This window comes from Marmota monax, unplaced genomic scaffold (genome assembly GCF_021218885.2).
Source record: "Marmota monax isolate L192 unplaced genomic scaffold, Marmota_monax_Labrador192_F-V1.1 WCK01_AAM20220418_F8-fsc00089, whole genome shotgun sequence".
In the NCBI taxonomy this organism is placed as follows: domain Eukaryota; kingdom Metazoa; phylum Chordata; class Mammalia; order Rodentia; family Sciuridae; genus Marmota; species Marmota monax.
Window position 1 is genome coordinate 4,372,310 of NW_026694744.1, and position 72,089 is coordinate 4,444,398.

The 72,089-nt window shown below is 38.5% G+C and overlaps 1 protein-coding gene across 2 annotated transcripts; it reads right to left on the reverse strand.

The window, feature by feature from the left end:
* Nucleotides 1-472: 472 nt before the first annotated feature.
* On the reverse strand, nucleotides 473-60,547 carry Egfl6 (EGF like domain multiple 6). Of its 2 annotated transcripts, XM_046424237.2 has the most exons (12): nucleotides 60,291-60,547; nucleotides 41,357-41,469; nucleotides 36,773-36,865; nucleotides 32,229-32,348; nucleotides 29,419-29,538; nucleotides 26,787-26,921; nucleotides 24,874-24,996; nucleotides 16,453-16,779; nucleotides 15,326-15,406; nucleotides 8,077-8,178; nucleotides 6,629-6,894; nucleotides 473-1,329 (listed from the first exon to the last, which is right to left on the reverse strand). In XM_046424237.2, exons 1-12 carry the CDS (start codon nucleotides 60,362-60,364, stop codon nucleotides 1,219-1,221), a joined length of 1,665 nt encoding a protein of 554 aa, XP_046280193.1. In that variant the 5' UTR covers nucleotides 60,365-60,547; the 3' UTR covers nucleotides 473-1,218. The 2 variants fall into 2 exon arrangements, with proteins under 2 accessions (XP_046280193.1, XP_058428557.1); XM_058572574.1 differs by lacking the exon at nucleotides 32,229-32,348.
* Nucleotides 60,548-72,089: the final 11,542 nt, after the last annotated feature.

Consider the following 72,089-nt stretch of genomic DNA (forward strand, 5'->3'; position numbering starts at 1 on the left):
AACACTTACATTAGCCCACAGTAGGGCAAAATCATCTAATACCAATTCTAGTTTATAATAGAATGTCAAGTATCTCATGTACAGACACAGATGAGTGTTTTGTAGATATGATAGGAAGTGAAAACACGAAGTACAACATCTAAAAGCCACTGGCAACATAGCACGCTATAGAGATTGGGTTATTTCCTCTTGTGACACTGGGGCTGACTGGGAACTGTGGCTCATTGTCACTACCCTGCGTAACAAGAAAGTATCCTACTGTATATCCATAGACTGAGAAAAATTCAAAATTTGAAGGACAGTTTCTATAGGATGCATATTGCTTTCATACCATCATAAAACTGAAAAAACTTGAACCATTGTAAGTTGGGGACTGTGTAGTCATGTCTACAAGGAATATACCCAAGATTCATTACCACATAAAACTATTTTTAAATTTGGAAGAAAGGAAATAGAAAAGAAAGCATAAGTCTTTTGTTTTTCAGTCCTGCTTCTTGATAATTTACTTTTAGGTAGTTCTCTGAGGCCTTCAGTTCAATAATTTGTATTACAGTTATGAGGCCTAATGAAGCAGTCATCTTTTCCCATAATACTAAATAATTTTAAGAATTTTAAAGAGCACAAAGCATTTTGATAGAAAAAAGAATAAAAACTACACTTTTAGAAAAGCAATCATATACACATTGAGCATAATCAACAACATATTTTGTTTCTTAGAAAAATTTAAACCATGACACAAGTTGATTATTTGGACACTATTACAAAAAATTTAAACATGCAAGCTAGGCTATGAAAGATCAGCTTGAGCCACTTTGGCAAAGTTTATGTTTAATATCATAGTTTCCAGTAAGCACCATAGAAGTTAAACATTTCTCTGTTCTTTGTGGTTGTTGTGATTCTAGAAATATTGTATGGAGAAGTTCATCAACTCATGTTAGACAAATCAGATATGCTACGTTGGAGATGAACTGGAATTTCCATATTTTATAATATAATGTAGAGAAATTCATAAATGAATGAGAAGACACAGAAGTACTATATTCAAAGCAAATATTGGCAAATCAGTTACAAAGAAGGTATCTTAAAATAATATTTCGGTTGGTACTTTACAATTTTCCAGCTTGATTTCTAAAATGGGGTGTGTCCTACAATAATATCAAAACACAGAGAACTGACATAAAAAGCCAAATAAAAAGATATAAAAGACAATAGTAACATTCAACCTTCCACAGATAAAAGACCATCTGGACATAGGCCTGAAACCAGCAAGACGCCATCCACAGCAATTTCGCCACTTGTGCCCTTGCCACGTTCTGCTTCAAAAATGATCTAATAATGGAGAAAGAATGAAACATTACTTCAAAATATTAAAAACAATGATATAATCAAGCTATTTAACAGTTATTAACAAGAACTAAACTCATGTGTCTTTATTACATAGTAAAATATAAAGGATCCTGGAAAGCACCATAAACTGAGAGGGACAAGGTTTAAGAGGAAATTTCATAATTCCCACTTAAAGAAAAGAAGTGAAAACAAAAGAATTTGTTTTCTTTATAAAAACCCATTTAAAAGGAATTTGATATTCCTTTCAACATCTAATGTAAAACTATTTGGTTGAAAGACCTGTAATCCCAGCGACCTGAGAGGCTGAGGCAGGAGGCTCGCAAGTTCAAGACTAGCCTCAGCAACTTAGCAGGCCCTAAGCAACTTAGTAAGACCCTGTCTCAAAATTAAAAAAAAAAAAAATTTAAAAAGGGCTGGGGATATGGCTCAGTGGTAAAGTACCCCTAGTTCAATTCCCAGTAACGTCTCCCACCAAAAAAGAAAAAAATGCTTATGCATTTGGAAATTGTCTGAAATATTTTTCTCATGTGTTGAAATGTGTTTCATAAGATGCTACAATAATTTTTATTTAAGAAATTTATTCATAATCAAAAGAGAAATAAACTTCCTTTATTTTAGAAATTTCCAATGTATAGAGATCAGAGGATGAATACTAAAAAGAATTATCTTCAAATTGGATGCAAAATGACAGGAAACTCACTTAACAAAATTAAGGACACACAATGACTGTTTTATATTCACCCACTCATCTAAACACATTTTCAAATAAATATGATTAGAATAGATATTTGCTGAGTGAATATTTATAAGTTTCTTTAATACTATAATGCTTTTAAAAATAGTTTGTGTTGATTTTATAACTAGAAAAAAGTACCATACTTTAAAAACTCAATAATTATAAAAATAATGCTAGCTCTAATTTATGGAGCACCTATTCATTATAATTCACTCTAAGGAGGAGTATATCTCCCTCACTTCCCATATATCTCCCAGAAAGAGGGCAGTAGGCTTAGTGGAACACTTCTCAGTATTAGAAATATGCAGATTTGGAGGACAGAAAGATGATTCTGATTCAAAGACAATTAAGGTTATCCTGTATTCAAAAGCTTTTGAGAGAAAAGAGCATTTAATTTGGAACATGTTATTCTTCTTTAAAATGATACACACATATATTATGTCAAAATGGAATTCAACAATGGCTTAAATTAAAATTTAGTCTGTCCAACATGGGTATGACTAAATTAAAAAATATGTATTCATGTGGGAAGGAAAATGTAAAATATGAAAACACTCATGTCATTGTGATGTGATTAATGAATCTTTACTTTTTTCAATAAAGTAATTTCCCTTTGCCTTTTCTAAACATTTAAAAAATAAATTCAAATTTACAGAAAATTGACATTTCAAAGAATGATCCTTAAAGCATCATGCTCACAAGAATGGCATCATGCAAATAGTCACCATTACCAACAGCATCTTTTTTTGCTTTATAAACAATCATGAAACAGTTTTCAAGGTGACAGAGATAAAGCAACTTAAAGTTTATTGCCATCACTGTATCCAGCTTTCCTAGGCTCTCCAAAGAGAAAAGAGGAGACCTCAGGAGGACAAATGGGAGTGACAAGAGCCTGTGAATACCAATTCCCAGACTGCTTGCTTTTGCTTTCAAACTGGGTACATTTTCTTAGGAACTGTTGGAAACAAGCTATTACTAAGCATCCAGAGAAAGTACACTAGATTTAGAAGTGTTTTCTTCTTCTGTTTTCATCTCAGGAGGGAACTTCTTTTAGTAAGATATCTCTTTTGGGTAAATTTTTAAAAAGTAAAGATGGGCCAAAAAGCAGATGGCTCACAGCAGCTACAGTGGGCAGGATAATGAGGGTGGTATGTCTGCATCTTGGGATATGGAGTCTTTTCCATCACTGAAACCCCTTACTGATATCCCCTGGATAACTAAAAATAAATGTCAGAATAATTATTTGTCATAGTAATTTGTGTTTGCTTTTCACTTTTTTTTTTTTTGCCTATCTTGGTCCAAAATCACTTAGGCAGGCTTTTAGTGTTCTCTTTTAATAAGGAGATTTGGGATATAATGATCAAACTCAAACTTTTCTGGAAGATAAGGCCCTTCCTGATGTTAGTTCCCCAGAATGGGAGATTGAATCCAGGGCCTCACCCATGCTAGGCAAGCCCTCTACCACTAAGTTACACCATCATTTTTTTTGTGATGTTGGGGATTGAACCCAGGGCCTTGTACGTGCAAGGTAAGCATTCTACCAACTGAGCTATATCCCCAGCCCACATTACCAGCTTTTAAAATTTTGAGATAGGGTCTCACTAAGTTGCTGAGGCTGGCCTGGAACTTATGATCCTCCTGCCTCAGTCTCCCAAGTAGCTGGGATTAGAGGTGTGTGCCACCATGCCCAGCTAAGCTTAACCTCCTTGAGGAGTTTATATTAGTAGAAGGTGGAGGGCCAAAAGATGAAGCAATGATGGGGACAAGTAAGGATTATCCAGAACTATGAAGGCACACCATTGCTTTTCCCTAGCAGAGCTCTGAGTGAAAGATGGCTATCTGATGTTCCATAGTAAAAAGACTGAGTAAAGGTTTCTGTGTCCCAGCCTGGCATGTGATAAATGACTTGAGGGGTCACATGGATGCAGAAAATGTGGGTACCCATGGATCCCACAATTAAATCAAGATGTTTGTGGCACTTTTAGCCTTTGGGAAGCATAGCCCATCCTAGAGAAGGGATTCCCTTGTGAGCAAGTACCTGAGATGGAATTTCTTCCCAGCCTAACAAGATTGGGCTTTGGATTCAGATAATATTTTATTTAAAGAAGCAATGCAGCTTATCTTATATGCTCAAGATTATGGAATAAAAGTCACCATATGTTACAAATATCCATAGCCAATATGTCATGCTAATCTGGAATACATGCTTTAGACTGAATTCTTCAGCTTCTCCAACTTCCAGTATCCCCCACCAAGGTTTCCCACAGAACTGAAAAATTCAGGACACAGGTGCTGAGGTGTGAGCATTCCTCTCAACCAAGCATTGTTATGTTATAGTGTGATGGCTGGCCAGGTTCTTTGGAAGCATGTTTTTAATATGTGCATTAAAAATCACTGTTTTGATGATGAATCTACCTCAAGCTACCATATTATATAACAAATAATCCCCAGCACATTAATTCAGTCAACATGGAGGTCATTGTGAATATTGTGCAGAAGCATATTTCAACATTTCAAACGGGTATGCCATCCATATATATCATGGCTCAGTGCCACAGTCCCCAAAACATGCTATGAACACAACAATATAAACATGTGGATTGGATTTGTGTTGATTTAAATGCACTGTGATGAGAGTAAACTTGAATTGTTGTGTGTGTTAGTTCTGAACAAGCTGGCTGCTTTTCCTTCAGAGGGTAAGAGTGATTAGGAAATTCATTAACTAGGGACCAACATACGCTTTCATTATAGTCACATCTTATGAGACATTTTTAAAATAAGATATTCTGTTTTAATTAAAACGTGACAAGTAAATGAAAAGATGTTAAATTTAATGTCTGACACTAGGGACTAGGCTCTCTGGTCTGATGCATAATGCCAAGAAATATGCCTTTACTTACATTAATCATCATCTTTCACAAGCAAAGTATTAATTAATTTCTAATTTATGGATCTACTAATTGTTCTTCCTTTGATCAACTCTTTATATACCTTCTAGTTTGCACCCTGTCTTATCTTTTTCCTTCTCATGTTGACCAAACTTTTCCCCATGGTCTACAGTGGCTCCCTCCAGGCTCTGTTCCATTCCCTCCTCATGTCTCTTTGATGCTTTCCTCTAAAGAAACAACTCCTGAAAAGGCTCTCTGTTTGACCAACTTGCTCTTAAAACTCTGTTTCCTTTTCCTTTATTAAATTCACTACACAGAGAAGAATTAACTCAGCAGGTCAGGGTTGTCCAGATGCTGCACATTCTAAAGAAAGTTTGGTCTATAGCTGGTTCTTGGGAGATAACTTCTAAGCCCTTGGAATATCCTACCCGATTAAGTTTTCTTTCTTCTTGGTATTGGGGACTGAATCCAGGGGCATTTTACCACTGAACTAAATAGCCATCCATTTTTAAAATTTTTATTTTGAGACAGGGTTTCATTGAGTTGCTTAGGGCTTCACTAAGTTGCTGAGGCTGGCCTTGAACTTGCAATTCTCTCACCTCAGCCTCCTGAGTTGCTAGGATTACAGGCGTATGCTACTGCATCTAGCTTATCCTACCTGATTAAGAGTGCCTTTGTTTACCTGGGATCTTTGGCTAAGCCAGATGGTTTATACTAACAATGTGATTTATGGCGGGGGCCTTGGGTTTCATGGTAGCAAGTTGAGAGACTGGAGACCAGATAACTAAGGACAGTTATTCTGTGGTAACATGGGCAAAGTTTTAACCCATAAAAACTTTGGACACCAAAGCTTGTGTGAACTTCCCTGGTAGGCAACACTTTGGGAGTGTTGTCACAAATGATTACTGGGAAAATTAAGAGCTTCCTATATGACTCTACTGGGAAAGGAAAACTACAAGTTTGTGCCTGGGCCCTCGTGGATTCTATACTATGTGCTCTTTCCCTTTGCTTATTTTAATATATGTAAGCTGTAATTGTCACTAGAATAGCTTTTATGAGTCCTATGAGAACTTATTTTAAGAATATTTTTTAGTTGTAAATGGACACAATGCCTTTATTTTATTTATTTTTATGCAGTGCTGATGAACACAGTGCCTCACATGCTAGACAAGCACTCTACCACTGAGTTACAACCCCAGCCCCTCTGTATGAGAACTTTTAAGGGATCATTGAAACCGAGGGTGGTCTTGGGGACCCCTGACAATAGCCACTCTCTCAATTCAGTTAAAACAACATTCAACAAGTCATTTTCTGGCTTCCATCTGTTGTGCTAAGTTCTGCAGATAGAATGGATGAGAAGGACAACTTTGATACATTAAGGAATGCATAGCCTAGTTGGGGAGGGAGCTGGTAAAGAAGAGCTGGACACTAACAGGTCATTGCCACAGAATGTGATATCATTCACAAGTATCCTCATTAGGTGTCCTGATTAATCACCATGCCTGTTCTGCTCTAGAATGTAAGCTTTCTAAATGGAGGGGAAATTCTTATTCATTTCTGTATCCTCAGTGCCTAGGCACTCTAGTAAGTGTTTTGTTTGTTGAATCATTGAAAAAAGAATGTAAATATTCAGCTTAATCATTTTTTTTCCACTTACACTTTTGGTAGTATCAGTCCCTTGATACAACTGAATTTTCCCTGTCTTCCACCTTTCATCCTCACTCTTGGTCTCTTCCCAAGCTAGGGCATTGTTACTATTTTTCACAAACACTCGAAGTTTCCCTATTTTGTCTCCAGTCAGCCGATAATCAAAAAGCAAGCATAAGTTGTTTTGGGGTTGCAGGTCTGGGAGGAGAAGTTTCAACCGGCCAATGTCCTTCTTGTGCCCTGCCAAGGCTGGAACTGCCATATAATAGCCAACAGCTTTAAGAGAAGAAGAAGGTAAAAAGGCACATTTAGTGAAGCCATTATAAAGGATTTGTCTATAATATATAAAATAGCTATGAAAATGAACAAAAGCATGCTACAGGGAAGGCTGATATCATTTTTGAAAATAGGAACAAATTTTTCATGCTAAAACAGATTTTAGAGATTACACAGTTGAAGTCCTTTGCTATATGGAGAAGAAAATTGAGGGTCAGAGCAACTGTGCTTGCCCTGAATCTTTAGCAATAGTCCCACTTACACAACTGTTCTAAAAAGAATTCTTGTTAGTGGATATCCAAGTTTTCTGACTGTATGTGAGGGCTTGAAAAGAAAGATCTCAGGGAGGAATTAGATCCAAGGTAGAATCTAGAAGGATCTTTTAACCAAAGCCTGAGTCTGTATATCCCTGAATAAATAATTGGACTGGGAAGGAACTGCAGACCATGAGGTGTAATGGTTGTCCCTAGTTATATAGGTGGCCTTCAGGAGACAGAGGTTCAATATGTGCTCCAAATGAGAGCTGCAAGCCAAATGCTTTACCTAATGGGAAAATTAGGGTCCATCAATAGTGTTGGAGTACACAGTGGAAAGGGCAGGAAATCCACAGCTTGGAGCTGAGGTTGAGCAAAATTCAAGGGCAGGTGGTCAGAAAGAAATCCTCCAACAACAGAATGGAAAGCTTAGTCCAAGAGTTCAGACTGCTAACTTGATACTCATCAGGTTTTTGATGCTTTGAGCAGTAGCTCAACTAAAACTCCAGGTTTCAACAGAGGTCATATTTCCTTTTGAGATGGATTTCCCCTGAAAACACAAAACAAAACTACAGAGCATCATGACTGGAAAACTGAGAAAAAGGAACAACTTCTTTCTGCCTTTTCCCCAATACCCCTAAACTTTACATGAATATCATTATCTTCTCTCGGAAGCAAGAGGGTAAATATAAAAGAAGTTTTCTGGAGCATCCTTTATGAGGGCAGGTGAGTGGAAAAGGGATTAAGGAGGGGAATATATACTGGACCAAGTTAATCATCCATCAGAGGAGACCTCAGAAGGTCTAAAGGTTTCCAACAATGACAAAACTCTGACCTAAGGAGTGACAAGAATACTAACCTTCAATCATTGGAGCAACTGATTTACTTTTGCCCTATTGCAGAACATGAAAGAATCAAATATAAATACCATTATCTCGATCAGCAGGATTCCAGTCAAAATCATCTTCTCTATCTTGTTTCCAGTCACAGACCCCATGATCAAAGCTGCAATCAGCTGAGATATTTAAATCTGCCAAAAAAGCATATTTCACAAACATTAAGAACATTAGAAAGGTAGCTAATATTTAGAGCTTTGGAAGGCAATGTCATATTTTCAGTTGCATAGAGTATAGATTATGGCAACTTAAATGCCCTAACCAGACACCCTTTTTTGAGTTAAATCTGTGACACCATTCTTTACAAATTTTGTTGTGATTTTAAAACACAATAACAACACTAAAACAACCTATTTAAAAAATAAGTAATGAGCAAGAACCCCGTGAGCAAAGCAAAACAGGGAATATAACCAATTGTTCATAAAATTCAGGCCAGAAAATAAATTCTCTTCTACAGAAATAAACAACCGAAGAGCTTGCCAGAACTTTTCAGATGATTTGTGGAATAGTAAGTTTCATGTAGTACATGACTCACTAACATTCATTTAACAATAAATATATAAATCATGTTTTTTATTTACTGTATTTTATGATGTTTTCACATCTTGGGGGACCTTGAAGACCTAGGGAGCAATTTCCCCCTTCCCCCTTCAGAGCCAGCTAATTCCAAGATAGTAACACTTTATTCGAGAGCATGCTTCTCATATGCAAGCCAATACCCCCTTTATCTACTCTTATACACTGTTATGGTTTGGATCTGAAATGTCTCCCAATGGCCACGTACTAAAGTTTGGTCTCCAGCCTGTGGTACTATATTGGGAGATAGTGCTACTTTTAGGAGGTGGAGCCTAGTGAAAAGAAATAAGGTCACTGGGGCCATGCCCTTGAACAGGATATTAGGATTCTAGGCCTTTCCTTTCTCTTTCTTTCTGCTTCTTAGCTACCATGAGGTGAACAGCTTTGCTCCACCATATGCTCCCTGCCATGATGTTCTGCCTCATCATAGGCCCAAAGCAATGGGGCCAAGTGAGCATGGATCAAGACTTCTGAAACTGTGAGTCAAAATATATCTTTCCTCCTTATAAGTTGATTATCTCAGGTATTTTGCCATAGCAATAAGAAAGATGACTCACACACACACCAAACCAATATTTCCCCTGTCTTAAATCATCCCAGGACCAGGCAACATATAGGAACAGCCCCTGTGCCCCAAACCCCTCTGCAGTTATTCGAACTAGCCAAACCTAAGCAGTTTACCCTGCCCTGTCCTGCCTTTCTTTCCACAGAAACCACAATAGAGCTATGGCCTAGGCTTTCCCCTTGTTCTTGCTTCTTTCTGGATCCTAACCTGATGCTTTCCCTGTGGCCCTGTGTTGGCATCATATGCCCCTTCTCTTGGGAACTGTAAGTAATAAATCCTTCTTTCAATGGCATTGGCCTCTTCATGTTGTCATTCAGTCACTTTCATCACTTAAAATCCCATAGGTACAAATGAGATATTAAGTGGACAAAATTGTCATTTCTTAACTTCATGATTCCAACATTTCAGTTAGAAAATTGCCAGTGTTCTGGTGTTTCAAATAAGCTGAAACACTGCTGGTTTCTAAATTGTTTCTGGGTTTTTATGGTAGAATGACTGCCATGTTTAGAAGTGTCAGAGAAATCTATAGTCAGCTAGTATAGGTTTTAAATTAGTGCCTCTGGTTACTTTTATGTAGGTCAGAGGTCATAAAACTAATATCCTGGCCTACTGCCCATTTTGGTAAAGTTTTATTGAAGCACACCTTGCCCATTCATTTACATATCATCTATAGCTGCCTTTGAGCTACAAGGATATAGTTGAGTAGTTGACACGGAGACCATATGGCTCATAAAGCCTGAAATATTTACTATCTGGCCCTTTCCAGAGAAAAGTTTGCTGACTCCTGGTATAGATAATAAAAAAATACAACTTTGAAATAGGGAGAAGACTGGGGCTGAGGCTGTGGCTCAGTGGTAGAGCACTCACCTAGCACGTGCGAGGTACTGGTTCAATCCTCAGCACCACATAAAAATAAATAAATAAATAAATAAATAAATAAATAAAATAAAGATATTGTGTTCAACCTACACTAAAAAAAGAAAGAAAGAAAATAAATAGGGAGAAGACTGAGATACTTCTGATTGAAAACAAAGCCTAGCTTCTGGCTCTGATTTAGGGGCTTTCGCTGTTTTTGCAAAGGAATAAAGGAATGGAAAGAAAAGGAAATAAGCTCAAAAGTTCTTGATTCTTGACTCCTTTCAATGTGCCAAATATTTGCACAAACATTATACCATTTGATTTGATTGTCAAAAGTCTACCATCGGACCCATTTTTAGCAAAGTAACACCGAGGCTCACAAGTGATTTGACCAAGTTCTGCAGACATTGTGTGCTAGAACTAGACTTGAATCCCAAAGCAGACTGAAATCAGTAGTTGTCCATTCTGAACATATCCTAACTTAGTACAAGCACACTCCCCATTTTCTCACTATCCTTACTTCTTTTTTTGGGGGGGAGGGATGACCAGAGATTGAACTCAGGGACACTTGAACACTGAGCCACAGTCCCCATCCCTATTTTGTATTTTATTTAGAGACAGAGTCTTACTGAGTTGCTTAGAGGCTCACTAAATTGTTGAGGCTGGCTTTGAACTCGTGATTCTCCTGCCTTCACCTCCCTAGGTACTGGGATTACAGGTGTGCACCACCATGCCCATCTTCCTTTCTTTTTAACCCACTGTTTTTCCCTGTCATCAAAGACAGCTTATTTCTAGTCCTGATTTTAAAATAAAAATAATACCAAATAATATTTGCTTCTTCTTCAATACTCTTTAATGAGTGCTATTACTAGTTTGAGAAATTGATGTTACCATTCCCATAAATAGTGGGACATCAATTTTTCAATTGGTTTATATGCTGGCACATTTTTCCCAAACTCCCCCTTCTTCCTCAACATGTGGGAAATAGGGCATGCAAACTGAGATTAGGGACCACTATATAGAAAAATTCCATAAAGAGGTATAACTCAAGTCTTTGTTCTCAAAGCATAAAGCATACTACTTCATTAGTTTAGCATTTCATGGTTTGCAAAGTGTTTTCAAATATATTCTCTGATTTAATTCACACCAACCTCAAAGCAGATGCTGTTGGTGCTGCACCAACATCTGTCAGTACTTATGTTCCCTTGCAAGCATATGGATTTCTACTGCAAGTACCCACAACTCTCTGTATGAAGATGTTCTCTGGCTGAAGCATGCTTGGCCCAAGCCAGGGATGTTAGAATGCTGGTGAGTTCCTTCCCTAGGGAGAGCTCTGAACCAGTGATGGACAGGAATTGGTAAATAAATACTTCTATGTTCTTGCTTTTGGATAGGACCCATAAGTGCTGGAAATGAATGCAGACTGAAGTCAGGAGGGTCCAGAAGCTGTTTAGTTCTGCAGAAGGGCTGAGGGGCATGGCGGTCCAGTGACCACAGTGGTGCCCTCCCCTACTTTCATGGCAGTGTAGAAGTGCCAGGGAATTAGCTTCTTCTTGGAGCAGTATTCAATCAATGTCAGATGGGACTCAGTGCATATATACCCCAGCTCCCTTATCCCTCCTCTAGGATAATTCTAAGCCTTGTATTTTGCACTGGTTCCAAGATTTCCCTAATTAGATTGAGCTCCTGTTCCCCATGGTGAAAATTTGCCTGATAACACACCATTTATTGCCTCTTTATATCCCTTGTCTAATTTCCTCATGCTCTATCCACTGCTTCTTGGGATGCCTCTCCCATTAACCACTTGCACACAAATTCTTGTCTCAGTATCTCTTTTAGGGGAACCCAGCCTAAGATAGCAAGTAAGAGAGGAATATTGTTCTCATTCCATCTTCATGTATGAAAGCAATGAGGCAAGCAAGTCTAAATGACTTGCTCAAGGCAATTACCAAGTGGAATAGTTGGGGTGTGCATCTGAATCTTTTTTGCGGGGGAGTACCAGGGATTGAACTCAGGGGCACTCAACCACTGAGCAACATCCCCAGCCCTATTTTGTATTTTATTTAGAGATAGGATCTCACTGAGTTACTTAGGGACTTGCCAATTTGCTGAGGCTGGCTTTGAACTTGTGGTTCTCCTGTCTCAGCCTCTCCAGCTGCTGGGATGACAGGGTGTGCCACCATGCCCAGCCACCTGAATCTTTTGATTGGGACTGAGCTCTCTGAGACACTTTATTCAAAGACTGTTACAATAGTAGGGTCATTATACTCCTGAACAAAATTTTCAACTTTCTGTGTTTCATTAAGGATCCTGGAAGAAAAAGTAAAAGAAGAAATCTGGTCAGTTTGGGGATCCAACGAGGACTCAAATAATTCCTTATGGGTGCTTAGCAAGTGTGAAGCAGAACTGGGTAGAAACTGTGAGCACTGGGAGGATTGTGCTATGGAACTCCCTTTTCCTAACCAGGAAAATGGACAATAGGATGTCTAATGCTGAGAAATTTTTTTAAAAGGAGGAAAACAAGATGTAGGAGCTGGGTCATGGGTTACTAGCCCTTGAAAAGATTTTAGTAGAAGATTCTCAGATCAAATTTGAAGGATGGTACAATCAATCAACAAGTACATGAAAAAATGCTCACCATCTCTAGCAGTCAGAGAAATGCAAATCAAAACCACCCTAAGATACCATCTCACTCCAGTAAGATTGGCAGCCATTATGAAGTCAAACAACAACAAGTGCTGGTGAGGATGTGGGGAAAAGGGTACACTTGTACATTGCTGGTGGGACTGCAAATTGGTGCAGCCAATTTGGAAAGCAGTATGGAGATTTCTTGGAAAGCTGGGAATGGAGCCACCATTTGACCCAGCTATTCCCCTTCTCGGTCTATTCCCTAAAGACCTAAAAAGAGCATGCTACAGGGACACTGCTACATCGATGTTCATAGCAGCACAAGTCACAATAGCTAGACTGTGGAACCAACCTAGATGCCCTTCAATGGATGAATGGATAAAAAAAATGTGGCATTTATACACAATGGAGTATTACTCTGCATTAAAAAATGACAAAATCATAGAATTTACAGGGAAATGGATGGCATTAGAGCAGATTATGCTAAGTGAAGCTAGCCAATCCCTAAAAAACAAATGCCAAATGTCTTCTTTGATATAAGGAGAGTAACTAAGAACAGAGTAGGGTCGAAGAGCATGAGAAGAAGATTAACATTAAACAGGGATGAGAGGTGGGAGGGAAAGGGAGAGAGAAGGGAAAATGCATGGAAATGGAAGGAGACCCTCAGAGTTATACAAAAGTACATACAAGAGGAAGTTAGGGGAAGGGGAAAAATAATATAAGGGGGACAAACGAATGTCAGTAGAGGGGGCAGAGAGAGAAGAGGGGAGGGGAGGGCAGGGGAGGGGAGGGGAGGGGAGGGGGGATAGTAGAGGATAGGAAAGGCAGCAGAATACAACAGACACTAGTATGGCAATATGTAAATCAATGGATGTGTAACTGATGTGATTCTGCAATCTGTATATGGGGTAAAAATGGGAGCTCATAACCCACTTGAATCAAATTGTGAAATATGATATATCAAGAACTATGTAATGTTTTGAACAGCCAACAATAAAAAATTAAAAAAAAAATTTGAAGGATGGAACCAGAGAAGCACTTTCTTCATGGTAGAGACCATTCCATAAACCAAAAAGATAAAACTAAAGAATGTACTTGCAGGGTAAACACAAAAGGGAATCTAATTAGCATAGGTTAGCACTACCATCTACAGTGGTAAGTGAAAGAAAATTTGAAAAAGAAAGATAGGACAAAGGCATTCATACTTACCACCAAGGGAAATCTGTGTAGAGATCTCAATTATAGCCACATATAATTTATCATGGGTAGTAGTTCTAAACAAACTGAAGAACCAGGCATCATGCCCAAGAAATTCCAGATAATAAAGTTTTGGTAAACTTCACAAAAATGGTCCCAATTCTTATCTCCTCCTATAGCCACACCCTTTGTAACACAGGTTGAACATCCCTAATCTGAAATTCAAAATGCTCCAAAAAGCTGAAACTTTTTAAGCACTGACATGACTTCACAAGTGGAAAATTCCACACCATGAAACTGTTATATGCACAAAATTGTTAAAAATATTGTATAAAATTGCCTCCAGGATATGTATATATGATATATATGAAACAAATAAATTTTGTGTTTATATTTGAGTCCTATCCCCACTGATATCTCATTGTGTATATGAAAATATTAAAAAAAAACTGAAATTGCAAAGATTTCTGGTCTTAAGCACGTCAAACAAGAGATACTCAACCAGTATAACTTTGTAGATCCTTTCCTAACCTTTAAGTCTAGGCTGGCCTTGTGACTTGCCTTGGCCAGTGGAATGTGGCAGAAGTGATGTGCCAGTTCTGGGCCTAAACCTCAAAAGGCCTGTTTTGTCTCTGTTCTATTTTTTGGAACTGTCTTTTGAGAACAACCTTGGACTAGACTGTAGAGGGATGAGAGACTACATGGAACAGAGCTGAGCAAGTTCAGTTGTCCTAGATGAGGCCCAGACATTTGAGAGAGCACAGTTAAGATCATTAAAGTCAGAAAGCAGTCCTGCAACTGACTCCAGCCATATGGGTGAGCCCACTCAGCCCAGCTCAGATTGGCACACTGCCCAGATGATCCAGGTTCATAAGCAAAAATCAACATTTACTGCCATAAGCCATTGAGAGTTTGTGGTGATTTGTTATACAGCATTATTATGGCAACTGGTAATGGATTCAGGGATGTTGGGCCAGATTTTAGTACATGGCAATTTTCAGGTTGTAGACCCTCAAGTGTTGGGGTAATTTTCTCCCATCTTCACATATATAGTCTGCCTCAATTCTATCCTTTCAGTGACAGGTGGGAGTGGCAAAGAGAAGAAAATAGTCATACTATATTGTAATTATTGGTACCAATAATGCAAGGACTTACTATTTAAAAAAATTTTAGATGTTGATGAACCTTTATTTCATTCATTTATTTATATGCAGTGCCGAGAATTGAACCCAGGGCCTCACAAATGCTAGGCAAGTGTTTTTTGCCACTGAGCCACAACTCCAGCCCAAGGACCTACTATTTTAATATTGGTACTGGGTATCATGATGTAATGATTTTTCCCTCAGGGGTTTATGAATGAAGCAGTGATTCCAAGTCAATCACCTCATTCTATGAAAAAATGAAAAAGACATGGGACAAGGTGAGAAAGCATATACTTGGGAAAAAGAATTATTTACCTTTGTGTTCCACTTTGGAATTTGGCACTTTTCTTTGGACAAGAACCAGACCAAAATCTCCTGCTTCATTCACCTTAGGGGCTGATAAAGGACACTTGGTTAGTTAAGAAAAAAACCTAAAATCCCACATGGTCAGAAAGCAAAGATCAAATCACTGAACAAAGAAAGTCTGATCATGCATTCTAATCACAGAACGTATTAGAGCAGTGTCTGCCATTTCCAAATCAGTCACATTGATTCCAGTTTCCTTATCTAGAACATCTTTTTGCAGAGGTTCTCTTAGCATCTACATTCCTGAAACATTCCTTATCACCAGGTTTTGGAAATACTTCCTTGAGATTTTTACTATTAAAGGAGATAATGTCACTGGTATGATATTTCTTGGACAGGTGGACTACTTACTCTTTGATTAATTCAAGCTGGCATTTTTATATTTGACCACCCATCATAGAGCCAAGAATAGACAAGGCAAAATACAGAGGAAGTGACAAGTGTCAAATAAGGACATAGGGAGTCTCAGTGTAGGGATCCAGGCTGGGTTAATATGGGAGCTGTTCTGGATGGGCTGAGACTTGCAGTGGGGTTCTGTATAGCAACTGATGAAAAGAGAGATATGGTGGTCACTTAGCTCATGCGGAAAACTTAAGCTTTACTATAGCTTCCCACCACCCCCATGATTTTTTATTTTGTCCTTTAAAAGCATAACTACACAACTGTGAAGTTCCCATTTTATAGAGTGGGCCAGTGAAAAGTATCTTTAAGAAGTAAAAAGGTAGAGCTTGGTAGATCCACATGGCAAGGGTCTTCCTGATTTGGGAGGTAGGTCTTATGGAGAGTTTGGCAGCTAGACATCTGTGCTTGCAGGACAAACAGCTTACTGGGCTGCTAGTGGGAAGAGAGAGTCTGCCCCAAACAGGGAATGCTCAAGTAAGGAAACAGGACTTACCCTCCTCATTGCCCAGCATACTTGGTTTGGTATCTGTGGAAGGTGAACCTGACTTCTTAGGACTTAAGACCCATTCCAATTTTACTTAAGTTGTGAAACTATCTATTCTTCTTTCATTTTTCCAAGAGGAATAACAATTCATTTTTCATGAAATGTATAAAGTAATAAAAGCGATACTCACAAAACACATCTCCTCGAAGGCTTTTCTCCTGCTCCACATAATTCTTCAGGGGTTTCTCTTCTCTTTTATCTTCTTCAAGCCCCTCTTTCATCCTCTCTTCATTCCTCTTATTTTCTCCATTAGAGTTCCCATTCCTGGAAACAGTCTCTTCATAGCTGAAGGGTTGCAAGTTAACCTTAGGGTGGCGAGTCCCAGTGGGTCCTGGGGTGACATTTTTAATTTTTACCTTCTTTTTCATGCTGTTTTTGTGGGCAAGCAACTTCTTAATTCTGTCTTTGATGGTCCCAGGTGCTCTGAGGATTTCCCTTGCAGAATTTTCAGGTATAACTAAAACAAACAATAATAGGTAAGAAGTTCCAAATTGGTTGATAATTAGATCACTCATAAATGATGGAATATTTTAGAAGGATTAAAGTATAGTAGGTGACTGCATCCAAAATGAACCCGTATGAGGCTCTAACATGTGAGATTTTAGGATAAACTATATTTGTCTGAAGGAGTTCTAATGTAAAGACACACTTCATTTTGCTTCAGGAACTACTTTAGTGAAATACTTGCTATTAACCAGTTGGATTACAGATCCTAAAGTAATGGATTTTCTAGATTCATCTAATATTTTTGCTTTCATGTGCACTTTCTCAATCCTGATATTGTTCAAGTAGCCATAGAGATTTTTTTTCCAAATTTGATGTCAAAGACTACAGCTATAGCATTAGGTCAAAACATATATGCCAATAATGTTTCGTGACTTACAAACATGATGATTTGTGGTTCAATGTCCATGCTTAATCTTCCTTCCCCTTTCTCTCTCCCCCTTTCATTTTCTTCAATTCAGCCAACTACTATCTAAAGCTGAATGATTTTGTTTATTGAATATTTCTAGAGAGGCTTCTAATTTACTAATTTATATCCATTTTTCTATTTCTTACCACAAAACTAAATTGCTATAAAAATATACCTCTAGATTGATTCCTTCTATCCTGAAATGTGATCCACTGGGGTAAAATGATAACACTGGGGAAAAAGAGTTAGTGTAGAAAAACTTAAGAGGTAGGAAAAGGCCAGTTAGCCCAACAGTCTCATTTTGTAGATGGAGCAACTGGGCAATGCTAAATGACTTGACCAACCTCATTAGCTATCGAAGGGCAGAGCTAGGATTTGAGGGTAAAGCATATGTAAATGACTCTTTTATCCAGTCCTGTTTCCATGGCAGGGTTATTCCTATTTTAAGGTTAAGGGTTATTTTTTCTAGACTGGTTCAAATTTCTGGAGATCTATGATCCAATGATACCTGTCCCTTTTCCAGGGCTATACTGAGGATAATTAAAATATCCAACTGATGTAAAAAAAGCAATTTATTTCTTAAAAATTAAAAACAATGATCTTTAAAATCAAATATATTGTCCTGTTATAAAATATCTAGGCCCAAGCTAGTCTAACACTAAGCAAGAAAGGCTGCAATAACACTTGACTCAATTCACTCAATTCTACTACTTAGAGACAGTATATAGGAAAGTGAAAGAAAGAAGTAGACATCAATTTTGGTGCCAAAATGAATATGATAAAAATAAACTGGATTAGGATGTTATTAGAATATTTTTCTTGGCAATGTTTTAATCTCCTCTGCTTTGTTCCTTCTTCATCACTTGGCTAATTCGATCTGTACCAAAGTAGCAGAAAAATAAATAAGGAGAAGTTCACAATATTTTGAGTAATCGAAAGGGGAAATAAAAATGCTTTGAGGGCTGGGGCTGTAGCTCAGTGGTGGAGCACTTGCCTCGCATGTGTGAGGCACTGGGTTCAATCCTCAGCATCACATAAAAATAAATAAATAAAAATAAAAATATTATGTCCATCTACAGCTAACAAATATTTTTTTAAAATTCTTGGAAAAAATATATATATTTTTTGGTACCGGGGATTGAACTCAGGGGCACTTGACCATGGAGCCACATCTCCAGCCCTATTTTGTATTTTATTTAGAGACAGGGTCTCACTAAGTTGAGGCTGAGGCTGGCTTTGAACTCACAATCCTCCTGTCTCAACTTCCCCAACCACTAGGATAATAGGCGTGCACCACCAGGTCGGCAAATATATATGCTTTTTTTTTTTTGTTACTGGGGAGTTAATCCAGGGGTGTTCAACCACTGAGCCACACCCCAGCCCTTTTTTGACTTTTATTATTTAGAGACAGGGTCTCACTGAGTTACTTAGGGCTTTGCTAAGTTGCTGAAGCTGGCTTTGAACTCGTGATCCTCCTGCCTCAGCCTCCTGAGCTGCTGGGATTTATAGGCATGTGCCACCATGCCCTGCTATATATGTTTTTAATTAATACATTGCTTTCACTTTGACATCAATCTGAGGCTACTAGGACAAAAGTGTGGTATTTCTTTCGATGAAATATTCTAGTTATTTATCATTGTGACAGACTGTACTTATAGGTATGAAACAAATTAGTACTAATACCAGTGGTATGTCATTTCTAATTTTCCTGACCTTCACATGGCTTGTTTCAGCTCCTTTGCCAGAGGTCTTGATTTTAATGTGCTGATCATAATATACCTTCCTCTGGAGGCCCCACTGTGTAATTCTGTCCACAGCTTTCTGAATCTTTTCTCAGTACCCAGCATGAAAAATTAACAGGAAACACCAATTCTCTGTAAATTTCCTTTGTGCAGTCAGTAACATAAAACTAAGGACCTTTAATAAATAACCGGGAGAGGAGAGGGTTTCAACCACATTGGGCAAACCTAAACATCTGTTTTCAGTTTTTGCTTTGAAGTTTCAAATTTTCCTACTGAAAAGAAAAAAAAATCAAAACATCATAACCTTTGTAATGCCAACAATTTTGTTCCCTTAGTGTGTAAAGAGAAAGCTGAGCGAAGATAAAAATGCAGTAAAAAGATATGCATATATATAAGCTTAACTAGATTTGCTTTTATGTAGGTACTGCTGTTTCAAATTTAGCATAGTTGATGATTGTTTCTCCTAACATTTCTTGATTATTGTATTTTCTTTTTGAGAATATACAAATGTGAGAGGAAGTTGAAGTAAGAGAGTCTTAGGCATGTTTGGGGCACTTAGACAAAAATAGGGAATTTCAAAGTCTTTAGGTTCATGGGCCAGTCTTTTGTAGATGCAGTTGACAATGTCTCTCGTGAAGGATTAGAGATTTCTCTAAAATCCATTTTGTCAAAAACTTCCACCTGGAAAACTTAGCTTTAATCTCATTTCTCTAGAATAAGACTGTTAATAGACGATCACGCTTAGGTGAGAATATCTGACTCAGAAGGAATATGACTTTGACATTCATTTACCTATACTTAGTTCATCAGATGACCCCATATCATGTGATAGGACAAATGTTCCACCAAATGAGCTTTGGACACAGTCCTGGGAGGAATTGCTTAACCACAGGTGAGGGTGTACTGTACCAGGGGATCCAGGAAATAGGAAGGGCTAAGATGGAACAAAAGCTGATCCAGACAGTTTTATGGGGAGGGAGACAGAAGGATTTCTCCATCACAGGGGATTAGCCACCCACCATGAACACAACTGCCCCATGCTTAAGCCCACTTTGCTGGACTTTACTCCTTCCATCTCTAGCCATATGTCCTCAAACTAATATCCAACTTCTTTTAGCCCCAGTCTCCCCATTTAAAAAAATTGGGATAAGAAGAGGATTTTGAAAGGTTTAAATGAGTGAATACAGGTCAAGCTCTAAGATTAATGCCTGGGGTCTACGGCCATACCACCCTGAATGCGCCCGATGTTGTCTGATCTCGGAAGATTAATGCCTGGCACAAACTCAGGATATGTTTGCTATTATTTTTAGAATTAATCACCAGAAGGTTTAAAATCTTTTACTGAGTTAAAAATAAAATTCCCAGGCCCTGCCTCCGAATTTCTGAGGTTTATGCTGTAATTGAAGAAAAAAAATTGAGACATCCTGGTTTTCTCAAAACCTCTCTTATTGGGTAAATTGTGTATAAATTGAATAAGAAGTTGCTTTTCAATGGGAATGATTGTTAGATTTTGGTAAAGAAATCTTTGGCACTATTACTCCTACTACTAGCACATGCTTACTGAACATAGGTGGAAGGTAAGCCTTTTAGATTGAAATTTGTTTCTTCTGCACGTATTGCTTCATTTAATTATCAAATTAACATCAAGGGCCAGATGCTACCATTCCTATTTTGTGGATGTGGAAACTGAGGTACTTAAAAGTTAAATAATTTGCTCTCAGGCCACAGGTAGTAAGCTAGGAAGCCAGGGATCTAATTAAGGTAACCTAATACCTGATAACTTGATTGACATAGTTTCCTTTCATAAATTGACCATTACTGCCCCAACTGAGTACTATCCATGTTTTCAATTTCTTAGAATGAAGTATAGCTGTTGTCAAATCCAGACCAAAATATTTAGCAGTGTAATAATATTCACGTATTCCTTTTTGTTTTTGATATGGGGGATTGAACCCAGAGGGGATTAACCACTGAGCTACATCCCCAACCTTTTTTATTTTATATTTTGAGACAGGGTGTCACTAAATTGCTTAGGGCTTTGCTAAGTTGCTGAGGCTGGCTTTGAACTTACGATCTTCCTACTTCAGCTTTCCGAGCTGCCGGGATTACAGGCATGTGCCACCACACCCAGCTCACTTATCTTAGTATGGTAAAAAACAAATATCTATGTTTATAGGGTGCTTCTTCCTTTGGGCCCAGATGGTGTATAAGGATAATTGACCAACTCTTCTTTGTTGCTGCAGTGTAGCGTCTGAATTTTTCAAAACAATGAACTCATGATAAAAGTCACTATATTAAAAGCTGGGGGATGGGTAGCTCAGCAATAGAACACTTGCTTAGCATGGCCAAGGCCCCGAGTTCCGTCCTCAGCACTGCAGAAAAGAAAAATAAAGGCTGCTATATCAATGCTCTATATTAGATAGTAGCAATTCATGCACACATAAATGTATTTTGCAAGCTGACATTATATAATGCTGGATACACTTCTCTCATTTTTGTTTTTATAACTTCTATGCCCATAAGGGTAGAATTTTGGTTATCCTTTAAGCAATGGGTGTTAAGACTCATTAAGATCAATTTTCAACAGAAACATAGATGTTTGTTTTACAAAGAATGAAAGTAAAATTAAAAGGGAGGACAAATAATATAGTGAATGCCCCAAAGATGACTTTCTCCTTTAAGTAAACATTCTAGGGAAAGACTAAAGAAATAATTCAGCTGCACAATGGATGAACAACAAAATGCATAATTTTCAGATGTCGAATAGAATGGTGTGATAAATTTGAGGTTTCAAACAATAAAGAAAATTTTGTTCTACCCTCAAATATACATAAATTTGGATCATCAAAGAAAAATGAAAGTTTTCACATAAGAAATGTTTGCACTGATGTGGAATTTATAATTTTAAAGTGCTGAGTTACAATATAGAAAACATGGGCTGCAAACAATTGCCTAGTTGTGTGCTTAAAGCTATTGCCTTCCTTTGGAAATGAATAACACATTGTGGTTTCAAGGGGTCCAAAGGATGATAAAGATGACTCCAGGTTTATTCTGGGAAATTCTTTCTAATCCCTTGATTCTTAGACCTGGGGGTAGGGGAGGGGATATGTGGGGGTGAGTTACCCACTATTTTCCTGAGGCTTCTATATTGTATGCACAGTATTTTCCATTTATCTTTATAGAATTTCAGAGTAGCTGGCCTCTAACAACTGATTTAAATAATAGTAACAACAATAGTAACCATAGCTAACTTTATTGAGCAGCTAGTACTCTGTACCTAGATGAACTAAGTTCTTCATCTATATCACTTTGTTTAATCTCATAATGGACTTCTGAGAGAGGTATTTGTCTTAGTGTGGGTTCTCCAGGCAAAACCTAAGATAAGGGTTTGGGTGTAGGTGGTTTATTTGGGAGGTGATTCCAAGAGACAGAAATGAATGAGAGAAAAGGGACAGTGAGATAGGAAGGGAGGCAAAACAAAATATGGTATCTTGATGGGCAGGTTCACTGTGGGTAATGGGGTTCATTCCCACTGGGGATGTCTGAGAGTCAGTGTTGAAGACAACTTAGAATTGTTCTACCTTGTGACCGGGAAAGTGGTGTATTTATCCATAGACTCTTGTCCCTCGCTGGCTGGGGGTGGGGTTCTCTAGGGGTATTGACTTTCCCTATCTATGAGTTAAATCTTCAGGAGGCTGGGTAGCCTTTTAGAGAAAGTGTTGTACAGGGGTTAGAGATATGCATGGAACTGTCCATCCTGCCTCATTGGGGTTAGGGAGCTCTAAAGGACTGTGGTCTGACCCAATACTAGCACCTGTCTTACCTTGGACAGGAGAAACTGAGCTCAGAAAGGTTAAGAAACTTGCTACAAGTCACAGCCAGTGGAGGCAGAGCTCAGATTTAAATTCAGGCCTCCTGTTCCTGGAATGTACATATTCACATTTTGGTGGCACGAAAGAGTGTTAGGTATGGGTCTCCAAACATTTATCCAGTATGGACAATTGATTTATTCCATCTCCTCCCTGGAAGCCTCCCAAGGTTATGGCATCCTCCCCACCAAAGTACAGCGCTCTCTCTCTCTCTCTCTCTCTCTCTCTCTCTCTGAATCATGCTTCAGAAGGACATCATTGGGTACTTCTACCTAGAGTGATAGAATCCATAGCATTGAGTTGCTGGCAATTGAGTAGTCATTTAATCCTACCTTCAGCCCAATGTAGGAATCTCTCCCAGAGCCCTTGGCCTGAAGGCGTGTGGCAGTGAAATGCCCCTACTCTTTGAGGTTCCTTGTTCCATCATTTTAAAGAATGTACTTTCTACCCATTGGTTTTAGTCTGCTCTGGGAAGCCACTTTTATTTCGCATTTCTTAAAATATTTCCAGGCACAATTTATGCTTTTCCAGACTAAATGCTGCTCAGTTATTCTTCCAGTTCTAATAGAATTTGATTTCCAGACTAATTTTCTTTCTTTCTTTCTTTATTTTTGCACACACTCTTGTCCAGTGGCATTCAACCACAGCCCAGTGGGTACTACAAAACTGTATGAGTCTGCTACTAAATATCCATCATGATAAATACAGTTTGTTTTTGCATGATTGAATCATCAGGAGCATTGGCTAAATGGGGACATAGGATGTGGGTGCAGGTCAAGGGACAACTTGCATCCATATTTATTGGAACATGTGGGAAGTCTGTAGGGCAGTAAACATAGTCAAATGATGAGCCAGTGCTAGAAGGAACGTGAGCAGAGGGATTAATCTGGCTGACTTTAAACACTGTAAGACACTGTTTACCAGGGGATGGCCTGTGTTGTAATCATGGCTGACTTGTGTTAGCAGATATTCCAGGTGTTCACAATGGTTCCTAGTTTTCTTCTCTCTCAGGGCACACAGCACGATTATTGTTTTTGTGCTCCTTGAAGTTAGACACTCACGTGCTGAATTAATTAAGATCTGGCACATGGTTGTTCATGCTTCTTTCCTGGTTGTGACAAATTCTAAGACCCTGGACTTATGTCCTTGTACCATAAGATGGTGAGGCCTCAATCAGCTTGGGTCCCTAAGTGACTATATGGAGAAGAAATCTCCTGAAAACTCTCTTCAGACATACTGTGCATGAGAAATATACATTTATTATTGTTGTAGTTGTTCATAGCAGTAGAATTTTGTAGTTGTACATCTGGCTTATAAAGTTTTAACTAATAACCATTAAAGAATTCACCAGTGGCAAGAACAATGGGGCTCTCTGTTATACAATCAAGAAAGTGAATCCAGGCCTGTGGATGGCAGATAAAGTGATATCCACTGCATTGTACTTTGTTTTGGTTGTGCATTCTGCAAAGCCCTGATTCACATTAAAGGATTGCTTGTTACTATACCATAACCTAACCTATCCTGACAGATATCCTGGGGTCTTTTGTCCGTACATCTTATTTTTCAGTATTTAAAAAAATGTCTGAGGGGGCTGGGGATGTGGCTCAAGTGGTAGCGTGCTCACCTGGCACGCGTGCGGCCTGGGTTCAATCCTCAGCACCACATACAAACAAAGATGTTGTGTCTGCCGAAAACTAAAAATAAATATTTAAAAAATTCTCTCTCTCTCTCTCTCTTTAAAAAAAAATAAAAAATAAAAATACGCTGTGTCCAGAAAAGTATGATATGTCCCTGCTGTTCATTTAGTTTCGTGCCTACAATGTCATGAGTATTGGAAATATGATCCAACTAGCAAAGAAGACAAAGGTAAGGCAGAATTAAATTTAGACACCACACACACACACACACACACAGAGAGAGAGAGAGAGAGAGAGAGAGATATGAAGATGAGAGATATGAAGAAGAGAGAGAGGGAAGATGTGGAGATAATGCTTTAGTGGGAATAGCAAAAACACCATATTACTTACCAGAACACTGAAATCCATTGCCTTTATAACCCTGCTTGCATTTACACTTGAAGGATCCTTGGGTATTGAGGCAATTGGCATGGAGGCTGCACGTACGGGTATTCATGGAACATTCGTTTACATCTAAAAATGTGAACATTCCAGTGAACAACTTTATGGTAACGGGGCTTGCTGAAAGACTACCCCTTACTTGAGCAACTCCAAGGCCAACCAGTCAACACCCTCAACAAACCAAGTATTGCCTGAGAACTGAGAGGTGTTCAAAATTCCACGCACATTGGCTAAGAGCCCTGACTTTGCCTGATGCCTGCCTGGTATGTAGGAAGCATGTCAGCAGCTCACCTCCCCCACAGCAATTTCAACCCTTGCTTATGAATGCTATTGAAATCTGAAAGATATTTGGGTTTTTGTCTTAACTTTCTCATTCGTCTAATTTAGAACTCAATAACAGATTCAGAAAATAAAATCTATATTTGGAAGGGCTTGAAATTCTTAACTCACAAAAGATGAGCTCAGCCAGAAACTGTTGACATCATCTGAACTTATAGGCAGGGTCATTTGTTTAAAGCATGCCAGGAGGAAGGGTCAGGCTGGTCTCAGCTCGTCTGCTGGTTTAGAGGAGGAAAATTTGCCAAATTCCATCCAAGCAAGAGGTTCCTTTGCTCTACTCCATCCCACTTTCTAGCTACATGTTTGTAGACATAAGCATACAAAATGGCTTATTGTTTTTAATTCAGCAAAAAAGGGAGCTCAGATGCTAATCTTAATCACTTTAAACATCAAAGATTTGTTTTCTTGTGAAGCTCTCCATGTGAGTGCCTACCCTATCTACCTACCCTACCCTCGGGTGTCAGGGGACAAGATCACACTGTATAACATAGAGTTATTGGATTACAGAGCTAGATGGGTTTGCAGGAGGGTGCAGGGTCCAAGCTCACCACAAATATGGGTTTTATGAGCCTGTGTAGAACGGTCTTTGTGTTTGAGAAGATTTGAGGGAAGAGCTGTGGAGGTTTCACAAGACTGTTCAAAACCCAGCAATCAAGGATTGCCCCAACACGATTGCACAAGACATGTCCTGGAAAGCCTGAGTGTGGGGTTGAAAACAACTCTATTTTTCCCAACTGTTAGCTTTCCATGTTATGCACACACCTTAGTTACACATGCTGTGTGAATAGAAATCTAGAGGAAGCCCAAATTTCCCTTCACTGTAGGGTAGCATATCAAGGGCAACAGGAATTTATATGAGGGTTCTGCGAATACCCTACCTCATGTGCTCACTGAGATTTAGAATCCATTCACTATGGAATAAGATACTTTATTATACACAGATTAGGCCAATAGCTGACTGGTATGAGAATCTTATCAGAGAGTGATTTTGGGGGACTGTGGAAAGGGAACAATTTATTTGGAGCCCTAACTATGAAAAGACTAAAAGAAGAGAGAGAAAAGAGCATGTGTACTCATATCCTTTATGCAGTTTACTAAAGCTCCCCTGATGGAGACTCAGGAACAGACCACTGAGATCTTGTTTGTTCTCCATTACCAAATGTAACTATCATTTTATGATTCCCATTTTTAGATGTGTAGATGGAGACAGAACCAAAAAATGTAAACAAAACCAAACCTACCAAATTAAAAAAATCCCACCAGAATCATCCAAAGATATTTGCCTCCTTAATAGAGATATAGTCCTTACTTTAAGTCTTTGTTGACCTGGTTTCCTAATTGATGTCACTAGAGTTTTCTAAGTGCCAGAAACTTGAATAATATCATCTTTGTTGTTGTTGTTGTGCTGACCAGTATAGTCGATGGTTTAAATAATAGATTGAATTGACATCAGAATTATCTGTAGAGAAGCTTTCAGGTGTGATGGGGAAAGGAAAAAAAGGAAAAGTGCCATTGAATCTTACCTATGCAGTCATATCGGCCACTGATATATTTCAGTTCAAAACCAATGTGACACTTGCAGTAGTAGCTTCCAAATGTATTGACACATCTTCTATTGTAGGGGCAGACTGCTTTACTGGAGGCACATTCATCAATATCTAAGGTGTAGAACCAGAAGGTGTTAGTGATGGCAAGAAAACTACCCCCAGCACGTGCTTGTGTGCACTCTCTCCTGAAGCATGTGCTGTGTATGCACATGCATGGTTTCCTCACCTGATAAATTGATTATCTGGTGTCAATGTCATCTTCTGGAAAGTATTCTAGATCCTCACCAGTCACATGCACAGCTTTTCCCTTTAGGAGTTTATATCACTGTGCACGTCTTTTCTTAGAAACCTTGCTGTGATGCCACTACTTATCTTCATAACTGCTCTGACATTAATACTTGGCTCTTCTGGGGCAGGGTGTATGTGCCTGGCACTTGGTACTTATTCGTTACCTGTGTGCTGAGTGGGTGCATATTTCTCCCACAGATTACATTGTACTACATATACAATTTTAAAATCAGAGTAAAAAAGAGTTTGCTATACTTTAAGCCAACCGAAATACATAGACATTTAAGATTTACATTTTACAAAAGAATTATTCCATTTTCAAACTCCTCCAAAGCTTCTGCAAAATTAACTCAAATCACTGAAATGTGGTTACACAGGAATGCATTTCTGCATAAACAGTGGGTCTAGTGTAACTGTGGAAGGATGCAATTTTGGCCAATAATAGGCATAGTGCTTTTTTCCATTGAGGGTGATGTTATAGAAGGGCTGGCAGCTCTGCTGACTAATCAACTAAGACTCAAGTTTTACTTTAACTTTCAGATATCAAATCAAGTAGATGATTTGTTATCCTTTTGGACCTGTGATTAAAAATGCAAGTTGGTGCTGGGTTATTGTTCGAATATCTTGCATTCTTAAACTAACAAATGTGTGTTAGATGAACCACAATCTCTTTTCAGTGATCACTTTCATACACATAGCTTTCTCTTCCAATTAAAATGGCACTCAACAAATCAAAGAAGTGGGTAGAAGTTTGGATTTATTGTGGCCAAGATTTAGCCTTGTCATGTATATATTACTATACCAGTGAGTACTGACTCTGTGAACCTAATTAAATCTTAAAGAGAAGACACAATTTTAATTCCTATGTATATGTACTTTAAAGTGCTTAACTGATATAGGACATATTTGGCTGTTTGAGTTTACTAAATGCAGTTTTCAAGTTATATACATTTGGGACAAATAAACATTCATTTCCTTGACTGAACCATATTTCTATTGCATTGAAGAAGTAAGGTTCTTAAATCATCTTGCTATTTGCTTATTTAAATCAAAGAGATTAAGAACTATTTCAACATTCTGATTTGGTTTTATATCCCTTATTAAGGCTATGTGCTCACTTAATTATAACTATTATGTCTATTTGGTACAATACAATGAAGTTTTATGAGTATATACAATTTGGTGATTTAGCATAATTGAAATCCACTAAGAAACCAAAGCACAGAATAAATAGAGTGTGGCTTCCATCATTGAGGGTCCCCTTGAGTATTACATACATAGCCCTTCAGCTTTTAAAGTTTCCATACCTCCTATTTATTGCTTTCTGGACCTGTGATGTTCTGTTCAGACCCTCACTTGGGCCAGGCTGGGAATACTGGGGAATGATGTCCCAGAGCAATGTCCCATCAAAAAGGGGCAGAAATTGATGAAAAAATACCCAGTACTCTTGCTCTAGAGAGAAAATTCAGAGGCAGCTTCCCCCAGTCTCTCAGAGGTGCCCATATCTTATTTAACCTGTTCATGAAATTCACCTGACACTGGTACCTTCCTTTCCCTTGGCCATTTTTCTACTCTTCAACCAATGTTTCCTGGCATCACCTCCCAAATGGACTGCTCAGTCAGCTTCTGTCCCCAAATTACGATACAAAATAAGAGAAGGAGAGAGCAGGACACCAAAGTTCTTATGTATGGATTAAATTAAATTCAAAGTTATGGATAAGTATCCTTCATCCATATCTTTAAATTTAATCAATCCTTGATTAATATTGATTTAATCTGCTCATTTTCTCTGATCAGAAAAAAATATGGGATATTTTAGTTTCTATAATTCAGAGCAAGTTTTAAAGACAATGTGAAGTTGGTTATCTGCTAACTTATATAATGTAGAAGGCATGTTCTTTCTTTGTGAATGTTATAGCAAAAAATACTTTTTTCCAGGAAAATATTAGGTAGAACTTGGAACAAAGCCCAGTGGCCTTTGGGATGTTACTCACTGAATGACAACATATGAGTAGGGGAGTTTCTATCCTATGGTAATTGAAGTGAAATATGCAGGGTGAATGTACTAACATAATATTACCTTTATCCTTTTCCTATTATGGCACTAGGCAACCAGAATACTAGAGAGATGTTCTTTCTAGCATCCCAAAGTATGTTTGAAGTATAAATGGCTAAAAACACCATTTCAGAAATGGACATATATCTGTACTTTTAGAAGCTTGCAATGTCAAGTCAATAAGCTGATTGTGATAAATGAAAAAGTGGGTTTGGGGGGCCAAGGGGTGACGAGTAGAAGTAGAGACAATTCCTGATGTTCTACCTAGACAGACTCTTCCATTTGAAGCCAGGTGGAGACCTGACGATGGACACAGGCACCGTGGCCCTTCCTCTGTGTCTTCACAGCCATACTGACAGTTTGTCCGGGCACATGTCCTAGAGTCTGAAAAAGTAGAAAAGGATGAGCCTGACTCTCTTGAAATAATAAAACATGCTGATAGAGAAACTATTTTCAAGTTCTGAGACATTAAGTATACCATGTAGATTGGCATTGTAGGGCAAATTTCATTATATGGGTCCCAAATGTTGAGCCAGAAGGAATCTGGGCGAGGGTGGTCTCTTGGTGGCCCCTGGGCTGGATCCCAACTATGGTCTGTTTTGTTAGCCAACACATTGAACTTGAATGTAGGTAGGGCATACAGCCCTCATACTACATCTCTCTCTCCTCCTATGTGTGCTCCTGTCACTTCTTTTGTCATTTAGTTGGTCTGTATAGGGTGAAAAGTCACTGTTAACATAGATCTCCCATGCATTTATAGCCTTAATGAGAGTCATTTGAATCATAAGACTTGGTCTTTCAGGTACCTATATTAAAACATGTGTGAGATACAGCTGATCAGCTGCCAGAAAGCCATTCTGAATGACCTTTTCTTTTGCCATTCTCACCACTGAGGCTGGAAAGCCAGATACTTGTCTTTTTCCCAGCTTCCTTTGCAGCAAGGAGTGGTCATGTGAATCAGTGTGGCCAAAGAAATATAAAGATAAATTCACTGGAGACAGTGGGGCTCCTGGTAAAGATGTTGTCTCATGATAAATGAGACAAACATGAAAGAAGTATTGGTTCTTTGGCATCACCTCTATCCCCTTAGTTTTGCCTACCTTCAATGATATCTGGGGCTGAGGGAACTATATTGTCACTATGAGGTCACAGCATGAGAATAAGATTAATGCTCTGAGGATGGCAGAGACTGAGTCCTCCTTGAGTAGTTCTGGAATGCTTGCCTCTAACTTTTTTAGTGACTTAGATAATTTCTTTGGATTTTTCTGTCATTTGTCACTAAAAATAATTTATGTCACAAAATGCACTTACCTAATAGGGGTCCAGTTTATATGGATCATGAACGCATGGGGTTAATTCATACTAATGTCTACAACAGGGGATTACAGTGAGTATACTCCTTCCATTCACCCATCTCCACAAAATGCCAATCACCCAGGACAAGAGAGACTGTAAGAGACCAGGTGGAATAAAACCAGCATCCAGGAGAGAGGTCTGCAGCTACCTGGATACCTTAAGCTATAAACAGGGAGGTACAGGTAGTTCCTAGATATACAGAAATAGAAAGAGGGTACATGGAAAGAGGTAATGCAATAGATACCTACTGATTTTTTATTACTCATTTTTGTTTCTTCTTTTTCTCTTTAGTCATCTTCTTTTAAACTTAATCTTCAAAATTATCACAATTCTACCTTTCCTTTGAAGGAAAGATATATTTTGGCACTGATAGACCTCTTGTGGAATGTTTCAGAAACATCCATTAGCATATATCTTTTAAAAATAAGAACCAAATAGAACTTTGCCAGAACCTCCTCCCCTCAGCCCTCCCCAAATGGGACCACTATCTAGGCTTTTATAGTGATCACTTAAAATTTTAAAAAAAGATGTATGCCTGTGCCTTCTTATAAGAAATCATTAAAGTATGTATTTGTTTCATGTGGGTTTCTGTTTAATTTATAATAATGATTCTTCTTAAAAGACACTTCAAATGACTGGTTTATCTCTTAAGCTTGCTTCCTACAGGAGGATCTGAGTGACTGTTGGTGTGGGGGCACTTTGCCAAAGTGGGACAGGACAAAGAGGAGCCAAGAGGCAGTGATCTGTGTAGTAGGCAAGATTTTATAACCTTGGGAAAGCCAAGGATGGTGATGGGGGGAGGCGGGGAGTCCAGATGACTGCAACCATAGGAAGCTGACTGAAGGCATGGGCTCCAGGTTTGCTAGGGTCTACAGAGTGGAGGAAAGAGAGAGGGGGAGAGAGGAGAGGAGGATGGAAGGTAGGCAGGGAGGATGGGTTTGCCTTTCAGCTGCAACTTAAAACCCAAAAAGCTTTTTCCTCTCAATAAGTGAATGGATATAGATTCCTACCCTCCCACAGGACATGAGTTTTCTTTATCACAGAAGGGCTTTTCTTTTCAGGAATGTGAGTCAGAAATGTTTTTCCGAAGAGAGCCACTAATCTTTGGGTGTTGGACAAGGAGCGTGAGAAAGGTAGCTGGTGGGAAGGATTGATGTCCTGAGATGGCATGTAAATTTATCCCCTCCCTAAAACAATATGCTCATTTTGTTTAACATGCTTAGCTTTGTGATGAAACCCAATCCACCCCTGCATATATATAGATACAGACATAGTTATATAATTTATTGTTCCCCCCAGTTAGTCTTTTTATTTATAAAGTAAATGACCAGAAGAGGCAAATCCATAGAGACAGAAAGCAGATAAGCTGCTGCCAAGGGCTGTGAGGAGGGAGAGTGGGGAGTGACTACTAATGGCTAAGGTTTCCTTTTGGGGTGACAAAGATTTTCTGAAACATGATAGTGGTGGTGGTTGTATAGCATTGTGAAGATACTGAAGCCCATCGAATTGTATACTTCAAAAATGGTTAAAATGGTGAATTTCATGTCATGATTTTTTTGGTCATAATTTTTATAAAGAAATAAGTGCCCAAAGATGTTTTAGCTTAGGGCGATATTAGAATTTTTTTAAATCACTCAAGTCAGCCTTTTCCAAAACATTAAATATCAAGAGCCAAGCCTCAAACACTTATTGAGAATAGCCTGGCTGCTCAGACTTACTTGCACAAGTAGCATCTGGCATGAGCATGTGGCCACTGAGGCAGAAGCACTTGTAGCTGCCGTGTGTATTCACACATCTGTGCTGACATGGTCGGGGCTTCCCTCCACATTCATTCACATCTGTAAGGGCAATTAGAAAATGGAGAAAGGTTACCTGAAGCAGGAAACATCCAGGTGGGGAGTACTTGATGCCAATCTTGGGGAGAACAATTGGTTGGCTACCCTGTATTCCACCACTTACTTCTCTCACTATAAAATTCTGTTTTCAAGGCTTGGTGAGGATGTGGGTCAAATGGAAAGACCATTCACCATTGGAAGGAATGTAAATTGGTTAAAGCCCTTAGAAAAACTGGCAGAATGTACTAAAGTTAGATGTAAACAAACTACATCCATGATCTAGCAATTACAGTCCTGGATGTAAAACCCACAGAAATGTGGATTTGTGCTCTCCAAAAAAAATGTACTAAAATGATCATAATAGCACTAGTGTTGGGGTGGTGTATGGCTCACTGCTAGAGAGCTTGCCTACCATGTACACAACCATGGGTTTGATACTCAGCACCAAAAAATAAAAGATTATTATAAAGCACTAATGTTAATATCCCAAACTGGAATTAACCAAAACACTTCCCAACAGAAGGATAAATGATTTGTATATTCATGTAATGAAAACTATATAGCAACGAGACTGAAGAAATGAGAACATCAGGCAATGATGCATGAGTCTCACAAACATGATATTGAGTGGAAGAAGCTGGATACATACATACATACTGTATAATTCCATTTTTGGCAAAAATTAAATAGATGCACTAAACTGTGATAGATGAGGCCAAGATATGGTTTTGTTGGGGTGTAATGTAAGTGACTGGATGGGGCATGAAAGTCCTTCTGGTGGGGCTGTTAACTTTCTGTTTTTTGATCTGGGTGTTTATGAAGATGATGTATTGAGTTATACATCTTGGGTATATGCACAATTCTGTGTATACTACTTGAATAAAAAAGTTAGAAATATACAATTTAGATATTTCTGCCTTTCATGCTTTCCCAGGCAACCTATGACAGATGCTGACAGCACAGCCTCATTTCAATTATTATTATTTTGGGTGGCTCCAGACTGACCAAATTGCTTTGGTTCACACAGCTTCTAGAGGGATTCTTGTCAGGAAGTTGTTGATGGTAAGGTCAGAAGACAATGTTTAATCCCATGTAAAGATGTTCACAGGATGTTGTTAAGTGATAAGAGAAGTTTACAAAGCTCTGTGCATACTTTGACTCCAAATTTGTAAAAAGATAAAAAAGAAAACGTGTAAAAAAGAAAAAAAAAAACAGGAGGATATGCTATAAATACTAGCCATGGTTGTCATTCCCTAACATTAAAGGTGTCTTCTTTCTTAGTGCTCTCCAATGTTTTCTAAAAAATAGTTTAACCATTAAGAATAGGTACTATTTTGGGGGGCTGGGGATGTGGCTCAGCGGTTTAGCGCTCGCCTAGCACATGCGAGGCCCTGGGTTCAATCCTCAGCACCACACAAAAATAAATAAAAATAAATAAAGATATTGTGTCCAACTACAACTAAAAACTAAATATTAAAAAAGAAAATAGGTACTATCTTTATTAAAATAAAAAACAATATGGAAAGAAAATAAATCTTTAAAAGGAATCATTAGTAGAGGATCTTCTCTTTGGAAATGTCTTAACTCCCCCAAGGAAGATACAGAAAGAAGGAAACAACTAAGTTCTGTATAAGACAAAAATTCTGCATGGCATTGGTCAAAATGTGCCCTGGAAAAGACAGAAATGATTGTTTTGTTTCTGAAAAGATCCCTATATGGGGATTTCCCAACAGCCTAGCTGAACATTTGAAACTTCCTTCTCCATTCCCCAACCCTTCAACCCTGCCATCTCCCTAATGGATCCTAATGGCTTCCAAAGGGGTATCTGGAAAAAGCTGATTGGACATAATAGAAAACCCAGGAATACCCCATTATTTGGCCCTAACTCAGAGGTGACTCACTTGTCTCTTGGAAGGAACATTTTTGGGAAAGACATCAGTCAAGGGCTGAAGCCTGCCACCACAAATGGATATATGTGGACTTTGATCAGGATTACTTGAACAGGGAGGCTGTAGGGAAAAGATAGCCCACAAACTGGAGCCAATTGGATCACTCCCTCCATGTTAATATTTTACTAGGACTTGAAATTTAGCATGAAAAATATGGTCTGAATTCCAAATCTCTTGAAAAAGTCTCTTGGTACAAAATCTAAAACATATGGAAAAGCAAATTTTCTGGTATGAAGCCTCTGGTAAGGGACACAGCTGAATTATCACTCATGAGCACATGATTCTTGATGCACCTCTCTCAAGCAGTTCTAAGGAGCACCTTCAGGCCTCTAGCCTCCATGTTGGTGGTAGGACTTAAAGAGATTCAGAGATTCATCTCTGAGGCTGCATGGCTGGCAGCTCAAAAAAGGCTACTTCAGTGTATATAGCTAACCTCTGGGTTAAGCAGCTAGGGTTCGGAATGGTAGAGTAGAGTGTGCCTGTTGCTGAAATGTCACCCTCCCTTCTAGAACCTTGGCAGTCTTTCTTTCTTTCTTTCTTTCTTTCTTTCTTTCTTTCTTTCTTTCTTTCTTTCTAAATAAATAAATAAATACACGACAACAGTGGACTGCATTACAATCCTTATTACACATATAGAGCACATTTTTTTGTATCTCTGTATACAAAGTATGTTTATGCCAAGTTATGCCATTATATACATGTACTCTTTTTTTTTCTTAAGGGCAGCTAAACTTGATTTGCTGATCTTTGTTATAGGACAGGGGACACTTTCATAATTATAGCTTGTTTCTTCATGCCAGGGTTTCTCAACCTCTGTTGACATGCCAGATCATTGTTTGATGTATTGCAGGACATTTAGTAGCACCCCTAGGATCCATCCGGTAGATATCAGTAGCACCCCTCACCCACTTGTGACAACCAAAACTGTTTCCAGACATTGCCAGTGTCTCCTAGGTGACAAAATCATCGAGGTGAAACCTCTTGGTCTGCTCCAATTAGGAGATCCCTTGCTCCAATTAGGCATTTTTCTTCACCATAGATTTCTCATCATCAGCACTATTAACATTTCCATCTGCTCACTCTTTGATGTGGGAGCTATCCTGTGCATTGTAGGATGTTTAGCAGCATCCCTGCTCTCGACTCACTTGTATGAATGACAGCTCCAAAACTTGAACTAATTGGATAACTCCCTCAATGTTAATATTTTATTGGGACTTGAAAACTAGCAGGTATGGATTTCTCATTATGTGCAATCATAATTTTTCAATTCCCCCTTTTGAAACAGAGGGTCTGTGAGGAAGATGCTAGAAATATCCCTCCAAATATCTTTAAAAACTGCCAGATATCCCCTGGGGTAAGGCTCCCAGATTTGGTAAATAAAAATACATGATTTTCAGTTGAATTTGAATTGCAGGTAAATGAGTAACACTTTTTTAAAATTTATTTTTTAGTTTTCGGTGGACACAATATCTTTATTTTATTTTTATGTGGTGTTGAGGATCGAACCCAGTACCCTGCACATGCCCGGCGAATACGCTACCGCTTGAGCCACATCCCCAACCCGAGTAACACTTTTTTAGTATATGTATATCCCATACAATATTTGGAACATACATGTACTATAAAATTATTTGCTGTTTATCTGAAATTTAATTTTAAGTGGGCATCTGTATTTTATCTGGCAACTCTTCCTGGAGGGCAAAATCACCCAAGTTGAGGACCACTTTTCTAGATATTATAAATAAACACCTTCATGTCTTCAGACAAACAGCCAAACACAAACATCACAGATTGTCTTTTCAAAATGTCTCTATTACAATAAAAATATGTATACTATTTAGTTCAACAATTCCATCTAGACACTTAGCTGACACAAATACTCAAAAGTGCAAGGATGTAGTAAAGTGATGTTTGGTTTAGCAATGTTTGCAATGAAGAAAATTGGATACAATGTAAGTAATAATGGTTAAATGAAGCATTTATTTCATAGATGATAAAAATATTCACTTTAAGTACTGGGATAGGGCCTTAACAAGTATGAAGTAGCTTTGCAAATGCTGACAGGTAAAGATGCCCATGAGAAATACTTGCATTTTTGCAGTTAGCAAAGGACTCTGAGGAACTAGATCAAACTGTTAACTATGGTTATAATAAGGATTATGGGTAGAGACTCTTAATTTTTAATTTACGACCTTTTGCATTGTTGGAGTTCTTAAGAATAAAAAACAAACATTACTCAGGTAGTTTAAAAACATAATAAAATTCTGTATTTTAAAAAAGCATTTTATTGGGTACTTGACAAAGATATCAGAAGTTTTACATTTATCGAGGAGAAATGATTGGCTGAAGAATCTCATCCTGAAATCACATTCATTTAAAGATTCAACTAAAATAACCTAAGAAATCCTATGTACCATATTTCATTGCAACCCCACTGCTGATGGAATTTGTACTACAATCTTGGGTTGTTTTACTGACCTTGGCTGCAGGTTTTCCCGGTGTATCCTGGAAAGCATCTACATTTGTTTGGTCCCACGCATTCACCAAACTTGCATCCTGGTTCACATGTAGCTGTGAAGGAAAAAGATGTCCTGACCATAACATAACAGAAGCTGACACGGTGAAATGTGTGTATGTCAAATTCAGTTACCTTCTGCTTGGCAGAAAACTTCTTGGGGACACATACAGGGTGATCTGCCCCCTCTCTCATTTGTTTTTACCTCTCAGATACTGGACAGAGTTTCCTTGTGATCAAGATCAACCCTCAAAGCTACCATCTGACAAATGCAAATTTATTGTGCTCATTTGCTTAGCAGCTGCCATGTCTCCAGTCGTATTCAAAGAAACATAAAGTCACCAGGATCATAGCCATAGTTTTATATGTCAACACAAAACATTTAATAAAAGAAGAGTAATATTTGCACTGGAAGAGACCCCACAGGAATCCTGGGGCAAGTGCCAAGGTTCCTTCCCTTTTGACTCTGGCCTATTCCCATCCCATCTCCTTCATATTTTCTTTCCTGTTTTTCTTTTGAATGATCAAATTCTACTAGAGCTCAGGAAATAGCCTTGGTATGAAAGAATTACTCAGCAATTGCCTGTGAATGTTACTTACTTCTCTGCCCACTCATTCCCCAGCTCATAGTAGGTCTACCTCTAAGCAAGCCTGTTCCTAAAGATCCCAGAATCTTTAACCAGAGACCCTATATTTTATTAATGTCACCATTTTCCTAGTTACCTAGACCCAAATCTCAGACTTCTTCTGTTTTTTTTTTGTCCCCAACCCAATCAATCATTCTACTACCAATTCATTAACTGAACAAATATTCACCCAGGTAATGGAGACCACATTGCCTGCAGACACCTGGGACATCATGTAGGACTCTCTCTCCTTGCTTTCCCCATGATGATCTGATATTAGTGCCTCATCAATGTAGGGGTCTAACAGCTTATTTTCTTGGCAGCAAAATCCCCTGGTTCAATCAATACTCTGGAGCTCCCTGTGAGATCAGTAAAAAGCTAGAATTCTCTTGAAAAGCACATCTCTACCTAACTTCTTCCCCTGCTCTCTTACTCACCTATAGATTTCTCCTCAGAACACCCAGCAATGGGATACTTATACAAAAATCTACCATGATCTGTCATGCATCTTTTTTTCAGTCTTAGTTTAGATGTAAGCATCACTGTGGCCACACTAGATTGTATACCATTTGCTTTCTGCCCCTTTCTACCACTGTTACCCCCCCTGGGGGGCCCTTCAATCTTCCCTATCCTTCAAAGGTCACTACTTCCAGAAGCCTTCACAACTTTCTCCAGCCATATGAGAACTTCAATCTAACTTTGAGAACTCCATGGAAGTTTGGCAGGCATCACCTGTGCAATTCATTTGTCTTTGTTTTATTAAAAAATTAGGCATTATTTGACTTTGTCCTTAATTTCTGTCTATTACTTGATTTTTAAGTGCCTTCAGGACAGGGACTTAATAATCATTCATTGTTGTTTCTCCTACAGCATTTGATATAGTGCTGTGAACATGCTACACATGCAAATATTTTTGAATAACGAATGAAGTCATAGGTGTAGACCTTTTAACAGGAGAACATTTTATAGCCTTGAACAAATAATTGAGAAGAAAGGGGAACAATGCTTCCCCAGCAAAGTTTTTCTACTTTTACAGTCAAAAGAGAGAGATTTTAATTTCCAGTGTCTATTTTGTTATGGATATGTACTTGGTGATGCAGCTTTAAGTTCAGATGTTAGAAAAATAAATCTTTTATTTTTTTTTAAGCCCTGAAGACCTCTGATTGTTCCCTGGAAACTGATTTCCAATGTGATCCAGACAGGAAAGTCCAGGACAAATGCCAAATAGCACATAGGAGGAATGGTGAATAATACCCTTGCTCTAAGGTCAAAGCTTCAGAAAGATGTTTTCAATTTACAGTAACTGTGGATTTGTGATTTGAATGGCCAATCCACACAGCAAAGGGAAACTTAGTTTATGTCTGAAATGGCCAGAAATTGAAGCATGCTTTACACAAAGTGAAACTCTCTTGTTCAGTTCTCCCCAAAACTCCTCCATCTGCAGCTTTTCATTAGGGATTTGTTTATGAACAACTCTTTATTCCATCTCTCCACAGTGACATATATTTTAAGGTTAATGATATGTAGTTGATCTCAGACCCTCCCCTGGGAGCAGATTTAGACAGGCCAGAGGCCAAGAGCTGGGAAGCTCCAGCATGCATGGAGATAGGGTTTGAGAGAAACAAAGGGAAAACAAATAGATGGAGGAGAAGGCCTGTGCAGATTGGAACTAGGGTCTGACTCTGCTTGTTTGGGCAGATTGATGTGTGCTCTTTTAACTGTGCAGCCCAAACTCTGGCTTAGAAATTAGAAACCCATCAATGGAGGACTAACTTCCTGTGTTATTTTGTGCTTCTAGGAGCATACAGCTTTACCATCAAGAGGAACCATGCAAATTGGAAAAAAAATATGATACAGATTTTTAGGTAAAAATATCATTGCTGGGCTGGGGCTGCAGCTCAGCAGCAGAGCACTTGCCTAGCATGTGTGAGGCACTGGGTTTGATTCTCAGCACCACATAAAAAAAATTAAATAAAATAAAGGCATGTTGTCCTTCTACAACTATAAAAAATAGAAAGAAATCATGGCAATTTAAAACTCAGACATTTGACTGGGGCAGTTAAGGTACCAACAATCTTTTCAGCTTGCAATATTTGTATATTGAACATTTTGCTTAAATCTTCTGTGCTTGATCTTTGCACACCGTGGTTTAAATTCTTTCATTCCTGTGGTATAGAGTCCACTAAAGCATTGAGAATGTGATTGTCTGTGCACATTGTGGACAAACTGCTCTGAACCAGTTAAAGCAAAGCCCTTCCAGAATGCTAAAGCTTTCTCTAATTTATTCACCACTGACGTGCTGTGTCTTACAAGTTTTATGGCAGTAAGTTCTGAGGTTCATGCAACTGTAAGAAAGATTCCAAATCATGTGTGTCACATGGTTTTTGCCCTTTCTACCTGACTGACTTCAAATAAAAATGTGTTATGTTGTGTCTAGAAAAAGAATAAAGCTGCATTTAATCTTCTCATCATGGGTACTTTAATAGACAGAAGTCGATAGTAATTTATGAGGTATATTCCATGTGTACCAGGTAATAAGCAAACCTTTTAATGCTTACTCTTTGTATCCTCTGAGGCAGGTACTACTCTCTCCATGTTGCAGAGGAGAAAATGAAGCCTTAGTGAGCTTACCTACCTTGCCCAAGATCACCCATGTTAGTCTAGTTCACAATATCCTTGATCATGACAATATAAACCAACCAAAGTGAGGATCTATCCACCCTTTTAATTGACACAGGTCCCACAGTATGTTCTAGCTTCTTTTTTCTGAGTAGGCAATGATGATCATTTTTCTATCATTTTCATGCTCTTGCCATCTCATCCCATGGGAACCACAATGATGGAAGGTTTTATATAATATAGAACATGTGGGAGCACTATCATTGTCCTCCATTGTTCCATGGATAGATATTATCAAGTCCTTCCTGCACCTATAGTCAATCTATATATTTTTGCAACAGCTAGAGAGGAGGAGATTGGTGCATGGACAGACCAGCAAGAAGAAGGTAGCATTGTTATTCCTACAAATAGCTAACATTTTAATGCTTTTACCGGGCATACAGCCATGTTATTATCCCACTTAGCAGATGAAGGACTGAGGCTCAGGCATTTTCCACCTGCTCAGGGATGGTAAGACCAGATTCTTACCCTGCATCCCTGTTCAGAAAGTTAGCTAGGAGGTATATAGATTTGATCCCTCTATACTGCAACTCATAGTCTTTGTGGCAAGTCATGTAAAATACAGAACAAGACAAAACTCTGTGATTGTCTCTGTCCTCCCCAAACCTCTTGAAATTATCAAAGGCTTCTCTCAGAGTTCTTAACATGTTGTCTTTGAAACAATGTGTGAGGCAAATTATGGTTTAGTTTTCAATTTGTATAAGAGTATCAGAAAAATACTTAGAATTGTTGCATATATGCATGCATTTATTGCAGTTGTTTAGAAACTAGCCTTATAAAATTTAAAAATGTAAGTAACAAGTCTATAAGGTAAAGGGTTTACTTTTCTGTGGCTAAAACCTACTGATTGAGTGGTTAATATTTAAAAAATTTATTTCATTAGAAATCAGTTGGAAAAATTTGTAATTAGAAGAAGAAATCAATTAGCCTGTTTTTGCCCATCTCAGTTTCTCCACATTAAACAAAACTAAAACAGAAATAAACAACCCAGTTATACTTACTAAGATAGTAGCAAAAATAATCGACCAGAGAGTCTCCCAAGATAAACATGTCTAGTGTGACAATATTGGCCACATCCCAGATGGGAAGAGATCTCACTGGGGACTTTGAGTATTGGTAGTTATCCATGTTCCTACCCTGGGGAATTCACTGGCAATTTTGTGTCAGCCTGTGGTATCACAGATTAAAAACCTAAGGATACTGATCTGAGTGTAGTGTGAGCTGAGATTTTATAAAATTTACCTTCACAGACTCCTTGGATGTTCCTTTTCCAGCCATAGCAGCAGGCCAGTTTAGTTCCATAGTGACAGACCCCAGGCTGGCGTGCCAATGTTGACAACCCATGATCCCTTGGACTGTGGATAAAGAGCCACATGTTAGTATTGAAAAACCAGAAAAGGCAACAGAAACTCTTCCCTGCTCCTAAAGGAACTGGAGAAATGTCAAGAACCTGGTTCATTTCTTTTTTTTCTGGTTCATTTCAACAGACATGAGGAAGTGCTAAATTCCACTTTGAAAACCTGAATTTTGGGGTTGGCAGCCTCTGCTATCATCCCTCACCAGACTTCTCCAATAGTTTTGTCTGTTTCCTTCTTCCCCAGCATTACATAATCTTTAAAGCTAGGGCACATAAAAATGACCCCAAATGTATGTTTTTGAACCTGGTAGAGTGACCCAAAAATGTATGTTTTTTTAACCTGGTAGAGTGCCACATCTCAAATTTGTTCTGTATGGGCACAGTGGCTATCCAGTTCTGGGGCTGTTTCAGTGCTGAGTGTGATAATGTGACTCACTGGCTGTGTGGCTTTAGTGCATACGAGAGCTCAGCACTTTTACCTCATTGGCCACCTGGGAACTCCTGAACAGACTGGAATCACTGCACACTATGGACAGTTAAGAGCTAGAGATTTTTCCATTAAGCCCTCTCATGTTACAGAGGCAGAAACTCCTGCCCATTTGAGTAGATCCCCAGTAGAGCCAGCTGTTGGGGACTCTAGCCGAGGGTTTGTTCTCATCCCACATGGCCTCCTGGAAGTACAATTTGCTAAACTCTTTAACTATGGAGGAGAAGTCATCAAATGTTTACTGTTTATTGGCCAGATGGTCAATATTTTAGGTTTTGTGGGCCTTGAAGTCCCTGTCCAGGAGGAAAAGCAGCTATAGGCAATAGTAAACAGATGGGCATAACTGTTCCAATAACATTTCATTTATGGACACTGATGTTCAAATTTAACATGGTTTTCATGTGTCATACATACATAGTATTCTTTTGATTCATCATCAACCGTTTAAAATATGAAAACTGGTCTTAGCTCATGAGTTGTGTAAAAATGGGGCCACTCTGCCTTGGTCTGCAGATTGTAGTTTCTGATCCCTGATTTAGAGCCCTGAAAGAGTGAGCTCCCTGTCCCCTGGTAGTGTAACCAGTGAGGAAGTTCCTTGCACACTTACCTATTTAACTGTCTTGGCATTGGGCAGGGTTGCTATCAAGAATAGAAAAGAAGACTTCCATTACATATTTTGTGGAGGGCTGGCTATATTTGATATTTCTCAGAAATATTAAAAACACTGTAAAATGTTTCCTGGGTTCTTTAATCAGATAAGGAATGTACATTTTACCATGTGCTTTCTGTGACAGGACTTTTATGCCAGTTAATAATATCTTAGTCATGGTCAGACAGTTAAACAAGCTTATAGAATTCCCTCATAGTCTGCCTTTCCTACAAATTAGTTTCTCAGTTAAGAGCTACAAAGATATGGTTTGGGATATTTTATTAACTGACAGCACAAATTATAAGGTTCACTTTATTATTTACTTCTTTTTGAAGGGAACTTTTAAAAGTTTTAAATGGAACTCATAAATCATTCACTCAACCACTTAGCATACAGTTTCTCAACATTTTACATGACTGTTATTTTGGGCCAGATAATTCTTCATTGTTGGGAGCTGTCCTGTGCATTGTAGGTCATTAAGCAGCATCCCTGTTCTCTATCTATAGGTGTCAATAGCATATACCTTCCAGTTTTGACAATCAAAGATGTCTCCAGACATTGCCAAATATTACCTGGAAGGCAAATTTTTCTTCCAGCAAGTACTCTTACTTTAAAATAAACACCCATTAAATATTTGCTTTTTTCTAAGCATTGACTTAGGCACATGGAATGTAGCAATGAGAAAGGGGGCTAGGCTTGCTCTCTTATGTTTGTGGTGTTGTGCACTACAATATAGGGCACCATAGTAGGTATCATTACAATGCTTTTAGAAAGAGTTGCTTTATTTTATTTTTTTTCAGTGGTGGGGATAGAACACAAGGCCTTGCACCATGCCAGGTAAGTATTCTGTCACTGAGCTCTATCCCCCAACCCTGCCAAAGAGCTTTGACTGAGAAATAATGCAGCCATCTGTCACAATCTAATCTGTGTATTACAATTCTACAAGGGACACTACAATCTTGACCTACAATCTGCAGATAACTATGTCCAAAGAAGAACCAAGGAATGTGAGCTGAGTAAATGAGTACTAGGCTAAGGACTATGAAGTCCTTAAGATTTTTTTTATTTTACCATTTAAAAAATTGGGATATAAAATTTGCCATTTGAAAATGTATGCTTCAGTGAATTTTAGTATTCTTACTATGTTATACATCCACCAGTACTATTTAATTCCAGTACATTTACATTACTTCAACAAGAACCAATTCTAATTCCCCCTGTCCTGCCATCCCTTGATAACCAAAAATCTACTTTTTATCTCTGGATTTTTCTATTTTGAACATTTCAGATAAGCAAAATCATACAACATGTGGGGGTTTTTTGTGCTTAATTTCTTTAATGAAACATGTTTTGAAGGGAACTTTGAAAGTTTGTGTTGTAGTACATAATAAGAATTTGCTCCTTTTATTGCTAAATAATATTCCACTGAATAGAAATAACATATATTGTTTATCAATTGTCAGTTGATGGATATTTGGGTGGTTTCCAGCTTTGGCCATTATGAGTAATGTTACTATGAGTGTAGGTATACATTTTTCTGTGGAAATAGATTTCATTTGTCTTGGTTATACACTTAAGAGAGGAATTGCTGAGACATATGGTACAATGGATGGAAAATTTGTGTCTCCAGAATTCTATATGTTGAAACTCTAATCCCAATGTGATGGTACTTGGAGGTGGGGCCTTTGGGATCTAATTAGACCTTTGGGGTCTAATTAGAGTAGAGCCTCATGAATGGTATTAGTGTCCTTAAAAGAGGCAAGAATGGCTAGCTAGCTTGAGAAGTCTACAACCTTGGAGAGAGCCCTCACCCAAACCTGACCATGCTGGCACTCAGATCTTGAACCTCCAGCCTCCAGAACTGTGAGAAATTTATTTATGTTGTTTATAATCCACACAGTCTATGGCAATTTATTGTAGCAACTTGAACTAAGACATATGGTAATTGTATATTTAAATTTGTGGAACTCTCAGACTGCTTTTCAAGATGATTATATCATTTCATATTGTACCAGCAGTGTAAGAGAGTTTTAATTTCTCCATATACTCTACAGTACGTACTATTCATTTTTTAAAGTTATAGCCATCCTTATGAGAAGGGGTATCTTGTGATTTTGATTTGCATTTTCTTTTGATGGCTAATGAATGGAGCATCTTTCTTGTGTTTAAGGGCCATTGTATGTTTTCTTGGGAGAAATGTCCATTCAGGTCTTTTGCGCATTTTTGATTGGATTACTTGACTTAATGGCTTTAAGATTAGAACACGAGATTGAAATTAGTTGGTAAAACCAACTATTCCATACCTCGATGAACAAGGTAATGTAACTTTTTCTTATTCTGCAAGCAACCCATCCACAAATTGAGTACTCAGAGAGTCCATTTCTTAACTACACTTGTCTGTAATAAACCTTAATAATGCAGCAAAACCCATTTTCACTTCTTATTTTAATAACACAAAGCTAATGTTTGGGGAGCAGAATGAATGGTGGAACTATCTATCTGGGAAAGAGGAAGGTGTCACATGGAGGTGACATTTGAGCTGGACTTAAAAAGAAAACATGGGAAACAAGAAAGCTGTATAGGAGAAAATTCTGCCTATGTGATTTTTATTCCATATTTCTTATAAGAAATGTGGGATCCAGTTAATTAGATTTTAACCTAGCAACAAAATCTTAGAGATTACCTCTCAACTTCTTAACTGCAGGCTTGCAAGCAATATGCTGTACAGTACCAATAGGAAGGGCCTTACCTATTTCCTTATGTCAAAAAAGCCAGTGTAATCCTTAATGGGCATTGATATATATTGATCATTGTGCTAGGTTCTGGGGATACAGAGGTGAACTTGGAATACAGGGTCCCTGACTTATAAACTTTTAGGCAAGGGAGTAGGAGTAATAATGTCACTAAACATAGTCTAATACAGAAGCTTAAAGTAAGGAAACATAATCCATTATAGGGGTCTGAGGTGTTCTCCTTGAGAGTGCAACTTTTAAATGAGACTTAAGGTGAACAGAAGTCAACCGCATGAAGTAAAAGAAAGAATATTATTAGCAGAGAGAACAGAATGACTGTAGACTAAGACATAAGGGATATCAGGCTTATGCTTGAAGAATCCATAGAAGACCAGAGGACTAGAGCAAAAAGAGAGAGCTGGTAGGGGATGAGCTGAAAGAGGTGGGCAGCAGCTATGTCATAGAGGGTCTTGTGAGTCAAATTAGAGTCATGGGGCTTATATACTAATGGCACAGCTCTGAAGGGTTATAAGTAACAAGGTTATTTGATAAGATTTTCCTTTAGAAAAACATCATGGCAGGAGTCTGGAAAATAGACTGGAGGGAGGAAAAAAATGGAAGTGGGTATACCAGTTGTTTCAAAAGATAGAATCTGGTTGCTTAGACTGGAGTAGGAGAGGTGGAGGTAGGGAGAAATGGATGGATTCCCAGTAGAACCAAAATACCTGGTAAGGGATTAGGGTCATTCATTCATCCAACAACTATTATTGAATATCTACAATGTATCAGGCACTGGGATAACTTCCAGAGGTTCATCATCAACTAAGAGGGGAATATGATCTCTGAACTCACGGAACATCAGTTGGATGTGAAGTATGAGAAGAACAAACCATCAGGTAAATGGCATGAGACATTTCTGGAATGAGGACTATGGATGGAGGAACATATTAGCAAATAGGGTAAATGCTGAGTTGTCTTTGGCACATGTTGATTTTGAGTGCTCATTAGGCAGATAAGACATTGAGTAGAAAGTTTGATATTTGGGCTAGAAGTCTAGGAAGCGGGACTCAAATTGGGAATCATTTGCAGGTAAAGGAGTGGATGTAATATAAGAGGAGGCTTAGGGCACAGACATAAGGAAATCAGCATATAAGAGGTGGGTCAAGGAAAAGGATGGTCCAGAAAGAGACCTAGGCAATGCTCAGAGGAACACCAAGTTAGTACAGTGCCAGGAAAGGAAAATGAGGGGATTGTTTCTAGAAAGAGTTGAGGAGCAACTCTGGATGTTGAGAAGTTATGTAACTTGATGGTTAAGACTTCAGTTTACTTCCTGGGCTTGAATTCTGGCTCTACATATATTAACTCTGTGACCTTCAGCAAGTTACATCATCTTTCTATGCCTGAGCTATCTCATTTCTAAATGGGGATAACAAAAACATTTACATTAAGGGTATTTGTGGTAATGAAATGATTTAATATTTAATATTTAATAAAGGGCTCTGAACAGTGACTAAAATAGTAAAGGCTCCCTAACTGATTGCTTTTATCAGTACTACTAGTAGGATCATTATTAGTAGATGTGTTGACTTTAGAGAAGAGCCACATTTCCCACAGAAGGGCCTGCTGTAGTATTTTTGACATACTCTGGTGGGAGCATCCTGTAGGATTTGTAGCCCCACTTAAAAGTGGTGAGGGATTTCCAAGAGCAGTGTAATTAGGGGCCTTTGGTCAATGATACTCCCTGCCTATGAGGCACATTCTCATGGATGTCATGGTTTCCATGTGATTTAGGTTTTTAAAAATGTCTACAGGAACCAATTTTCACTGTAAGAGGAGAGTACCACATAATTTCACCTTAAGGAAAGTGACCTTAGATATTATTCAGCTATAACATAACTACTTACACATGAAGAAACTAAGGCCAAGAAAGACTAAATATTTCATCAGTATCAAAAGCTAGAAGAGAACAAATTTTACCACACTATCCATCTGTCCAGCTATCCTTTTGTATACCCAAAGCATATTAGGCAATTACACATCAAGTTACTGTACTAGACACAGAGACTATTAGGTTGTGTATTGTTATGGTTTGGATGTGAGGTGTCCCCCAAAAGCTCATGTGTGAGGCAATGCAAGAAGGTTTAGAGGAGCAATGATTGGGGTTGTGAGAGCCTTAACCAATCAGTGAATTAATCCCCTGATGAGATTAACTGAGTGGTAACTAGAGGTAGGTAGGGTGTGGCTGAAGGAGGTGGGCACTGGGGATGTGGCTATGGAGTATATATTTTTGTGTATAGTGAATGGAGTCTCTCTCTGCTTCCTGATCATCATGTGAGCTGCTTCCCTCTGCTGCACTCTCTGCCATGATGTCTTGCCTCACCTTGAGTCCTGAGGAATGGAGTCTGCTATCTATGGACTGAGACCTCTGAAACTGTGAGCCATCAAATCAATTTTTCCTCCTCTACAATTGTGCTGGTCAGATCTTTTAGTCACAGCAGTGAAAAAGCTAACTAGAACATGTAAAACAGCCCTTGCCCACAAAGAATGTATATTCTAGGGGCAAAAATGTACAAAACAGGTAATTATGCTCTGACATATGAATCCTACAAAAGGTGTGAATTTTTTCAGAAGATAGGTAAAAATGCAGGAATTATTAGGTTGGGATGGGTTTGTCATAAATTTTCTGAGTGAAATAGTGTCTAATATGAACTTTGGTGACTGGTGGAACCTACTTAGGTGACATTGGAGGAGGCTATATGGTGAGAAAGGTGTTACAGGCAGAGAAAATAACCTGTGATAAGGATGCAGTCACTCAGAACATGAGGAGTTGGTGGCCTGAAAATGTGAGCGTAGACAGTGATATATGTTTGGGGCAGGGGAGTGGGAAGGGAAGCTAGAGGAATGGTGGGATGGAGAAGAGCCAGAAGATAAGCAGGAGCCAGAAAGAAAAGGCCTGTGTGCACAGGAATAATTTTGTCCATCTTCAAGTTTCCAGAAAGTTATAGAGGGATTTCAAGCAGCTAGAAATATCAAGGATTTTGCAATATAGGCAACAGCTTCCATAGAATTAGAGTGAGCTCAATAAGCTCCAACAAGATTTCCAAAATGGTTAGATGTGAAGTCACACAAAAACAAATTGAAATTTGTTGAAATATGATATTTTTAAAAAGCCTAATTAGAAACCAGCCCAGAGTCTCTGGTATAGGTGGCCAAACTTATTTCATATGTACCAGTCAATGTTAATTAGTTTGAATTGCAAAGAATACTGCCTGGGGTTAACTAAAAGGAGAAAGTTACCAGAAGATGAAATTCATATACCATTTGCACATTACCACAGCTCTCCAGAGAAATCCTCTTTCTCTTGAGCTTTATTACTTTCACATGCCTGCCTTCAGGTGAAAAGGTGAAACCAAGAAATCTGAGGTGTATTTATTTCTCCCAAGTCATCGTTTTTGACATTGTACAAAATGTCACTTATAAAACTCCAAGACATTAATGACTAACACTTGGGCCATTAAAAACTTGTGAATAAAGTAATGTTTCTTATTCACTACAAGGAATTTCTTCTCCAGTTACAAATATAACTTAAGATTAAAGCTCAGTTGGAAGGCATCAGAAATTTGTCATCAAATCTAGCCTTACTCTCGTTTATTGGAAAAATGCAAATGCTAGTTGTTTAAAAATCAACTCAACTCATGATGGAGAACTGTAAAATGGATTCTGATATTTAAACAACTACACAAGTCAGGCAACACCAGTTCTGCCTCTGGCTGCTCTGTGGATGCAGCAACATGTTCTGTGCATATTTCCTAAAGGAAACCAAGCAGCTTAAACCAGCACTGTAGGAAAAAAAAACATCAGAGGAGCAGTCCTAAATGAATAACATGCCTTTTAATTAATGGTTGTGAGGTTCATATATTCACCCAGTTTTGAAAGATAGCTTTAAAGGGCCAGTCACAACTGGAATTTTATTGTTTTAATAATCAAATTATACATTTGGTCATGAAAATGAAAAAAGAGTTTCATGGGGGAAAATCATTAGTAGATAGAATTAATTGCTAATCATTAACTTGCTGATTTGTAGATGCTAGAGGAAATTGATCTTGTACACCAATAATCCAGATTTATGTTTTACACTGGAAGTTTTTCAAAATGCACATATGCAGATATTCTAAATTATACATGAAAAGAAAATTAATTATTAAAGTTTTTTATTTTTAAGTTGAAACAATATGATCCAGGGAGAGGAAGGAATCCAGCACAAGCAAACATGGTATTGGCAATAATAGCAGAGCACACATTACCTTGCAAAAAATTTTCAAGTTGCTTAGAAAAAAAGCCTTAACTTTATTTCTACACAGTCTTCAGTCACAGAAGTGTCAACATAGCTGACCAAGTCTGTGTGGAAAGGAGACCCTGAGCTTTGGGAGTCTGAGCTAAATGCTGAGTATTGTCTAGAGTTCCTTTAATGCATTATACATACCAAGTGAATGTTTGAAATTATTCAGATAATTTTTTCAAGTGTCATCTCTGACCTCCTCTTTGCATTTGCTAGCTTTCCCATCATTGATTCAATAATCTTCCATTTTAATACCTGGTTGTAAATATTATGGATAATGAAATTTCCACTTTTCTAGATTAAAAGATGACCAAAAAACTGTGATTTCATATGCTGCAAGTAACAGATGTAGAAGAGAAGATTAAGTGCTTACCAAATCCATATCTATGTCTCCTGGGCTCAAAACTATACTACATTTCCCAGCTTCTTGCCAGTCAGTGGTGGCCATGTAACTAATTTTGGCCCATGAAATGTGGGTGGATAGGATGTGGGCCACCTCTGCTCCTGGTTCAGAAAGCTCCCCTGGGATCCTCACTATGATTCTTCCTCATCAGCCCATTGAATAAAGTAGAGTTTTGGGACCTGGAAGAAGATGGTGCCCCAAGAAAGATGGAGGCTGGAACCATGTGAAGGCATGCATCAGAGGCTCTCTAAACATGCCTTATATCATAAGACAGGCAAAGAAATAAACTTTTACTGAATTCAGTCTCTGAGATTTTGAAATGGTTTGATGTAGTAACCTGTCCTGATCAACAAAGGAGGATTACAAAAGTCATTTCTTTTCCTAAAGTCAAGTATACATTATGTTCTCCTTATATGTGAATCCTCTTGTACAAAAATAACTCAAAAAACTGTTAATATGAATTGCATTTGGTTCTATGTTTGTGAGGCATGCATTTTTAAAAAATGTATAAAATTAGACCAGTGTGTCATGTAATACCAAAGATGAATGGTTAAGGCATAAATATCAATCATTGGAATTTAATATACATCTGGTAAACTTTTGGTTTGACTGACCCAGTACCATGAAACCTGATGAAATGAATTCATTGACAAAAAATATTTTTAATCCAGAAAGAGAAAGTCTGACCTTGGACTGAATCAATCCCACCAACATCCTCTGCTACCTTGGGAGGCCTGGATGCGCTGACCAGTCTTTCTTTTCTTCCTTCCCTTCTTTCCTTCCTTTCCTTTCTCTTTATCAGATGTCTCTTCCTAGACAATATTTAGCAAATGTAAGACCCAGAGAACCCAGTCTTCAGTCACAGAAGTGTCAACGTAGCTGACCAGGTCGGTATGGAAAGGAGACCCTGAGCTTTGGGAGTCTGAGCTAAATGCTGAGTGTTGTCTAGAGTTCCTTTAATGCATTATACAGCTTGCTGTCTACATTGATCAAATTAATCAGAAAATCACTGTCTCCACAGCTGAAGTTAATTTAAAAAAATTCCAGGGATTGTGTAAGTAGTATAGTATTTCTGCATAGGATTCCTTATTTTCTGCAAAAAACATACTGTGCCAGAATTCTTAATATGCTTGTTTATGGTTAGGTTCCAGGAAACTTCATGATAGCCTCCAAGACAAATTGAAAAGTTAAACCTCTTTTGCTGATGTTTAAATACATTTAAATATTGCCATACAAATAAAATAAAAGTTTTTTTTTCAAATAGGGATAACAAGGTCCAGCCATGAGGTTTTTGCTATTGTTGTTGTTCTTGATTTTTAAATAATAGCTCAATATGGCAAATTCATTGTACCCAAGCAGTTAAAATTAATTTCAGGTTCTCATTGATATTTAAGAGACAGAGCCCAACTCCAAAAGGCCCAGGGATACCCTAAGTCACCTCACCTTCCCAGATGTGTAGAAGTTTAAGAACAAGAGCCTAATAAAACCTGGTCCAGGCTACCAAGCTCTGCTATTCCAGTGGATGTTGATGTGTCTTCGAATTTCCCATGACATGACTGGCAGGGATAGTAGTAAATCTCAGGCAAAACTTGGAACTTGTCATTGCTTCTATTTCTCTCACTTGACTTCCAAGCTCAGGAGTTAGATGGAGATTGGGGACGGGGAGTACTGTAGTTTGGACTCATCCAAAAGAAGACCATGAGATAAGGATTTGAGTGCAAGTGGTTTATTTAGGAGTAAAGGGAATATTGATGGCGGAGTGGGGAGCAAGAGAAAGAAAATAAGGCAGCCAATAAAGGAAGTGTTATCAAGATAACTACATGTATTCTCCTTCTTTCTCACTCATTCCTCATTCATTCACTGTGGGGAATGATACAAGATGGAGCTGGGGAAGTAGGCAAAGTCTAGATCAATCAGGATCCTTTTTATGCTATTTTAAGTAGAATGGATTTTATTCTTAATCTGGTGACAAGTCATTGAAATGTTTTAAGAAGAGGGCTATTGGTATGATTTAAGTTTTAAGAGAAACACTTTGGGGTGTGGACTTGAAGGGACAAAAGAAGAAACAAAAGGAAACTATTATGGTGGTTCTAGTGGGAGATGATGGTGGTATGCTTGGGTGGTGGCAGGCAGTGGGAGAGAATAAGATGGATTTGAGACGTGGTTTGTTATAGTGACAGATTGAAAGAGGGAAGAAGTGTTCCACTTGTCAGAAAAGATGCCAGAGTTTTTTGGTATGAGCCAGTTTGAATGCTGTTTGTTTCATGATGGAAAGAAGAGGGGAATTCTGGAGCGATGATCAAGAGTTCTGTCTTGGATGTCTTCAACTCAGTGAACCATCATAATGCATATGTCAGGAATGTAGCAGAAGGATGCTAGGCTTTAAGACTCTCACTTTGAAGTCATATACATATAAATGACATTGAAAATTTAAGGACTAGGACAATCACTTGGAGAGACTGTAGTTAAGGAAGAAAACAGGTTCAGAGCCAGATCTCTGGAAATCCAACGCTTTAAATCTGGTAGAAGAAGGGAAACTGGGAAAAGAGACTGGGAAAGAGTAACCAGTATAGGATGGAAACTAGAATGTGTGGGGTGGTAGTTTTATGTTAGATTCTCTGATACTTTTCCTTTCAAAAGATGAAGGCTTAATTTACCTCCCCTCATGTGTATCTCTACTTAGCAACCAGCTTCTAAGAGAGTTCTGTAGGAGTAATGGAAGGTAACTTCAGAGATCAGGACACAAAAGGCACTACAGCTTCTTCCTTCTTCTCCTTTTGAATTAGATACTACAGGAGAAGTCGGTTATTATTTTGTGAAGACACTCAAGCATCCCTATGGAGAATCCACATGGAAAGGAGCAGAGGCCTCCTGCCAACAGCCAGGAGAGTGTGCCATCTTGGAAGCAGATCCTCCAGCCAGAGTCAAGCCTTCAGATGACTGTAGCATTGGCCAACAGCTTGACTGAAATCTTGTAAAAAACACCAAGCCCTTTTGCTCTGAGCCTAAAACTGCTTTAAATAAAATAAAACCTATTAAGAAATCCCTGATCTCTGTTCAGCTAAGCTGCTTCTGAATTCCTCACCCACAGAAACTATGTGAGACAGTGACTATTGTTTTAAGCTACAAAGTTTTGAATTATTCTGTAGCATACTCCTAGATAACTAATATATGCAGTGCCCAGAAACCAAGCAAAGGGAATACTGAAGAGTGAGATGATGATCTTTGTAAAGATATTTGCAGTTTGGGTATTTTATTTTATTTTTTGCAGTGCTGGGGATTGAACCCAGAACCTTGCACATGCTAGGTAAGTGCTCTTTCACTGAGCCACATCCCAAGCCCTGCTTCAGTATTTTGAGTTTTGATTTTACATTTGTATTTATTGAATCTGAAACACTATGGATTATGAGCACGCTATCATTATGAGCATTAGGAAAGACAAAATGCTACCAATTAAACTAAACTATGGCTTATTACCTCAATGATAATTCTGTGCTATTGTGTCATAATTTTGTGCATGAATTTTGTGCTAGCTTTAAAGAACACAATGGCCTAATTTGCTTCCTGTTACTCTCAGAATGAAGTCAAAGCTCTTTGGTTTGATATACCAGGCTCCTCACAGCCTGGTTCCAGTCTGTTTTCTTTGCCTCTGACAGCCCCTGGGCTCATGACCACTGGGCTTGTGTGGGCAGTCTACTCTTTTTTTGGGATGATGCCTTCCTTCTTCATTATTTTTGCAGGGATGTATCCATCCACCCTATTCATTTATTCCTATGCAAAACCTACTACCAGTTAGGCACTATAATACTTGCTTTCTCCCCCTCCCACATTTTACACCTGTGGACTTACATGTATCCATAAAGATAGTTTAAATGTCATGCCCTATCTTCAGTTTTTCCTGACTCTTGCAGACAGACTCAATTTGTCTCTTCCTTGTATTCTATAAGTGTTTTATGAATGTTTTATATATGCAGATAAATATGTACAATATACATTCATTCCTTTGAAATAATCCATTCATTATTCATATATAAATAATATTATTTGCCTCTTCTTCATCTCCTTTCTTTAGTCATTCATTTACCCAGCAAATTTTTTTCAACACCTACTATGTGCCAGGTACTGGGCTAGAAGCTGAAGTTATAATGCTTCATACTGACTCCTCCACCTAAAAAGGAAAGACATTTTTCTGGTCCTACAAAGTTGTCTAGTGGGGGAGGCAAATAGACATAGCTCTCTGGCATTCAGGAGAATGTTGGGACATGTCAGCTGCTCTGTTAGTGTTGTTGAATTGGACTGAATCAATTTCAACCCATTTTAGAATATTTCTTTTTCATAATTTAAGACCTGAAGATTTAAAGTTGTTTGAAACTGATAACTGACCTGGTAAGGTAACTGATGAAACTGGAAGTATAAATGATCCCTCTATACAAAGTACTGTATTTGATGGAAAGTGATTTAAATATTCTTGGAAGATAACTATAGCCTTTAGATCTGCTAGTTATTCACTTATGAAATTCTTGGAAAATCAACATAACCAATATTGCTCTTGAAATCCAGTTTACTTATCTGTAAAATTAAAAATGTGGTATGAAACTTACACATAGGATATGTGATCTGTAATTTACACTCAACATTGTGAGTGGTTTCCCAATATCTATTCTCCCTTTTTGTCTTACTGAGAACCCTATTATATAGCCACTCAGAATAAAGGTTGCATTTACTTTGTGAGTCATGACCATGGAACTAAGTTTGGGCCAATGGGATATAAGCAGATGTGCCACGTGCAATTTCTAGGATATGGTTGTAAAAAGAAGAGCAATGTTCTTTATATTTCCTCTTTTTGGCCAGGAGAGGAGAGCCTTTTGATGGAGTACTAAGGTGGCAGCATCCAGGTCCCAGACTTCCTGGAGTGCCATACCAGTCCCACTGCCACTCCTATGTGTGAGACAAATACACGTCTATCTTGTTTAAGCCAAGGTTCTGTGGATTTTCTATCACAATCAATTTTGAAGAATTAAGAAGCATCATTATTACACTCACTAGCTACTACAAGCTCTCTACTACTTTTCTTTTTACATTTCCTGATTCAAACCACCAATGTTGAGTGATTTGTGAGGCCCAGTTTTTCAGTTTGCATGCAACTCAAAATCAAGATTAGGTGACTGAAATTTGATTCTTTGGCTCTATGAAGTGTCTATCTTTTTTGAACTTGCTTTTGCTTGCTAGGTCTGCCATAGCAAAGTAGCACAGACTTGGTTGCTTCAATAATAGAAATCTATTTTCTCAATCCTGGAGGCTGGAAGTCACAGCATTATTTTGTGGGCAGGGTTGATTTCTTCTGAGACCTCTCTCCTTGACTTGAGAATGCTGTCTTCTTCCTGTTTCCTCACATGGTTCATCCTGTGTGTGTGTCTCTGTCATAATTCCCTCTTCTTATAAGGTTTTAGTCATATTCGAGAAGGGCCCCCCATAATAGCTTTATTTTAACTTACCCCATTGGGGACCCCATCTCCAGATACAGTCACATTTTGAGGTACTTGGGACTAGGGATTCAACATATGAATTGTGGGGGGGGGCATAATTTAGTCCATATCACCTTAGGACAACTGCATATCCTGTTTCCACTGTCCCCAAGGAGTTTATGTTCTAGAAATTGTCACTAGGAGTAAGAGTTACTCAGAAGTAATTCCCTGTCTCACCAGGTCCGTGAAAAATGGGTGCATTGTGGTATATGGCCAATCTAATTTCTTGATACCCAAGAGCTTCTCCATTGGTGAGAGCCTGCTCTGCCTTATGTACATAGTAGGCTGAAAGTGTAGAACCCCCTCCCCAAAGCCCTCAATCAATAACTGATAGGAGTAAAAGTACCCCAGCTCCCATGTCTTCAGAAGGGATAACTGAGGCTCATGTCCAACTGTTCCCTAGAATTCTCCAGCAGGGTTCAGTCATAATGGTAACTTAATAAAAAAAAATTGTTTTATGGCATTGAGGATCAAATCCCAGGGGCTTATACGTACACTGAGCTATATCCCCAGCCCTTTCTAATTTGTATTTTGAGACAAGGTCTCACTAAGTTACACAGACTGGCCTTCAACTTGCAATCCTCCTGCCTCAGCCTCCCCAGTAGCTGGTATTACAGGTGTATAGCCCCATATCCAATGGTAACTTATTTTTATATTTTTCTGTCACACTTACCCTCTTCTATATCAGAACTTCCTAATTAACAACCTCACAAATTAACAAGACAGTCTGTTTCAGGGAGAATACAAACTTAGAGAGGAAGGTGGTGGTGTTAAGAGGGGGAACATACTCTACACGAGTCCCTTGATTATAACGGACTAGCATCAAGTGAAGCAGGATCACTGGTGATGATGTGTGAACAAGCACTTTGCAAAAATGCCAGCTTTTCTGTATTCTTTTTTTTTTGAGGAAATAAATTTAATATTGGAACATCACTGACTGGTCTTAGAGCATAAAACCAAATCAAATGCAGTTTGCAAGAAATCACCTACTTTCTTCAAGTTTCTCTGTCCCTTTGCTTGTCAAATGGATACAATACCTATTTCTTTGGTTTGTTGAAATAATTGATTGAAATAATATTGAAAAGGATTACCATAGGGTCTCAATATCTATTGAATGCCAATCTGATTTAGGGAGACCAGATGATATACTTATGATTTTGGGGGTACATTTCTACAAATTCTGGTTGTAAGAATATAGAGATGAATGACATGACAACAATTAAAAAATCACTAAAATTGTATTAAAAGATGAAATATAGCCCATAAAAACAGGAGTGACAGATTCATAGCTCAGACTTCCTGTGGAAGGCTGAATCATGCCCCCTCCACTGAAAAAGATGTCCAAGACCTAATCCCTGGGATCTGTGAATTTTACTTTATATGACAAAAGGGACTTTGCAGATGTGATTGAGGTAAGAATTCTGAGATGCGGAGATTATCCTAGATTATATCAGGTGGGCTTAATATAACCACAGAGGTTCCTCTTAGAGGAGGACAAAGAAGATTCAGAGAGAAGACAAGGTGACAAAGGAAGAAGAGATTAGAGCAATGTGGTCACAAGCCAAGGATTGTTGGCAGACTCTAGAAGCTGAAAGAAATGAGAAACAGATTCTCCCCTGGGGACTCCAGAAGGAACCACTCCTGCCAATGCCTTAATTTTAGCCCCATAAGACTTATTTAGACTTTTGACTTCCAGAACTGTAAGATAATAAACTTGTGTTGTTTTAAGCCATGAAGTTTGTGGTAATTGTCATGATGGCACTTCCCTAACAGGGCTCTGAGAAGAACTGATTCCTCGTGTAGTGTATTGTTTGCAATAAGCAGGCCTCTCTCTGTGAACATGGCCCCTTAGCATGAACCCAGATGTTCCCTCATCTCTCACATGAATTTTATTTGAATTCAGTAGAGAAAAAAATGTATCACAGAAATATGTTGCAAGTAAAGAGTTGTTTACTTCATCTCAAGAATACAAAGTAAAATTAGCAAAGAAGAAGGGGATCAGGTAGGGGGTTGGAGGTAAGGTTAGGTAATAGGGGGTGGAAATGATCAAAATATCTCATATATGAATATGACACAATGAAACACATTATTTGTTTAATAATAAAAATTTGGAAAAAAGAACATCAAAGTTAATACCATTTATCTTATGTGCCCAAGGCAAAAAAAATTGCAGTGTTAGGATCAGGAGTGCTAGAAATGAAACCCAGGTTAATAAATATTCTAGATCAGCATTGTCTACTAGAAATGTAATAACTACATGGCATGCAATTTTTTTCCCAGTAGACACTTTTTAAAAAATGTAAAATAAGTGAAATTTATTTTAGTAACTTTTTTTTAATCCAATGCAGCATATTCACAACATTACATTTCAAAATTACTCAATGTAAAATGATTAGTGAGATATTTCCTATTCCTTTTTTCCATACTAAGTCCTGAAAATCTAATGTGTATTTTACACATATAGCACATCTCAACTTGGGCTGGCCACATTTCAGGTACTCAATAGTCACCCCGATCTCCTGACTATCATATTTGCTGTATCAGCAGGTCCAGAGCATCTAAATAGTCTGAATACCGAAGGGAATAAAAAAGTATAAGGCAAGTCAAATTCTGATACTTAAGAGCAGGTAAATGCATACAGTGAATGAGTTATTCATTTGGTGAATGTTATTTGTTTCCCACGAACTAGTTCCATTTAAGAGGCATATGATTTTCCAGGTATAGAGTTTCAATTAAAAGTATTGGTTAAATAAATAAATAAATTCATGCTTATGTTAGAAATCTGTCCCAGTCAATTGGGAAATAACCAGTATGTGTACTTTGTAGTAATGGGTGCCTTGCCTTCTCTGTACATGTTTTGTCCTTGAGGTGAAGTCTGGAGTTAATTAAATTTGGTCCCTCAGCAGTTTCCAAAGAGCAACCACTTGACATTACGGAGCATGTTCAGCATATAACAAATACACCAGCTCACGAACCCAATACTGTAAAGAAACCATGCTTCACATCTTGAAAACTGCAGAACTGCAGAATCCTGACATGGATTTTTTTTTTTTTGGTTTATTGGGGTCTTTTTGCCTTTTAATTTAATTTAGTGGAACTTTGAAAGTGAAGCTCCTGGCAGTTGTTTTGCCTGCCTCTGAAGAACTATTATTTCATCTCCAAGAGCACTTGGTTTTTCTTAAGTGGGCTTTCCAGCAAGACAAGAACCTCCAACATTCAAGGAAAATGTGATCACGAGCAAATTGCATCTGCTTACATTTTTATCATGGGAAGGAAATTGAAACTTGCGACCATACATTCTAAGAACCTGGTTTGAGGTTTGTTCTGTTTGAACTTCAAAATCCCTTAATACCATGACTGACTCTGATGAAAGATTTTTTCCTGTAAGTCAAACAAAGTCAATCAGGCTCACCTCTAAGAAGCCTGAGCCAAACCAAGACTCTTATCCTGTTCTAACCAGAAATCAGCACTGAAATATCTCACTCAGCTGGGGGAGATCCTACCCCTCAGGGGACTTTGAACCATATCCGGAGAGGTTTTTTTTTTTTTTTTTTCCTTGTCACAGCTTGATGGTGGGTGTCAGGGTTGTTACAGGCATCCAGTGGGTAAAGGTCAGGGATGCTGCTAAACATCCTACAAAGCACAGGACAACTGCTACCCCAAGCCTCAACAAATAATTATCTAGCCCAAACCAAAAGGTGGAGAAAACTTATGTTAGCAGACACCTAAGAAGAAAGCAAGAGTTTACAGCCAGAGAACTAGGAAACCTTTGTCCTATGTCTTTTCTAGAAGGCTGCCCACCCTACTGCATTATTAAAGAGCAGGGATGGTGGGCCACACTGTCCAAGTTTGCATATGGGATCTATCACTTACTGGTTGTGCCTCTTTGAACAAGTTACTGGACATCTCTGTGCCTCATTTTTCTCCTCTACCAAAGTAATTATGGGCATTTGGTGAATTCATAGTTCTAAAGTGCTAACTTAGAACAGTACCTGGTCTACATATGTAAGAGCATTTGCTAAGTGGTTTTGCAGATCTCTGGAAAAATAAATTTCAAGGCTCAGAAATTCTATGGGCAGTAAGGAAGTGGCTTCAGATCCTGATTGCTGTAGCAAGAATGAGAATAGTTGTCATCTGACAACCACCTCTTTTCTTTCCAGTTCATCAACACTAATCAGAAGCTATCCAGGAAAGGAGCCCAGCAACATGGCAGGCCACCTGCAAGAACAGTGAAGGCTCAGTCTCTTTCCCTCCTTCCCCAGCAAAATTAGCGACTGAAGATCAGTTAGTGCCCTTCGGACACAGTGGAAAACACAAAACTGGGCAGACAGAACCCACTCAGCCACACACATGGGGACACTCACACACCTGCTGCTACTGTAGATGTCTGCAGACTACCATGCCCGCAAACACCCACGGGACTGTGTGCAAAGCCTCCCTCCTCCTGTAACCCACCCGAGGGACCTTTGCAGCCAGGTAGGGCTCAGTTGATTGAAAGGCAACTGGATGCAAAGCTCCGCCAAAGGGGCACGAGGAGGAAAGAAAGCCCGTGGGTGTCCCAGGCCTGACATCCTGGTTACATCACGTCGCATAGACACCCACATACATGGGGGTGCCTGGAGGGATGGGTCACAGAGAAGGAGCTGCAAAGGGGAAGTTCAGGAGGGGGCAACCAGATACTCACCTGGCCGCGTTCCCTAATCCACCTGCCACCCAGGGGAGCAGCAGTGGGAGCGCGAGGCCCCAGGACTGCTGCATGTAGGCAGGGTCGTCCCTCCTTCCTCCCGCGCCCCTCGGAAGGCGTCTGCTGGGACCCGTACGCAGCGGGACCGCTGCCTCCTCTCTCTTCGGCGGTTCGGGGCCTCGGCTGTTCCCGTGGCTCCCGGGTGCTGTAGCGATCGGGGAGGGCGCTCGCTGCTGCTAGTGGCTGGGCAGCCTCGGTTCCTCTGCGGGTGAAGCCCGCGGGGTGAGCGAGGGAGGGCGGGGCGGGTGCGCACATCTGGCTGAGACCCGCCTCCAGCACTACAGGCGCGTCCTCCGCAGTCTCAGTTCCCCCAGAAAGTTTCCCCAGACTCAGTTCACTTCATGGTTGTTGAGGTATATTTTGGGGACCGGACACGTCGGTGATACCTAAGCTGGAGGGATTAAGAATTTAATTGGGAAATCAACGCTGGACCAAGGGTTCAGGTTCATAATGTCGGGCTATCTCACTTTTGTTTAGGTTTTCTTACTCTGCCAGGTTTTCTTCCACAAACTGTATATCGTGGGATGGTAGAGCTGGAAGGTCACCAAGTCCTGTGCAGCTCAGTCATTTGACAAGTGATCTCTCCTGGTCATTTGTAACAGCATGCTTAGATGGAACCCCAAATGATATTGAAATACAGTGACCAGTGCAGAAACCAATCACAAAAAGAGGGATGACAAATGAGCTCAGAGAATTCTTTTGGTTACTGATGCATGCTCTTTGTTCTGACAACTTATTACAGTAGAAGGAATGATTGGTTCCCTCCTCCTTCTCCCACATACACACCCTTGGCTTCATGGTGGTCAGAGCCCCTGGCTTCACACCTTGGCTTTGGACTTGGCTGTGTTACTTGCTTGAACACATGATATAAGGGCAGAAATTGCAATGTTGCAGTTCCAAGCCTAGGCTTTAAGATACTTGAGCCTCTATTGTGGACATGGGAAGACTTTTTGCCAGTTAGTTGAGTGGCCCACGGAGGATGAGGAACAGATAGAACAGAGCTACCCAGTCAACTTGCAGGTCTCTAGTTTGAAGTACAGCCATTCAGTGGACCCTAGTAGATATCAGCCAACCCCAGATGTGCGAATGAGTGGAACTAAAGTTAGAAGCACAAACCAAGCTACTGAGGCTTACTGGGATCATTTCTTACACAGCAATAGCTCTCTGATACACCTGTGACCTAGTGTTAGGAATAAAATGAAGACATAGAGAAAGACATTTGTCTTCATTATAAACTTGATTCAATTTTATGGGCATATATATGCCTTAATTCTGGTGAGAAGTAGGGCTGGATAAGATTCTTACTGCAGATTCTTGCTTTGTACCATATTATCAGTGCAAGCCATGTTTAGTTAGGTCCCTTGTTTTACCATTGGAGGCATCCCCATGGATTCAGAACCCTTGGTCAGTAAACAATTAGAACACTGAGCTGTTTCACAACTAATCATGACAGGCATTGTCTTAAACACTTTACATACATTATCTTATTGAACATCCACAACTCTGTTATGTGGAGACTATTAGTTCCCCCAGTTTGGAAGGTCAAAAAACTGATAGTCAGAGCAAGTAAGTGGCTTGAAAACCAAGACTCTTTTCCAGTGGGCTCTGCTGCTGTTATATCGATCTTTTCTGTTGTTTTTGTTCTTGTTTTGATCTCCTTACTCCTTGGCAGCATCACATGTCAAAAGAGTCTCATGAGTCAGGAAATAAGATGATTTCTTCAAGGCTCTTACCAAAATCAAAAGGAAGGAATGTAAGATATGAACTCTATACCTGCAAATATCTTAAAGAAAATAGAATGTAAAATATATCTTGGTATGGATTTCCCCACAAGCAGACACCAAGGCAAGGATTCCAGTTGAAGTAGGTTATTCTGGAAGTACAGAGAGCACCAGTGAGGGAGTGAATCAGGGCAGAAGATAATTATCAGACATGTCTTAAGTTATCATGGGCAACTGGAGTTTCACACTGCTGGGGATCTCCCAGAGCTGGCATGGAACATGCATCTCCAAATGAATTTATCCCCCAAATGAGGAAATTGGGGTATATATCATTTCAATCACTGCCTGACAGCTTCAACCAGGGTGCTGATCTCAGGACTTCTGCCTTCTGTGCTGAGGGCAGAGCTAGGGGCATACGGTCAAAGCCCTCAGGCAAAGGACTGTAGATACTGACTATGGAAAGCCCTACTGAAATGTAGGGACTGAGAGGACAAGGGCAGGATGACACATTGACTGCCACCTAATATCTAGAAATTGAATTGAAAATTATGATTTTTTGCCCATATTACTTCTCCCTAGATATTCAGATACAAGCAACCTCCTTCAAATGAACCATTATTTTAAAAAGTCCTAATTAAACATGATTAGCCTAAAATATGAGGCTCATCCTGCCTTCTTAGTCATCATATACAAAGGTCAGAATGGCATCTTGCATTAATGTTCACCTGTTGGGTTCTAGCTATAGCTTCAGCAGTTTGACACTGTTTCTGGCTTTGTTTTTCAGAGCCAAAATCTATTCTGTAGGCTTAAGGAGGTGATGAGCATTACAACAGATAACTTCAGAGGAGGTCAAACACTTCTCAGCCAATCCACCTATTATTTCCTGGAGGGAGCTGTGGACATTGCACATTGGCAAACTTTGTGTGAGGAACAGAGAAGGAACCTGGAAATGATGTGTCGCCGGGTGAGATGTCAGATACAAATTGCCACCTGGAGGCAGGTGTTTTTAATAACCACACAGGTGCTGCTGACTTTGAAGAGAAACTTGGCAACTGCTCTTTAGGGGATCTACTCTGTTCTACAAAGGAAAAATGATCTTTGATCAGAATCTCATAAAATTGTCTACATCTCGGGCTGCATTTTTTTCCCAATCTATTTCCACTCAGCCCCCTGCATGAAGCAGGTGTGATGGTATTTTTTCATGCTTTCTGAACACACACATGCATAACTTTTAACAAATGTGCCTGGCATTGAAATACAAAAACTATTTAATTGGCCCCCAGTGTTGCTCATGCTGCTTGTCTGAGGACCATACTTAGGGTGGTGAGATTTAGAGGTCACCTGGATTGGTGGTTCACAAGTTGAGTTGCACATTGGCAAACTTTGACAGTACCAATGCCTGGGCTATGGCATGGGCATGGACACTTGCAGCAACTTTCCAGGCTATCTAATGGAGAGCCACTAATATGAACCAACAGTCACATTTTACAGCTGAAAAACTCAGTCCCAGAGTGCAAAAGCAAATTTGTCCAAGGTCTCAACACAGAATGTCCCTGTGTTTCTACCACATAGTCTTCCTACTCATACTTCATGATGTTTTCTTGATCACCATTCCTACTGAAGACAAAATGGCACTGCTTAATTCTTAATATTTTATGTTCATCATAGCCCAGCACCATATTCTAGAAATGTGTGTGTTTTCCCAGTTTGTTTTTTCCATCTCTTCTTATTCAATGAAAGGAGTCAATGAAGAAGTGTATAAATCTCAATGCAGATACTGGACTTATGGATATGAAGGTCTGTCTTGAGGTATACATTGATTTTCTTCTTCCTGTGCTCTGTGATAGAAGAAAATTCACAATAACTTTATCTTTCTTTCCTTCCTTTCCTTTCCTTCCTCCTCTTTCCCTCTTTCTTTGATCTTTCTTTTCTTGTTTGCTCAAATATTTATTGGGGTCCTAGTCAGTGTCGGGCCCTGTGCATTGCAGTAGGGGATACTTGATGAACAGTTCATGTTTCTTTTGTCTCCCTGGCATAGTGGGCTGGACAACCTAACATATAGTTTATGGAAAGTTTGGACTTCTTTAGCAATATGATTCTCACCTCTCAATGTAGAAAAAACTAAGGCAAAAGTAAATGGGGAAAAAATGATAGCTTGGTAAAATTTCCCTTCAAATTTTGGTAACCCTTAGAACTCTGCACTTGGAAATTGAGAAAGAGAAGGAAACTGATGCTTGTGAAGTGATTTTTATAGGCCAGATATTTTATAGAGTAACTAGTGACTATTAGCAACATTTTTAAGGAGGCATTATTACCCCCATTTTATAGATGAGGAATGTGAGGTTTAAAGCAGTCAAATATCTTGTCTAAGATTATCTAGCAATGTAATGGAAAAAACATGGGTTTTGAAGTCATAGGTTAACTTTGCCACTGGATTTCATTCTTTATAACAGAAATATGTAAATTGGTAGTAATATTAGAGTAGGGTCAATTCATCAGGGTGCATTCTAGTGAGGGGCAACATGGTTTACATCTGATTTTTAAGGGGGCCTATAACTCTTTAAATGTCATGACTAAAGAGAAATATCCCCTTGCCTGTGAATTAAATCTCATTGCCTGTATGTTAGCTCCCTTGACTTTTGACCAAATTCATAAGTTTCTAACTGAAGGCACTCAAGGGGCAGGGGCTTTTCTTTTTGTCTTGGGGGGTAGACAGGATTATAACCTGAGTCCATCCTGTGGATTTCCTTCTTGGTCTGTGTGTAAGTATATTTTGCTATTTTTCTGTTCATCAATGAATGTAATAACTTGACATACCACTGTCTATTTATTTTTCCTACATAAATCCTACACAATGATTTGTGAGACCTCAGCCCAGGCAACCCAGTTTAGACAATCCTTAAAAGCAAATACTCTTACTCAAAGTCTCTCCAACTTAATTTGGGAAAGTTTGGTTGAGAAATGTTCTGTGGACTATAAATTAGGAACTGCATTTGTAATGCCCTCACTTTTTTTAAAAAAGAATAAAAAACAGAAAAATTAGCTAGAATAAAATTCTTTCCTTTTTAATAAAAATATACATATTACCATTTTAGAAAGTTTTTACATAAGGTTTATAGGCTTGTTCATTCCTTTAACAAACATTTATTTTTACCTTGCCAATCATGTGCTGGACACTATGTTTGGTTGGAATATAAAGATGATAAGACATAATCCTTTTCCCTGGGTGGCAGAAATACAAACATATTATTACAATTAATGACATAAGTGTTAACAGAAGTATTTCAGGGTGCTGTGGAAACAAAGAAGGAAAAAATGCAATTCTTTGTATTCTATACATTTAAATGTTTGTCCCTTACTTTCATAAATCACTTAATAAAATAACTTTTGGATGGCAAAATTTTTAGAAAGTAGGAAAACTAGAAAATTACATTCTTTCAGATAATAACTTGCTACAGACACATTGCCCCAATACACAGAAGTTCTGCTATTTTCAAGTAGAACTAAAAATTAAGAGAATCAGATTTAGCTCAGGGATCTACCAACGAATTTCCTCAACTTGAATGGATCAGTTCATCTCTTTGGGGCTTATTTCTCTCTCTCTCTCTCTCTCATCTATATTTTCAAAAGATTCTAGATCCTTAAGTGTCTTCATCCAAAGTTCTGTGATTGTAACATTTTATTTGGCAGAAAGGTGGGGAAAAATCAACTATGACCCCAAATCTTGTATTTGAAGTAACAAAGTTGGATTAACTTCAGTAAAGAAGGAATGTTGATCCAATGAATGAATGATACCCTCACCCATTTTATTAACTAGTTTTTACAATCCTATTGAGATGGTTTGCTTCTATAGTGTTTTGTGCTCTATGGCTCACTCATTCTAGGCCACAGCTGATTCAACCAGGATGGATATTCTGGACATATTGTTCCTGTCAAGGAATGTGGAGTTTGGACACTAAGAACTATAGTCAGTCAGTGGAGAGGGGTGGGGGTGGGGCTGAAGAATTGTGATGAGAGAAGTCAAAGGTGTATTTAAGCTAATGCCAGGGCAGGGGACTGATGGGGAAGCAGTAGGGGCCAGGCCATATGGACAAGAAGAGAACTAATGCTCAGGGACTGGGTAGCCCCACATATATCCATATCTGGGCCTGTATTTGTATTCATATATATATACCCCTCTCTATATATTTGTATACAGAGAAATTTGTATATCTGTCTAAATATCTATAATTCTATCTCTGTATCTATAAATATATCTCTGTAATTATCACTATATCCATACTGTTATACCTATACAACTCTATAACTATGTCTCTCTCTCTCACTCTAATTATTCTCTCTGTAACTATATCTCTATATCTCTATGTCTCTTTCTGTATCTTTATCACTCTATCTGTATATATGGGTATGTCTATAACTCTACCTCTATCAATATATCTATATCACTATATGTATAATTATATCTTTATCTTTATATCTGTAGTTACCTATATCGCTATGCCACTATCACTTCACCTATATTTGTATAATTATATCTCTATTGCTATAACCACAACAACATATATATGTCTATAATATATATATATATATATATATATATATATATATATATATATATATATATGTCTATTTCTCACTCTGTGTCTATCACTCTCACTACCTCTGTACCTATCTTAAGTTAGTTTTGTGGTCCTTCTCTTACATTAGGCTTGTATCTACTAGCTATCCTCCATCTCTGTGAGAGTCCCTGAATTCTTTTAATATACTTCCTTTGAAGGTGAGTTAGTTTGAATGAATTTCCGTTTCCTGCCTCCAGAGGAGTCCTGACTGGAAACTTTCTTTTTGCATAGGCTAGCCAGCTGCACTAACTATTCAAGCAAAGGGAGGAAGAGATCCACTTACAGAAAACATAGAATTTTACAATAGAAAAAAGTGCTCAAGATCATGTGGCCTAGACCTCCCATTTTACAAATGGGAAATCATACAGAGAGGGCTCAGTTGCAGCCTGGAGTTGGTCTTCAAGTATTATGTGTAGAAAGATATGAAAATGGGGATAGAATGAGGCTACCTGGTCAGTGTTCAGTTTAATAATTCATCAGGAAAACATAAACTGCAATTCTTGCATTGAAGAATTGAAAGACCGAGTTTCACACCCATGGACTTAAAACCTATTGTAGTAGATGCTATCAGTGCCCCCCCCCCATATCTTCTTGTCATTCTCTACTGATTGCCAAGTGCTTACCTGAACACTTGCAACTCTAAAGGATTTTTAATCTCTGATGGCAGCCCTAAACCAATGATGGACAGGGATTTTGTGACTAAACATCCACCTCACCTCTGATTGAGTTCCAGGCACCCATAGTGGAAACTTGCTTGGTAATTCTCCCTTTACTGGCTTCCTCTCCTTCCCTTCCCTTCCCCTTTCTCTATTTCCTGGGATTGCCTTCCAAAGTACCTTCTGGTACTTACCTCCTTGCCTCCGAGGAAACCCAAAAAAGACACCTATGTATACTAATAGAAATAATTTCCATATGAACATTGAACTACTTCTTTTTTTATTGATTTCAAAAAATAAATGACAGCAGAATGCATTCCAATCCTTATTACACATATACAGCACAATTTTTCATATCTCTGGTTGTATATAAAGTATGTTGACACCAATTCATGTCTTCATACATGTACTTTGGATAATGATGTCTATCATCTTCTAACATCCTTGCTAATCCTCTGCCCCCTTCCTTTCCCTCCCACCCCTCTTCCCTATCTAGAACTCATCTATTCCTCCCATGCTCCCCCTCCCTACCCCACTATGAGTCAGCCTCCTTATATCATTCAGCATTTGTTTTGTTGGGGATTGGCTAACTTCACTTAGCATTATCTTCTCTAATGCCATCCATTTACCTGCAAATGCCATGATTTTATTCTTTTTTATTGCTGAGTAAAATTCTATTGTGTATATTTTTTATCCATTAATCCATTTTTTTAAAAATCCGTGAATCCACTGAAGGGCATCTAGGTTGGCTCCACAGTTTAGCTATTGTGAATTGTGCTTCTTACAGTAGATTTGGAAGGGAATTTCTTTTTAAGCCCATTTATCCTAAATTCTATTGATTGCCTGAGATCTGAGGTTTCTCATGACCAAGTTGAGAACTGTGGGCTATTTTGCTTTCCTTTACATGGATAACTGGCTATTTCAGTATGATATATCCATTTCTCCTAGACCCAATGCAACCAAGGGGATAAAACTTCTGAGTCTCACCCTCACTCATTCCTTGCTCCACACCTTTCACTTTACTGAATTTGTAAACTTGCAGTTTTTGATTCTGTATGGTGTGAAAATGAAGAAAACATGTCTTTTGAATTTTATTCTTAGTTCAACAAAGTAGACTGTAAATTCTCTAAATGACAGATTTACAATGTATGTAAATTCTAATATTTCCTTCTTTTGTCAAAAGCATTGAACTGCTTGTATGCCAGGGATAAGAATTTATGTAGAAATTCTTATGGTAGAAACATGATATGGTAATAGTTATATCATTCCTAGATACCATTATCTTTGCCAAACAGTAAAACAATAAATGTTTTGTTGATGTTAAATAGTATGGATTATGAAAATAAAATGCCCAGTGTTTGCCACTGGGTTCTATTAACATCACTAAAACACTTTAGATGATTGCACATATTCAGGAATTATAATATAACATAGTCCTGATGGGAATATTTGGCTTTGCTTGAAGTTCATAGTTAAAAGTTAATTTGGTTTGTTCTTTCATTCAATAAAGGTTCGCTTAATACCTATCATATGCTGGGCACTGGGGGATGAAGCAGGGGACAAAAAATACTGTTCTAAGAGAATTTCTTTATAATGGGAAGACAGACAAGTAAACAAAATATATAAGTAATATGGCTTATACATCTAACTGTAGGAAGATTTTGTTTAAAGTTTCACATCCCTAATTTGGCTTTGTAATCACAGAAAAACAAAATTGGAGATTTTAGTGAAGTTGCTGGTCTGCATTTAGCTTTATTCATCATTTATTTAAACCACATCTGCTTTCTGAAGCATTTTCAAAGCAACATTTTTCTAAAGTTTTTGTAGTGAAGCATTCATTTGGTCTCCTTTGGATAAATGGGGAGGGGTATTAATTGCAGAATGTGTGTCTTGCAAATGGGACTTTGGAGTTCATGCAAAACATCTGTCCAGGGTCTAATATTAATAAATCCTGAATGATCAAGGGATCTTTCAACATTAGGAAATGTGGAAAAATAATACAAGTGTGAACTTTGGCCATAAAGCAGCAAGAGCTATCCTACTTCTCAAAGGAAGAAAAATACTTTTATAATATTGTGCTGAATTGTTCCAGTTTAGGGGAGCTAAGTAAGAATCTCTTATTCCCTGTTATTATTTATGAATTGAACCAGAGACTTATCCCCAACCTGCCAGTAGATATTACCAGATGTACATACTACTATTGAAGGGCAGCCCAGCTCCAACATCATAACCCTGAATTTTGCATGACTTATTTTCTTGTAATAGAGTCCTAAGCATGTATTTATGAAATCAAATATAGCTGAACTTCTAAGACTCAGAAAGCAAGTGATTTGTCTAAAACTGCTATTAATTCTTGGTAAAGGTGAATCATTCAATGACACATTTCTTCATTAGTCTCAGAAGGCCCATAAAATATTTTGAAGATTTAAGACATTTAGAAAGATTTTATTCTAATTTGAGTTGTGAGAAAAGATTCTCCACATCACCTTTATAGGAAGTGGGTCAAAGTCTGCCATTCATGGTATTATGCAGTGAGTCTCTTCTGGTGTCTTCTTTCTGTCCAACTCAGATTTATTCAAGACCAACTGAGAACTGTTTTTCATTCTTACTTATTTACTTTTTATGTGGTGAGGATCGAACCCTGTGCCTCACACATGCGAGGCAAGCGCACCACCACTGAGCTACAGCCCTAGCCCCTTGTTTTTCATTCTTTTTTTTAGAGAGACAGAGAGAGAGAGAGAGAGAGAGAGAGAGAGAGAGAGAGAGAATTTTTTAAAATATTTATTTATTTTTTTTAGTTCTCGGCGGACACAACATCTTTGTTTGTATGTGGTGCTGAGGATCGAACCCGGGCCGCACGCATGCCAGGTGAGCGCGCTACCGCTTGAGCCACATCCCCAGCCCCTGTTTTTCATTCTTAATCACAATTGTTATAGCCACGAGAAACGATGAATTATAAGAAAAGTTTTGGAAATCGAACTTTTAAAGAAGTAGAGCCCCTTTTATTTGGTATTTCCCATCTTTGTTTAGGCTTTCTCTGTTTTACAATATAAAATCAGAGATAGATGGGACCTTGTGAATGATATGGGTCATTTGCACAAATGTGAATACCTAGCTGTATCACGTGGGATGAGCTAAATTTCTGTTTCTCATTTTCCTAGGAAAAGGAACTTCCACGGTCATTGTGAAGTTAAATGAATTAATATCCTCCCAGCCCTTAGAATAGCATCCAGTACAAGTTGAGCACAACCATGTGTTAGAAGTCATTGGGGTTGAAATTATTAATATTATTATTTTGGTACTAGGGATTGAAACCAGGGCCTTGAGCACACTAGGCAAGTGTTCTACCACTAAGCCACATCCCCAGTCCTGAAGTACTTTTTATGAGAGTAGCAAACTCAGAATGGCGACCAGGGCTTCAGACTTTCAGTTCATTGTTCTTTCTGCAACAGCACACTATGATCCATGGTCAAACAAATATGTCATAATGAATTCCACTCATACACATAATGATAATGCAATAATTAAACTAATAATAGAAGAGAGATCAGTAAAGTAGAGCAAATAGAATGGGCAGGGAGGAAGAGAAAGAAAGGGAGGGTACTGGGGAAGGGGATTGAGCAAATTATGAGCAAATCATGTATGAATATGGCATAATGAATTCTACTATGATGTATAATTATAATGCAATTATAATTAGAGTCCCATATAAACTTGTGAAACTTATAATAAAAAGTTGTTACCAGGGATTGAACTCAGGGGCACTCAACCACTGAGCCACATCCCCAGCCCAATTTTGTATTTTATTTAGAGACAGAGTCTCACTGAGTTGCTTAGCACCTCGCTTTTGCTGAGGTTGGCTTTAAACTCGTGATCCTCCTGCCTCAGCCTCCTGAGCTGCTGGGATTACAGCTGTGTGTCACTACATCCAGCCAATAAAAAGTTTTTAAAAAATCAACATTGAAGTTGGATTTTGGGAGCTAAATCTCCCAGTTATATTGCTGATTAACATAGCAAAGAAGAAAGACTAGTTTTATGCATAATGACAAATAAAAAATCAGTGTTTATTATAAGAATTCTGTTAATGCTTTTTAACATACAAAAGCTTATTAAAAAGACATGTTTCATTTAGTCTTCTGTTTTCTATAAAATAAGAAAAAGAAAAAGAAACTCTCTAAGGCTTCATTCCACAGCTATGTAAGATCCCCAACATTCACAATCATGCCAATGGAGAAACTCAGTACAAAACATGTTTGTGGCATTGTGTGCTGGTGTAGGGAAACATTTTTGCTCCAATGAGAAGCAATGCATTGTTTAGATCACAGTGTCTCTAATTCTCTGATTCTAGCTATTTTTTGCCTTTTTTGGGGGGGGAGGTGGGTACTGGAGATCTAACCCAGGGGCGCATTACCACTAAGCTATATCCAAAGCCCTTTTTGTTTTTTATTTTGAGGCAGGGTCTCACTAAATTGCTTAAGGCCTTGCTGAGTTGCTAAGGCTGGCTTTGAACTTGTGATCCTCCTGCCTCAGCCTCCAAAGCTGCTAGGATTAGAGGCATACGCTACTGTGCCCAGCCTTTTCTTGCTTTTGAAATATTTTATGTCTCTGAAAAGTTTTATGACTCTGAAAATTGTAGATGACTGATAGCAACACAAATCATTTTTATTTGTAGATATGTACATCCTGTATTCTATAAGTTCAAGTGACCTTCCTCTCCCACTGTGGAAGTGTCCAGTTTTATCT

What these genes read in the sequence shown, in the direction of transcription:
- Egfl6 (XM_046424237.2), bottom strand. Translation starts at nt 60,364, where the DNA reads ATGCAGCAGTCCTGGGGCCTCGCGCTCCCACTGCTGCTCCCCTGGGTG. An exon ending in AAATGGAAGAGTCTGTCTAG is followed by an intron (nt 26,922 to 29,418) that starts GTAGAACATCAG and finishes TCTACACCTTAG; the next exon opens with ATATTGATGAATGTGCCTCC. An exon ending in TTCCAAAGTGGAACACAAAG is followed by an intron (nt 8,179 to 15,325) that starts GTAAATAATTCT and finishes CTTTTTTGGCAG; the next exon opens with ATTTAAATATCTCAGCTGAT.